Raw genomic sequence first — 72089 nt, forward strand, 5'->3', positions numbered from 1 at the left:
AAGGAAATAATTGTATAAAATCAGAACCACATTCAATAGGAACAGAAAGAAATATGCGAAGAATTTCTAGTTTAAGAAATATTAATTTCTGTGGGAGAAATAAAAATAAATCAAAGATTATTTAATGTCAATACATAAATTATGCCTTATATGATATCCATTATAAAAATCACATATATTTAATTTAGAAAATGCAAAGTTACATTTTAATGTTTCTAATCTCTTAAGGTTAATAAAAGTTCCTTAATTTTTTAAAAATTGATAATTTGCAATACAAAAATGTTATTATACCAAATTTGAAACTTTTACAAAATAAAAGTTATTATGATCACATTGAAGGACATCTTTTTTATTGCACACATAACAGATTTAATTTACTTTCAAAGATACATACTTACAAAATCGGGCACTTTACCAAAAAAAAAAAAAACAAATAAAAATTGTGCAAATTAAAACATATTTAGAGTCATTTTTATTTAAACAGTTCACTGAGAGGAAATACCCATGCCACAAATTTAACCATTTTAAGGAGAGCAATTCAGTGGCAATTATTATATTCATCATGTGCCACAACACCAGCTCCACCTACTCCCAAAACGTTTTACTGCAGTTATATAAACTTATCATATCACCTATTTTAAATTTCTTGATTTTATATGTAGAAGTTAATTATACTGTTATTCAGTAATTATATATATATATATATATATTATATATATATACATTATTTTAATGTATTTTTTGGTTGTAGGTAGACACAACACATTTATTTGTTTGTTTGTTTGTTTGTTTTAATGTGGTACTGAGGATGGAACTCAGTGCCTCACCCAGGCCAGCACTGGTACCTCTGAGCCCCAGCCCCAGCCCAAGTAATTCTATATTTAACTTTCTGAAGAATTACAAAACTGTTTCCCAAATAACTGATCCATTTCGCATTCCAACTAACAATTCAAGAGAATCCATTTATCCATATTCTTGCCAATACTTGTTATTTCTGGATTTTGTTGTTGTTTTCGTTTTTATCTTAGACATATCTCATAGTAATTTTAATTGATGTTTTCCTAATGGTTAATGATGTTAAACGATATTCCAAGGTTTTCTCTATTATTTGGTATATTTTTTTTAGAGAAATGTGCCTTTGCACCTTTTGCCCAATTTTTAGTAGGTTACTAAACTTCCTGTCATTTGCTCGAATGGTTTTATACATTTTGAGTATTCAATCTTTATCAAATGTATAATTTGAAAGTTTTTTTTTTAATTCTGTTAGTTTTATCTTCACTTGCTGGAAAACATCATTTGATACATTTCTTATCTATTAAATGTTTGTATAACAGTATACCTGAGACTGGATCATTTATAAAGCATAGAAGTTGATTTGGTTTATGATTATGAAGCCTGGGAAGTCCAAAGACAAGGGGCCACAACTAGTCAGAGACTTCTTGCTGTGTCTTAGCATGACAGAAGCATGGCTAGAGAGCAAGAACCTGTAATCTCAGGTAATTCTTACCCTTCTTATAATATCACTACTTCCATCATGAGGTATCACCCTCAGGTCCTCCTCTAAATTAACTACTTTCTAAAGTTCCCACCCCATAAAAACTATCAGCATGTGCATTTGTGGATTTAGTTTCCAACAAATGGACTTATAACTGACATATTTAAGCTATAGCAATGCAAACATTTTTTGTTGAGTTTTGTTGATAAATCCAGTTCACTTTTGTGTGGGTGTGTGTGTGTTTGGACTTTTCTTTTGTTGTTTGTGTCATGGTTACAGATCTATTGCCAAAGGGACTAAAGATATAGTTCAGTGGTAGAGTACAAAATCCTAGGGTCAATTCCCCATAACTGGAAAAAAACAATCTACTGACAAATCCAGGTATATGAATATTTACCCATATGTTTTCTCTTGAAAGTTTTAACTTTTATTTGTTATACTTAACAGTTTTCATATATTTATTTTATTTAAGTTTTTTTATCAATTTACAGGTATTTACTATTATGTGGTCAGTAGTAGTCCTACTTCATTATTTTGCCTGTAGGTATCCAGTTGTACCTGTGTTCTAAATTTACTTTTAATCAGTATTAGAAATAACACAATTATATGTCATTACTTACTTTTATTTGGCAAAATTTGAAATGTTTTCAATATTATAAATCACTATAGATATGAGTTAAATAAATGTCCTAAAATTATTTCCAGTGTTATAAATGGATGACTCTAATATTAAAACATTTGTGCTACCCCTAGTAGATTTGAAAATTCTTGTACCATTTGACCTGATAATTTCCACAAATGACCCAAATATTTAGATTAATCATGTGATTGCATGTCAACAAATGGAGAATAAAAATATATGAATGACATTACTATTTGTAATCAAGAAGGTTGAGAAACAACCAAAATTTTTTCTCACTTAAATTTATAAGCCAAACTTGTAGCCATCAAGATAATTAAATATCAAATTTTTATGGCTAAATGGGAACAAAAAGAGCCAGGTAAAATCTAATGTGAATATTATAAATCACTGTACAAATTAAGTCCCTGTAAAATCAATCAATATATGTTTTCATACACATGTATATATATATATATATATATATATATATATATATATATATATAATTTATGTATTTAACAAAGTAACAGAAAAACAATTTTATAAAAATTTGGAAAAGCATAAACTGTGGTGGTCCATAGTGATTGCTTCTACATACAGTAGAGGGAATGAGAATAGAGAGGCTAGAATGACACAAAATTAATTTACATGCATTAGTGTATCACTTAAGAACAATAATACATTCATAGTTTAATGAGGGAGATGGAAATTTGACATTTCCAAAGTCATTTTCTACTTACAGTCATGTGTGTGTTTGTATTTGTGTTGTGATCAGATAACTACTCTTCTCTTAAGTTTTTTGACTGCTTGACCAATGTTCATGCAAGTGAGGTACAGGAAAAAAAGATTAAATACAATTTTGTTCAGTCATATAAAATGTGTCCATTTTAAAATGTGATTAGAATTCACAAGAGAAAGGTCAAGACTAATGTAATTCTTGCTAGCAGTTAGATGATATATTGTGTTCAAGGTATGCAACAGGATTTGGAATGTGAAAATTAATGGTCATCACTCCATGTCATGATTAAAAGCCATATGTGATAAGATTTTTCCCCAATGATTTTTCCTCTTTAAAATATCAATATACTTGATTGAACAAGCCGAGCAATGATACACAGCAAGTAGACTAATTAAATGTACCCGAAAAAAAATTACACAAAGTGATTTCCTTCATTGAGCCACCGTGGATTATAAATTTAAGATGACTACATAATAGAAATTTTATTTTCAGACATTTTGTTCAAATTAACAAATATTGGGTTACTAAATTAAGACTATAACTAAATTATTGAAAATATATATGTGATTAGAACCCTGAGTTACGTATTTCATTATTTAACTACAGGATTTTTATTTGTTGTGTAATACACAGTCAAACATTATTCTATCAGGATTTAGTCCAATTAACACTGGATTCAATATTTGATTATGACTTTTCCCACTGCACACTCTTTATGCCTCTTGAGTTTTCTTCAGAGAATATAGAAATTTTATAGATTGGGTGATCTGTTCACACCAAAAATACACTGCAGATTGCTGTAAGTGGACTTCACTGTGCTTTGGGTGTATAAAATAGTAAGAGACTATGATGTTAAGTTCTTCAACCAAATTTCTATTAAAACTGGCATTTCCTTTTATTTTATTCAAATTTTTATTTAAGGTATTATTTGTACATATTACTAGAGTTGAGTGTGATATTTTAAGAGTACATATGGTATGCCTGGATCAATTCTACCCTCCAATTAACCATGCTCCTCTTGCCTTCCAAAACTTGGGTAGTCAGTATCCTACAGTATAAACAAACTGTTTGTAACTTCCATGACACTAGATGTCAAAAAAAGGAGTTATTCTAGATTTGACTGGAAAAATATTAGCCCATGTTGAAAGGACTTAGTGACAGAGAAAATTTACTATTAAAAAAAAAAATGAGTGATATGATTTTGGAGGTTGACGGTCCCAAGATCTGCAGTCAGCAAGTTGGATGGTCAGTATTTTAGGTTGATTTCAAAGGCTGGGATAAAAATGCTCCAGCTCAGAGGTAGTCAGCATGGAGAATGCCCTCTGCCTCAGCCTTTTTATTCTATTCCGACCTTCAACTAATTTGATGAGGCCTGCTCACACTAGTGAGGGAGGGCAAGTTGCTTTACTCAGTATACCCATTTCAAATGTTAATCTCAAAGAGAAACATATTCACAAAAAAGAAAGAGAGAAGGAAAGAAAGAAAGGAAGGAAGGAAGAAAGAAAGAAAGAAAGAAAAGACAAGACTTAGTGTGATACTTAAAGAATTTAATAAAATAGTATTAACTTTTGAAATTAATATAAATCCATAACTAGAATGGAATAGAAGTCAGAAAACTACAAATATCTTTGGTTTCATGTTAATATATTAAGTTTTCCAAGAAGGAGAAACAGTCATTTTTGGAAGACTTACCACATCAATGAATTTTGTGAGCAATTATTTCACTTTTGAGGCAACTCTTACAGATAAATTTTAGAGGCAAGGGTCAATACAATGTCTCCCTCATGATTCATTCCCTTTTGACAGTTGTACATTGCCTCTTCTTAAACCTCAGCTCCCTTCTGTGACATCCCCACCCTCCTTCATCCCCAGTGAAACAAAGCAAGACATGCTCCTTGACATATTTGGATATTTTAAAATATTCAGTGAAAGAAATATTAGAAATTACTAGTAATTATGAGTGGCTTCTGGATTATATAACTAGAAAAACAAAGTTAACAGAATTATTATTTTTCTCATTAAAATAAAGTAAATGCTCCCATTATGTATATAAGAAAAATATGCTTTTATTTTTTATTGGTTAATTCCTGCTTTTTCATAATTTGAACAAAGCCATCTTCTTCCATTTTGAAATTGAAAATGTGGTATATTTATTACATTTTCGTTTATCTGTACAAACATAAATTCAGCATTTTTTATTTTCTCTGTTGCTTTCCTTGATATGTTGACTTTGAAATCTTAGGTGGAGCTTTTTATAAATTAGATTTTAATAAATACATTTCATTCACCCATGTAATAGGAAGAGATAAGGGCTTTGGGCTAGGGATTTAGCTCAATGAAAGAATATGTGCTTAGCATACCAGAGACCTCAGGATCCATCCTCCACAATAAATACACACACACAAAAAAAAAAAAACACACACGTTTCATACTACATATTTAATATATAAATAGTTTAAAACAAAATACTATATTCAATTTTCATTTTTAGTGTTCCTAAAATATTCTGATAATGATCTGAAAATTTCTCTTACCTTAACAAATAGCACATGCAGGTTTAATAACCTTAGGAATATGGTTCATTTAGAATGTTTATATCTACTTACTAAACTGTTGATGAAATACTCCCACAGGACATGCTCCAATGGGAATGTGATCCAATTTTCTTCTGGTTCAGAAGGCAATACAATGATTAATTAAATAATAAAGTGAAAGGACTCTGGAAGAACACATTACTACAGACATTTATGCAATAACTAGAGGGTTTTTTTTAAGCCTTTGGTTTAAAAGTTATAACAGAAAAAAAGTAAAATATTTTAATGTTAGACAAAAAATCTTAACACATGAGACATAATCTTATACCATAGCTGGGATATTGGGCAGTAATTTAACTTTCCTGCTGCCCAGTTTGCTTATGTTGGCAATAGCACACACTTTTTTTTTTTTTTATACCAGAGATTGAACTCAGGGGCACTTTACCACTGAGCCATATTCCATGCCCTATTTTTTATTTTATTTAGAGACCTGGTATCGCTGAATTGCATAGTGCCTTGCTTTTGCTGAGGCTGGCTTTAAACTCGCAATCCTTCTGCCTCTGCCTCCAGAGCCACTAAGATTTCAGGCGTGTGACACAGCACAAGGCTTTGGACACTTTATATTGTAACAAGTTAATAATTATGATGAGCTATAATAATGTACAATCACAATATTTCTTGCAAAATTTGCAATCACTCAAATGCATTGTAATATTTTTATATTTGGATTATAAACTGCCCAGAAAACTGGACATGACAGCAGGGAAGTTAAATTATTATCCCAGTATCCCAGCTATGTTATAAGATTATGTCTCATGTCTTAATATTTCTTGTCTAACATTAAAATACTTTACATTTTTTTCTGTTATAACTTTTTAACCAAAGGTTAAAAAAAGAGAACTTCAATTACTGCATAAATGTCTGCGTTAATGTGTCCTTCCAGAGTCCTTTACATTTTATTACTTAATTAATCATCGTATTTTCTTTTGAACCAGAAGAGAATTAGATCACATTCCCTCTGGTGCATCTCCTGTGGAGTGGGAGTGCCAGTCTATAGCTTGCTTGAGAAATGACACACAAATGCAAAAAAAAAAAAAAAAAAAAAAAAAAAAAAAAAAACAAGCCTGTGGACACCAGCACACTCATACTCACCTGCATTGCTGGAGATACAATAAATGAGTTTAATATCGATAGGCCCGGAAACATAAGATATTTTCTCTTTTTCATCTAATTTCCAAATGCTTCTCATGACAGCCAATTTGGAATTGATAGTGGAGTTTTTCATTTTATATATGAGAAAATTAAATTTTAGAATAGTGAAATTATTTGCATAATCCTTTACATATTTATAGTCACGGATGCATTTTGAGGGTCCACTATTGAAGAGAGAAATTGAAAAAAAATACCAGGTATGATAAGCACATGAAGAGACAATAATATAAAAAAAGTGATAAAAAAAAAGTTTGGACATCTTTTAGAGAGAATGTGGGGTGCACCTCTATGAAGCGTGAACAATGGAACCAAATAATTAATGAAGCAATTAAGCATGACACTGAGCATGCTTTTCAGGAAGTCACATCAAAGATGAGCTAAGATTGCCACATATGTAAATACTCTGTTGTAAAAAGTAGATCAAAAGAAGAACACACAAATAAAACATTTTTAAAAATTTCAGTAAACCTTAGCACACTTCCCAAAAGATAAAACATATAAACAGCAAGTAAGGATAGAAATTAGAAAATAGTGCTTTCAAATAAAAAAATAAAATATTTTTTGATAAAATTTTGATCTGGAGAATTTCCATTAACCACAGACTGAGGTTTATTTAAAGGTTGAGATACCTGAGACCAAAGAATCACTGGTATCAGTAGTTTTGCCTCAGAAAGATAATGAATAGACAAAGTCATAATTTATCTGAATGCATGACACATCAAACCCAGGCATAATCAAAAGCCACCGAACAAAGGAGAAGATAAATTACTGAGTGTGAGTTTTAGCAAAATCAAGATGAAAAAAGGGACCAACCTTTATGTGCCCGAAGAAGCAGGCGAATGAACAACCCACACTCTCCCAGGCTTAATATGTCCCATAGGAACTGAAGTGGTCCTTTAGATTTGAGGGTCTCAAAATATGCTGCACATACTAGTTAGTTACAGTAGGGCATGTGGTACAGAAGAACATTCTGAGAAGAACAAGTAAATGAGTAGGACAGATACACTACCAAGGACACTTTCATGGAAATAAGGGGGGATGATCTGGAAAATATCTCTTGACATGTGATGGAAGCACCTAAGGTATGCACTGTGGTGGGCCATTTTGAAAGGCAAGATCTGTTCAGGTATGGGACTCAGGGAACTGCAGGTAGGATGCACTCACGGACAAGCTTAGCTCTTAGAGTTAAAGAAGCAAAACAAACCATGATTTGTTTTCTTTAGACCAATAACTACAAGTAGCCAGTCATGGTGCTGCACACCTGTAGTCCCAGCAGCTCGGAGGCTGAGGCAGGAGGATCATGAGTTCAAGACCAGACTGAGCAATTTAGTGAGAACCTTTCTTAAAAAATAAATAAATTAATTATTAATAATAATAATAATAAAATAACAAGTGCTGGGGATGTAGCTCAGTGCAAAGCACCCCTAGGTGCAATCTTGAGTACCCACAAAACCACCCCTCAAAAAAGCACTAGTAATAAAATAGTGTTCTGGGACCAAAACTATGGATTTCCTCCATATATTATTAAATTAATGTGGAGTGGCCAAGAACACTTCTTCCATACACTTTATCCAGAATAGATAATGTGATTATAAAAATTTGGTGTTAGTTTTACAATATTGAGTTTGAGAGAGACTGAGGGACTTTGAGAAAGGGAGCCCATTTGGGAGGTAGATATAAAACGTTCAGATGGCAAATAAAAATATAAATGTATCTGTAGTCAGATATTCTTAGTTACTTGGTTAGCTTAAGCATCTAATTCATGTTTCACAGTATTTACCATAAAAAGAGAGGTGTGCTGGAATTCAGAATGTCTAATAAGTAATGAAGTCTAATGCAAATACACACATACAAACATACATACAGACCTCTACAAATTCTGTCCAACAGAAACTTCCCTTGGCATTCATAAGGGTTTGGTTTCAAGATCTACTATCAATACGAAATACCTAAGTCACTTACATAAAATAGTGCAGTATTCAAATACAACCAATGTTCAAATTCCCACATACTTTAAAAAATCCCTTATATTACTTTTGATTATTTACAATGTCTAATAAAATATAAATGGTATATATATATATATATATATATATATATATATTATTTTGCATTTTATGTTTATTTTTATTATCAAATCATTCTTATTTATTTATTTTTCCCACGTATTTTCAACGTGTGGTTGGTTGAGTCCACTGACCTGGAAATGTGTGTACAAAGAGATGAAGTGCTACTTTCTCCTATCCATGCATATCTATGACAACGTTTAATTTATGAACGGGGCACAGGAATTGATGAACAATAATAACTAGCAATAAAATAGAGCTCTTTCTGTGAAAATATCTTTACCATGTCCCCTCTTTTCCTTACACTCAGTGAATAATTGAAACCTTAGCAAGTGAAACTGCAGGTCAGAGCAGAGGCTACTGTACAGAATTCATTATGCCAAAAATTACTTGGTCAGATGAAAAAAATAAAATTTCTAACACCCAAAAATGAGTGCATGGGTATATAAAAATACAGATTTAAGTTTTAATGTATGATTTGGGAATATCAATCGGAAAGCATCTTGTCATATTCTAAAAACTTTCAGGCAAACTGTTTTGTGTTTTAGAAAGCTTGGTTATGACAATAACAGCAATTACTTATATTTTGGCACATAAAGTGCTATTGCAGTTATATGTAGTCAATATATTTAACAATGAAATTATTCTGGAAAAAACTATTAAATAGAAATAATAAAAAAAATTCACTTAACATTTTTATTATATTTACATAAATTTAAATGTCAAGCACTAGGAATAAAATAGATTTTAACTAACAGATATATTTTATTCATAAATTATTATTTAAAACCATTTAACTAGTATTATATGATAGATATAAACATTCTTTTTGCAAACTCAAAATTGTATTCACTACATATTGCAAAAGTGGTATTTAACAAAATCTGTGTTTGCTCTCATTTCAATTACGGGCATAATGATGACTCTGGATTGGGCTTTTAATGCTGAAGTGACCATAAAATGATTGCCATTTGAAACAATGTGATATGGTGTTCTAAACATTATTTTGTTAAAAAAATAAAACCATTATCATTTTCAAATTTTTTGACTGTTTTATGGAAATTTCCCTAAGTCTGATTTTTCATGGATTCTAATCTAGTCTAATACAAAAAAATACCTTTGTATTATTATTTTGTTATTTCTGTAAAACTGACAGCTATAGAATTGCCATAAAAAGAAACATTTCTGTGTCTATTAAAATGTTTAAATCAAATAGCCTAATTTTCCAGAGTTTTAGGTAAAAAAAAATAGCATGTATAGTACACACATACAATTCTACTTATTACTGTAAAGTATGAAAGAGGTCTGCATAAATGTGTACAGGTACTGTGTGTTTGAATTCCAGTTCACATATTTAATGTTATTGGCTCTCTGGTATTCTTTCAAGTCCCTTAATCCTTGGTTTCCTCATCTGTAAAATGGTTCAGTCTAGAGGGTTCTAAATGTGAAGGGGAAGATTGAGCTTCCACTCTGTAACCAATTCTTCTCAAGGTGGTGGTGGTGGCGGTGGTGGTGGTGGTGGTGGTTGTGGTGGTGGTGTGTGTGTGTGTGTGTTTATCAGATATTTGTGCTATTGTCCATGTGCTGGGTTCCTCTATATTTAATTCATAGGAAATTATCTCAATTTGTTAGATAGAAAATTAGATTATTAGAACCATTACCAAAGTGACAGAAAATTGTTTCTAATTGAGACAGGAGATACACAATGAAGTTTTTTAGAGGTTTCTTTATGTGACTAAATATAGAAATTGCCAAAAATAGGGCTCATTAATACTCTCTCCAAGGCTTCTTCACTGCAGGAAGGAGAGGATAGAAAAACTGCCTTTGCAGGGTGAACAGTTTTTTTTTCTTTTCCAGGAACAAGAGAAGCCCACTTCTAACTGCACAAAAAAAGCACTATACCAAACTTCTTTGTCTCCAATTTGTTCTATTAGAAGCCTATTTTTTCCCATAAACTTTTTTTTTCTCCTGCCTCCCTTTTCCCTATTACATTGAGTATAGAAATCTCTGTCGTTAATTATTCATCTAGTTGCATCTCGATAAGCTTCACTTTTTCTTCTGTTAATCTCTCTTTCACCAGTTTACTTCACAGGCCTTTCAATAGTAAACCAAAGAGATTAAAGGAAACCATTTCCATGTAAACGTGTGTATGTATGTTCACATGGATGCATGTGAGAGTTGTGCATGTATGTTCCTAAAAGCAATAATGCATCTTTGCACAAAAGCTGCTTCAGATTACTTTCCTTTCCCTCCACAAGCTGTAGGTATTGTTTTTACTGCCTGCAGGTTCAATAAATATTCCTTAAAACGTCCTTGAAAACTCATATTCAATGGAAAAATATTTTTCTCTTCATTATTCTTGTCATGGCTTCTTTGGCTTCTCTGTTTCTAATGCTGTATATTAGAAGATTTAGTATTGGCAGCAAAAGAGTATAAAAAACAGACAGAATTTTCTGTCTGTCCTGTGGGTAGTGAGCGCTGGTTCCCAGGTAGGTAGACATCACTGTTCCATAGAAGAGAGTAACTACGGTCAGGTGGGAGGCACAGGTGGATAAGGCTTTGTACCTACCCCTGGAGGAGTTCATTCTCAGGACCACGATAAGAATTCCCAGGTAGGAACTAGCTACCAACAAAAAGGTTGTCACTGAGGTCGCTCCAGAGAGGACAAGGAATAAAAGCTCATTGTGGTGGCTGTCAGAACAAGAGAGTCGGAAGAGTAAAGGAATATCACAGAAATAATGGTCAATAATATTGGGCCCACAGAAAGACAGCCGGAGCAAGCCGCTCAGGTGGGTGAGTGAGTTGGCACAACCCAGCAGGTAAGAAGCAGTCACCAGGCAGATGCAGAATGTGGGGGTCATGAGACCTCTGTAATGCAGGGGGTGGCAAATGGCAAGGTATCGGTCATAGGCCATGGCAGCCAGAAGGAAGCATTCCGTGGTCAGGAAGAGGCTGACGAAGGAATACTGAAGGAGACAACCATGATAGGAGATGACTTTCTGTCCTGCAAAGTAGTTGAGCAACATTTTAGGAATAAAGACTGAGGAATAGCAAAAATCCAAGAAAGCCAAGTGGCTCAGGAAAAAGTATTTGGGAGAATGAAGCTGGGCACTGGACACAATTACCACGATAATCCAAATATTTCCTACCACGGTAACCACATAGATCAAGAGAAACAGCACAAAGAGGACTGTATTCAGTTCAGGGTTATCGGTCAGCCCCAGGAGGATGAATTCAGTTATCACACTGATGTTTCTGCCAGCCATGTATGTGGCTCTCCTAAGAAGGATCTGCAGGGAACAAGAGAAGACGAAGAAAAAGAAATAACCAAAGAGCACAGCTTGAATATGTGAGTTCAGTCCATTAGCAACTTTAGAAAACTGAGCATCTTTAATTTTGTGAAAATTATCCATGGTGAAATAAACTCTTGCAAGTGTGAAAAGTTGTCCTAATACAAACTTACAGGTGAATGCTCTGGAGGGTCTAAATTGGCCTAATGTAACACATAAGAACCTGTGGAAAAATGACAATCCCCTTAGAAGGTCCTAGTAAGAATGTTTGATAGAGAAAATTCAAGAAATTGATCTGGAATATTCTAGATTCCAGAATAAAAGACAAAGACTTTATATCTTAAGGAAGAATGTCTTTTTTTAATTTTTAATTTTTTATTTGTTGATGGACTTTTGTTTTATTTATTTATATGTGGTGCTAAGAATCAAACCCAGTGCTTCATATATGCTAGGCAAGCATTCTGCCACTGAGCCCCAACCCCAGCCCCAGGAAGAATGTCTTTTAACAAAGAACAAAGTAATCTAATACAAAAATATTCCTCCATAGGTAACAGATTTCTGAGGAAATGTGAAAATTTGTTATACATGATATTTGAACAAGTTAAAAAATAAAACAGAGTATACATATATGTATAATGTACATGTGTGTATATATATATATAAAATATCCTCTATTAAAACTTAGAGGGTATCCAAAAAAAAGGGAAGTGAGAGTCAAATCTATCTGTAATATAAAATAAAAACAGTCAAATACTTTCTAAGGTAATAAATTGTTTAGTTTTAAAGGATAACTTGCTCTGGAAAATAATTATTTCTAATGCCAAACAATATCTATCACTATCTACTCTGATGCTTCATAGTATTTGTACTCCAAAGACTTGGATTTGTCTACATCAGATACTTTTTATAATGCTTAGATTTACTTTTTATAATGCTTAGATTTCTTAGAATTGGAAATCTTCCGCAATATGTTTTAATCCCTGAAGTCAAAGTCTCAAATCTCATTTTAGAGACAATATCTATGCTTCCTACTTATCATATGCTTCCTACTCATCAGATGACACATGGATCTGAGTTTTTATGCAGGACATACTTGATCATTAATTTTATTTTAGACTTTTAGCATCTAGCTCACAATTTATGAAAATTATGCTGCCAATATATTGTGTACTTATGAAGTAACTTTTAAATAGTGTTTAAAGGGAACACTCTTTACCTCAGAAGTTTAAGAGTACAAAATATCCCACTGTTGTTTGGAAGTTTTCAGTAAGTAAAAGACATGTTGAACGTTTCCCATGCAACCATCCAAAATACTTGAGAATGATGCACCCCTAACTTTGAATAAAGAGTAATAAACACAAGGATTCAGATTTCCACCTCTTAGTATCAGTGTGACATTAAGTAAATTATGTAATAACAATTTAAAAACTTCAAGCAATGCTACAAGAAAGAATTGATTATTTTCATTTTGTTGAAACTGTAAGTAATCTAAAAGAATGACTGGTTACATTTTACTGGAATAGTCTGTATTTGAAACCAAACTATTAGACTCATCTATAAACTATCTTAAGAGAAATTGTGAGAATGACAGAAAAAAAAATGTAGAAACCGTCATGCATGGGCATAGAACTCTATAGAAGTACATTGCTCACACAAAGTAAAGCAGATGAAGAAAAGAGAGAATTGTGGTAGAACGCTTGCAGAGCATGTATGCAGCCCTGGGCACAGTCCCAGAACTGCAAAGAAAAAATAAATTAAATTGAGAATGAGAAAATACAGACTATCTACTCACATACTTGACAAATGACTTTTTGCTTAAGCTAACTTTAGAATTTTCTTTTTTTTTTTTTCGTTTTTGGTTTACTAGTGTTTAGCTAACTTTGGCTTGATTGACCTTCTTTTAAAACAAAGTGCATTTGTGACTGTGAGCTTCTTTTAATTTTAATGATTTCATAATTGTTTCTTTATAATCGTCACTTTCTTCTGGACTACTTTTCATGTTACAATTTTATTTTACTGTAAAATCAGATATGATAGAGCAAACTGATATTTGCTTTTAAAAAACAGTTCTGGTAACAATGTCAATGAAATTGCTGCTCTATTTCTCAGATTTGGCAAAATCCAATAGATTGTAATGATCAGTCTTAGATATCAAGGTAGTTACTTAAGTATATTTTCTTGTGACTCTCACAAAAATTAAGTGTATGAAGCTTTATATACAGCTAATTGACAAAATGTGGAATAAACCCACTCTCTATTTCAAGAAAGCCACCTGACAGGCAAAATTCCATTTTGAGTATTTGGTAATTGGAATGAATTTGAAACAGATGATTTTACTTCATATTGCATTCCCTGCATGAATTGACAACTCTCTTTTTGGAGATCAGAGAAAGCATTTATAAATCCTTTGTGAGAACACATGAGCAGGACACGTACCTGGTGTGGAGAGGAATTCCTGGCTCTTTCCTCTTAACTTCCTGACGGTTGGGTTTATATTTGGCTTTGGGTCTATAGAGGATGGGATCCCCAGTGCTTTGTGAACACTGGGTTTCATTAAAACAGCCACAAATAGACTTGAGGAAATTAAGGTACTAGCATTCTCCCCAAGGGTAGTCATTCATGTATTTAATGTTTTGTCAACTTTAGAGAGGAAATATCACAGATGTTCTTGTCTTACTTATATAAGGCTCTACAGGGGAAAATAGAACTGTTAAAAATTATCTTTTTAAAATTTCAATTGATATCATTTTATCATGTGTACATATTATGCATAATCTGGTATATATATATATATTATTTTTAAAGCCCTAAAAATTTTAAGTTGCTGAATATAAAAATTTATAAGCATATTATTATTGGAAGTGATTTTAGAGAATGCAAATATATGTGTGGGGGATGTATATTTCAATACAATGTCACACAAAATAGCAGAAGTAATTTTTACATAGAATTTCAACTGTGTGTGTTTGTGTGTATCCATTCACGTGTATCATCATGTAGTAGATTGCTTTCAATATTAGGGATAAATTAGGCAATTAGGATAACTGAATAAAATTAGGTTTAACATTTTGTCATTATATTGGTTGAATATGAAAGCATCTTTTGGAATGTTGAGAATACAGGTAGTAGAATATAATAAAAACATAAAAGGTGATGAATACAGGGTGAAATGGCGGGCTATATATCATGCAAAGATATATAATAAGAGTAACTGAAAAACAAATATATGCCGTATACAAACAAACCAGCAAACACAACTGCATATGTACATGGTAGTGATAATTTGTAATGGTTTTAAAATGAAGCAGTAGTGAAAAAAAATTGGTGAATATGGACAAAGAAAATATTATAATCAATTTAGTTAAAATCATTATTTCTTTTTCCTAGGAAACAATGTCAGAAAGAATTTTAATTGAGATGATTTCTTTATTAGGTGTCTAATATGTTCAATTATTTTCTTTAATCATTATATTTATATAATTGATTAACATTCTGATTGACCTTGCATATGGCTCAGGGTAATTAAATGAAGTGTCCAGGTTTGCACATGGAAACTTTTAGTCCTGGAGGGTTTTCTAACAAAAGCTGAATGCTGAAGTGTCTACGAAAGAAGAAGGAGATTATAGGAATTCTCAGACTTCAGAAGACATATCTAAACTGATATAAAATCTAAGAAGAGAGGCTGTCTCTTTCTTTAACTAAAAATTGCCATTATTTTATTTAGTCAGAGTATTTTTAGAGTGCCTATATCATATTATAGTTTGGATGAGATGGCTATATGATCATTAAATGTTTATGGTTTGGGGAGATGGAATTTAAAAACACGTCACATTTGATCAAAGACAATGGAAAATTGTTATCATAGTTGGGAACAACATAATCACTCCATGCTGATGAAGCAAGCCCAAACTTTGAATCTTAGAAACATTAATTCACTGAACTGACTCTGGTTTCTGAGTAAGTAATGAACATGACCAAGATATAAATGTAACCACAACAAGTCTAGATGGTACCAACAAAGTATTTGTCTTTTTGAGGTAGGTGAATTTCCAAACACAAACTTCAAGGTTACACAACAGGATAAAAACTTAACACATATTTGACAGAGATTCCCTGAGAACCTAAAGGAAATTCATGTAAAATGAACATCTGGAGTGAAGGGACTGGGTCTATAAGTGTGCATTCTCAGACCATTTTTCCTAATGTTTTGCTTATCAGTCAACAGAGTTACATCAGGTATGTCTTTGATGAAGCTCTCATTTATTTTCTATCAGTTAATTCTACCAAATACCTAAGAACATTTGGAATATGCTATAGTAAATTTCACTTAATTTCATAATAGACCTGTAACATATAAATTATACTATAACTTTATTTTAAACATAGAAAAATGTTAATTATTTTCAGTTTACATTACAAAAATCTGCCACCAGCCTCCTAAATTTCCATCAGAATTCTACGACTGTGATTTTTGCCTCTTTTTTTATCATGGAAATGCCTAGGTTTTGTTTATAGTATATTATGTGATTATTGATTAGCAGGAGTTATAGGTTAGTATGAGACAAAAATTACATTTTTTTTCCATAAAATATTACCTCCTCTCACACATTACACTTAGGGAGTTATATCATTTTATGTGCATTCTTGGAACCTATCCTTTTCCTTTTTAAGTTGTGTATTGAAAAAAAAATTATAAGCATTTCAATTTGTTGTTCTTATCTTCAGTTATCTTGTTTGTATAATATTCTTCATGTTTAATCCTTTTAGATATAATTTATTGAATGCTCCTGAAATATTGTGAAGGGGTACATACAATTTGGTTTATACACTATTAATATTAGTTTATTTTTTCATTTGTCTGAAAGACAAAATTCATATAAATGCACTTATATGAAAATCTCATATATATAAAAATGTCAAATATATATGCACCTTTGGGACCTAAATAATATATTCAAAGGTCCTGAAAATTTTGAAGGACTACACAAGTGTTGTGTGTCATTGGTAGTATTATTAACATTTCATTCTGATAATTTAATTTTCAGATCAATATCTTTGCACAGTTTATCTTATATAGCATATTTTCAATATGCTACCATTGTTTTTACTTACATAGATATTGGTAATATTTACTTAAATAAAGTGGCTGTTTCTGAAAAGAAAAAAGAATAAAAATTTAGTCTCACCTTCCCCATGCAAATGTTAATTAATATTTAGTGAGTCTAAATTATGACTGTATGGGGCTTGATCTATTTCCCTTCAGTTGTTTCAAATTTAAAAGAGACTGGAAAATACCATTTTATTCATTTTATTTTCAAATGAAATTTTATCTAGGATATTGCATTTTTTTTCTGAAATAGGATCATTTACAATAGTTTGAGATAAGATCACTATGGAACAATCAGTACATGTGGGCTTGGTTTTATGGTGATGCACTTGCATTAAATTTGAGTGGAAGAAAAAAAACTGAATTTACAGATTTACGTCTAAAAAGGATGCTGGAAGATACCTAAAAAAAGGGAGGGATAAATCTGATTACTACAGGTTCCAAATTGGCCTTGAAGTCATTCTTTTAAAACACAAAGTAAGTCAGGCTTGGTGGTGCATGCCTATTATCCCAGCGGGTTGGAGACTGAGGCAGGAGGATTGCGAGTTCAAAGCCAGCCTCAGCAAAGGGAAGGCACTAATCAATTCAGTGAGACCCTGTCTCTAAATAAAGTCCAGAGATGTTGCTCAGTGATCAAGTGCCTTTGAGTTCAATCCCTGATACCCCCGCACCAATAAAGAAATAAATAAAATAAAACACAAAGTAAAATTCTTCAGAGCAAGAACTTAAACTGATTTTAATGATCTTTTAATGTAGAATGGTAATGGCTAGAATGGTAATGGAACTATGGCATGCTGTCCCGTTGAATTTCAGGGATGGCAGTGAAAACTGATACCAGGAGCGAAAAAATTGTTCAGATTAACCACTGTGAATGGAAAGTTGGTTGAGGATCAACAGATTCTTTCACTGAGCATTCTTAAAGTGTTCACATTTATTTAAAAGAATACTAGACTTTTAATTGTTGAAACAAATACCTTTTCATTTTCCAGGTAATGCAAGCATAAATATATGTGTATGTGTGAATATATAAATGGTAACGGGGTTTGAATGCAGAGGTACTTTACTATGAGCTACATAATCAGTTCTTTTTTTATTTTCTATTTTAAGGCAGGGTCTAATTTGGTTAGGGACTCGCTAAAATTGCTGAAGTTAGCCTCAAATTTACAATCCTCTTCCTTAGCTTCCCAAGCTGCCAGGATTACAGGCATGTGCCATGGTGCTAGACTCAATATTTCATGTTTATAAAATATTTTAATTTTTTATACTAAATAGAAGGATCAAAAGATCTATTGTTATATCACTCATAAAATTTATGTTTGTCTCTTTGATGTTAGCTGAATGTTTATATTCTATATATGTATCTTATAAGGTCCTTGCTTAGCATCTGGATGGCCATCTTAAGTGACATCAACCATTTTAAGGAAAAGGGTTCACTTTCCCACCCAAGGGAGTTTCTGAGAAAGGCTCATCACTCCCTCATACCAACCAAACCCTAAACCTACCTCAGTTCTTATTTCTGAGCCTCCCTCAAAAAAGTCCCAGAACTCAAGCCTATTTTGCCTCTCTCTCCTATAGAGAGATGGCCTTTGTCAGCTGTGACAAATAAACTCTGGTGTGCATCTTTGCCTGGTCTCCCTCTTTCCTTTTTCATTTACCCAGTCTCTAGTTCCTGAGTTTCCCTTCCTATCTCTATATAACAAATGCATATATATTTACATCAATTTGTGCTCATATAAAGGAATTAAAATGCCCTCAATTATCTAAGAAAACTACCCCCTAATCTTAGTCTAGTTTTAGGTTAGTTAACACAATAACTAGCCATGTGTCCTAGGGCACATTGTTCTTCTAGACCTCTTTGTATGGCTGTGATCCAACTGAATAGGCTATAGGTTTCCAAGTACTGCTGTGCTTCGGAGTGGCACAGATCATATCATGTTAGGTGCAGGTATGGATACGCCACAATGAAACTCAGAACTCTGTATGATTAAGACACACCAATAAAAATCTTTACTGGCATTATGACAGAAAGCACAGTTTTATTTCCTGGTTTTGGATTTGTGGTATGAAATCAAGGACAAAAATGTTTCATACCTGTAGCCCTTTTTACAGCATCCTTCACTTCCTTGTTCCTTAAACTGTAAATCAGTGGGTTTAACATAGGAATCACCAGGGTGTAAAACACAGACACCACCTTTTCTTGCTCCAAGGAGTATTGGGAGCTTGGCTGAATGTAGCTGAAGCTTATGGAGCCATAGAAGAGGGTTACAGCTGTGAGATGTGAGGCACAGGTGGAGAAGGCTTTGCTTCTACCTGCTGCTGAAGGGATCCTCAGGATGGCAGCCACGATGAAGATGTAGGAGATCATCACGGTCAAGAAAGTGATCATGGCGATAACACCAGAGAAGATTAAGAGCAGCAATTCATTCATGGATGTGTCAGAACATGACAGCTTCAACAGGGGAGGAAGGTCACAGAAGAAGTGCCTGATGACATTTGGCCCACAGAAGGACAGCTTCACTAAGCCAATTGTGTGTGTCAGTGAGTTGATTAAGCCTCCCACCCAGGACCCAAATACAAGCACGGTGCAGACTCCTTTAGTCATAGCCACTGTATAAAGTAACGGGTTCACAATGGCCACGTAGCGATCATAAGCCATTGCTGCAAGCAGAAAGCCCTCAGTGGTAAGGAGGGAGACAAACAAAAAATACTGCCCAATGCACGCGGAGAATGAGATGGTCTCCTGTTTAACAAAGAAGTTTAGCAGCATTTTGGGTGCAAAAACGGATGAATAGCAGGCATCTACAAAGGACAGACAGCTGAGGAAATGATACATGGGTGTGTGGAGTTTGGGAGTTATTTGGATTAGAAAGAGCATTCCTAGATTGCCCACCAGAGAAATGGCATAAATCAGCAGGAACAACACAAAGAGAAGCGCCTTCAGCTCAGCGCGATTTGTCAGTCCCAAAAGGATGAATTCCGTCACGGAAGTAAAATTGATGTGAGCCATGTCTTGTGTTTCTTGATACCTGTTGATGATAGGGGGTTGGAGTAAAGTAACAGATACCGTATGATATCCTTACCTTTTGGAAATCCTAACTAGCTATGTGGCTTGAGTTAGTGACTTCTCATCTCTGGTCGTTCTGCTTATATAAATAGAAAATTTTAACTATAAATTCTTCAGACTCTTTTAATTCCATTTATTCACTTCTTCCATAAAAATTCCTTGATGAATAAAGGGATATTTCTGTCTCAGTTACAGAATGCATTTCAAATACTGGTCTTAATGTGTACAACAAGCTAAAGCAATTTCACTGTATAAAGATATCTAAAGAAAAGTCTAGTTTAAAAAAGCATAAAAAATTGTGGTTGAGAATCTAATCTATGGTCTCCTCAAAGATCTCTTTTATACTGCTGGCTTTGACTTTAAGAGTAACTAATGTCCACTGATGTTTTCATAATTAACCTTTACTCCACATTTTTTCCCTCCTTCCCTCTCTTTCTTTCTTCATAACTACTGCAACAGTGGTCCACTTTATGCTTCGAATATAATCCTTGTTGTGTTGCCAATGCGATTTATTTTTAAAATGGAAACCTTTCTTTCTCTTTCTCCCTTTTCCTCCCTAATCTCCCCATCTCCCTTTCTTCCCAATTTTAGGCAGAGTTATCTGTCCCTGAGTAAATCCAGACTTTGTGGACTGTACCAGAAGATCTCAGAAACGACTATCTCCCCGAATTAAGAAGTGAATTACAACCCAGACAGAGAACACATAGAATGTAGCCCCCTATTTCTGCTGATGGGCAGAAACAGCTTTTGGGACAAGAGTCCCCTGTGTTTCTCCTTTGCTAGCAAAGCAATAAACCTCCCTTTCCCCTTTTTTTCAAAACCGTGTCCTCATTATTGGATTGGTATCAAGGACAAGGATTGAGGTTTCAGCACCAGTACCCCACATTTTTTAACAGGTGGATGTGACAAAAGGCAGAGAATCAGAGTCCAAAATCTCTGAAGTTATTTTAACTAGAAAGTCTTTATTGTCCTTAGATAATAGCCACAGGCACAGACTTCTGAGAACAACCATTTAGAATGGGGTGAGGGCATTTCCCAGCTGGAATATGAAACATGGTGAAAGCAATTTATAATTGACCTTTGAATTTCAATAGAAATACTTTAACTGAGGCTCAGGAAACAGAAATCCTTGTATTATTCTGAGAAAAGAGCAAAATGAAACAACAGAATAAAGCAAACTTATCAAACACACAGAACCTTCTTTGTAATACTTAATTTTCTTCCCAAGTTGCAACCAGATTCTTAGAGTATATAATCTTTTCCACAGGACCAATGTATATTATCTTTGAGTGGCACCACATTTGACTTGGAAAAAAGACAAAACAAATCTATTGTCACATTTACATATACATTTGGAAATATAAATAAACACAAGATGTAAATCAATATTTTAACTAAGTTGGTTCAGACTTATCTGAAGTACCATGGGCTATTTTGGGGGGAAAACAAATGAAGAAGTTGCTCATTCTTATTTATTCTATGTCATATTCCTAAGAATTGTTCCCCAATGTCCTGCTGAATAAGCTGAATTGGTTATCTATTTCCTTTCACAGTCTTTAAAGTGCACTCTAATTTTTCTCACACATTCCTCTGCCTCATTCCAAAAAGGGTGTCTTATTTTTCCTGACCTTTGTTCCAATCCCTAGGAATATTGTGTTACCTGTGTTTATTAGTCAGTTTGTTTTAGTGATAAACTCTTCTTTATTTTAAAATCATTTGCAGAACATGGAGAATGCTGCACAGAAGACACCTCTCCCTTGGATAGAGACAGGTCCAGCACAGGTTCTGTCTGTGCTTGTGTTCAAGGTCAACCACACAGCTTCCTTCAGCCTTATGAGGAGAACTGGGCAGAGGGGAATCTTCCATGAGAACTTGGGTGAGAAAAACTGTCCCTTGTTCCCTTTGAACCAGGCATAAATGTAAATAAATATTTTAAATGTTACAATACCAGTAATTTTATCTCCATAAAATGAAGTAAAGAATTATTATTATTTTTTTTGCTGGTTTTATTATCATTTCATTTTCGGACTCTTTATACATTGGCTCAGTTAGAAAAAAGAACAAGAATACTGAGACAATAACAAATGAGGAGGTAATTATGTTAGATCTAGATTATCCACAGTGATAGGTAAATAATATCCATGGGAATATATAATGATGTTGTAGATGCAATTCTCCCTTTAGAAAGAATATTCCAATGAATTGAAACATAGATACTTAAAATACCCCCAGTAAAAGGCACACCACAAGGTGGATATTGATGAAGAAAAAGAGAAATTTAGCATGTAGGGGAGATAAATTACAGTTTCATTTGCTCCTGTTATTTGAAGTGTTTATCAGATTAAATTCCGAATATTTTTTCCTTCTTTATTCAAAGCATTTTAACTGACCTTTAGAATCTGTGTGTGTAAGATTTGAAGAAGTGAATTTAACTTACTAATGAAAGGAAAAATTAAGGAACATCTCAGCTTATTTAGGAATTTGTGACAGCCCTTTCCTGTGCTCTATTTCCCTATATTTCTCGAAACAAAAGCAAAGGCCAAATCCTAAAAAAGTCAGTTAAGTATATCTTACTTGTATAATGGTGCGTAAATGGAGTAATGATAATAGTAAGAGGCAGCAGACTGGAATTCAAACTTATCTTTTAATACAGGAGAGTCACAGGCATAGAATCCTTGGTATGAAAGTTAGCTCAAGCTGCTTAAAAAATCATCCTGTCAAAAGACAAGTTTAGATTGAAGATTCAGTTATATATTTACCTTAATTCAAATGGGAATCTACTCCCTAGAGCTACCTGCTGATTAAATGAATAGAATACATACATTATTTAAAAGTTGCTTAGTGTTTCCTGAGGGATTTAGAGAACCCTCAAGAATGTAATGGCGTCCCTAAGGCATTTCACTTCCTGAATATTATAATAAATAGAAAGAAATGGGAAGCTGCAGTGGAGAAAAACAGTATATATGATTTCTAAAGGAAAAAATAAAAATCAATGGAATTTATAATAATTCCAGCTCTGTACTTTAGGAAAGGTATGTCAGTATGCTTTCAGAATATTTTCCTTAGCCTAAGGGGGTGGGGGGGAAAGGAAGACAAACAAAAAACCACATGCTTCAAGGGACTTTAAGGTACTAGAACAAGATCTGGTAGAAAGAAAACATTTTCATTCTTTCACTCCCTTGGGTGACGAGAATGACATTAAAGACAACTAAAGTCAGTACTTCTTTAAAGGTTTCCTTCAAGTAAACCTCACTGTTACCAAAAGCTCCATCCTTGTCCCCCATGCCAATTTAATAATGAGGACACAGTTTTGTGAAAAAGGAAAAGAAAGTTTTATTGTCTTGCTAGCAAAGGAGAAGTACAAGAGACTCCGGTCCCAAAGGCTGTGCTTCTACCCATCAGCAGAACTGGGAAGTGATACATTCTCTGTTGGAGTTGTGATTCATTTGTTAATTTTGGAGATAGTCATTTCTGAGATCTTCTGGTACCATCCCCAAAGTCTGGATTACTTCCTTCCAGGGGTGGGTGTGTGCCCAAGGACAGATCAATCTGCCTAAAATGAGGAAGAAAGGTAATCCTGTGTTCCCAGAGACTGGGGAATGGGAGTGATTAGGGAGGAGCAGGGAGAGGGGAAGAGAAAGAAAACGGGTCCATTTTAAAAATAAGTTTCAGAGGCAGAGCAGGAAGGGCTACATTAAAAGCATAAAGTGGACAAGGTTCTATCTACATCCACCTTTTGAATGCCTGTTCTTCCAGGGTGATGTGTCCTTGCAGAAAAGACCCTTCATCTTAAAATTCCTAATGAGGGACTTTGGTGAGGAAATCTCACACCTTTTCCTTGCATATGCATGTAAATAAGAATCCATCCTCATTCTTCATACTAAAAGCAAGTAAATTTATTCTTCTATAGTGCAAATTTCTTAATTCTGGTGAATTAAATGCTAATGTGCAAAAAGTAGGAGGTGGATTTGGATGATTTCTGAAGTTGAGTTATGAGAATAGAGGATTCATTATTTTAGAACTCATAGAACAGTTTAGAACTGGGTCAGTCTTTGCTTTGTTTTGTTTTTTTAAAAGTATAATTCCAGTCCATAAGTGAAGAATAAATAAAGCATGCTAATCAGACCAGTATCATCTTTTCTCTTAGAATGTTGTGGATTAAGGGTAAAAGTTTCTGAAAACTTTGCAAATGTCTGAATATGCAGGCATTCAGTTGACAAGAATAATGACAATAAAAATAAAATAATTACATTCAAAGTATCTAAGTTAGGTCCTCTGTCTTCTGTGTCTTCTATTAATCCTTTAAAGTTAGATGTGATGCTATATTTAAATACATGATACTGGAGAATGGCTCTATGCCAATCATTAAATAGTCAACTAAATCTGAAAACAAAGATCTAATCACTTCATTAGCAATAAAAACTGATTTTAAATTTAAAGGGATTGGTATTTATAGTATTTATTGGGCTGTAGATGAAGTTTCTATATAGAAGTTATATTAATATTATTTGAAATTTATTTAGCTTATATATGCAAATATTTTGTCTTGAAAGAAGTCTTCTTATGAAAATTATTTAGACATTATATTACATGGTTATCTTTTAAAACATGATTCTATTTTTTTAAAGATGTTAAGGAACAAATATGGTATAATAAGCCATGCTAGTTTCAAGGGCATGATTTCAGGACTTTTGACAACTCTGTACTGCAGGGATTGTATTGACACAATCAAAACACATCATTTTCATAAAATCCTCAAATATTTTTTTTATTTCCAAGAAACCCCTACCTTGCTGGAGAGATAGTACACACCTATAAACCAGTAGCTTGGGTGGTTCAGTGGTCTAGTGCCCCTGAGTCTAATCCCTGGTACCTTGCTCTCCCTAAAAACGAAACCCCTTCCTCTACCTCCAGCCCCAAGGAACTCCTGAATTGTTTTATATTCCTTATGTGAGTTTTGCTTTTTTAGAGTTTCATTAAATTAGATGATACAGATATCCCTCCTTATCCATGCAGGACTGATTCTAGGGTCCCTCCACAGATACCAGAACCTATGAATGCTCAAATCTCTTTTATAAATAATGTAATAATTGCACAAACCTATGCACATTTTCCCGTGTATTTTAAATCATCTCTAGATTACTTATATTAATACAATATAAAACATATAAATAGCTGTTATATTGTATTTTTAAGGCAGTGATAATAAGAAAAATAATCTGGATATTTTTAGTACAAACCCAATACATGTTTTAAAAATATTTTCCATCCAAAGTAGGTTGAAGCCATACACAAAGAGCCCATGGTTGTGGAAGACTGTGCAGTATGTGTTTATTTTCATCTTCACTTTTCAATGATAATTATGCATAGAGAGTCATTAATATAGTTGCATGAGTCATGATCTGTTCTTTTTCATTGTTGAGTAATATTCCATGGTACAGATTTTTTTATTATCTGGAGTAAACTGCCAATGGACAATTGGACTATTTGCTATATTCAGGTATTATAAACAATGCTGCTATTAAAGGTTTTTTAAAAAATTAATTGTTTTGTTATTTTTGATGAATATCTAGGAATGGAAACTTAATCCTTTAATGTTTTACATTGTTAACATTTGTACATTGATTTCACACAATTACTTAGGATTTTCTATGTACAAAACAATATCCCCTGAAAATATTGAAAGTTGTACTTATTTTTTCTATTTGAATGTCTTCAATTCTTCTGAATTTTATTGCCTGTTCATCCATTAGTTACATTTTGTTTCATTTTTATATTGTGCCCCCTTATATGTAGGCTTATCAATACCTCTATTATTTTTGTGTATTTATGCTGTGTAATGAGAATATCCAGGAAATGTTGACTATAACTTTTCCACTAACTGCAAAGACTATGAATATTTGTATCAAATAATTATTATTTTTTCTTTCTCTCATTATATCCTCTGTGACCTCTTATATGTGTCTGTTTTATGCTTTATGATGGCCCAAGGGTCTCTGAGATTATATTCATTCCCTTGTTCTTTGTGTTATTGTAGTTGTTCTGCAAAGGAGATCATTTCTCTTGATCTACTTTCAACTTTAGTGATCATTCATTATATCATCTCAATTCTGTTCTTGGACCCTCTAGGGATTTTTCATTTCAATTGTACTTTTCAAGTATAAAATTCCTATTTGGCATTTTTGTTAATCTCTTCCTGAATTAAAATTTTCCATTTGAACTACAGAACACCAAGGATAGAAACTGAAGAAGACCTTTGAAGATGGAAGTATCTCCCATGATCTTGGATGGGCAGAATTAACATTGTCAAAATGGCCATACTACCAAAAGTGCTATATAGATTTAATGCAAATCGTATTAGAATCCTAATGACCTTCTTCATAGAAATAGAAAAAGCAGTATGAAATTCATTTGGAAAAATAAGAGGCCCAGAAGAGCCAAAGCAATCCTTAGTGAGAAAAGTGAAGCAGGAGGCATCACAATACTGGAAATTAAATACTACTACCCAGCTCTAGTAACAAAAGCAGCATGGTTTTGCACCAAATCAGACATGAAGACCAATGGAACCAATGAAGACACAGAGACCAACCCACATCAATGAAGTTATCTCATACTAGACAAAAACATGCATTGAAGAAAAGATAGCCTCTTCAGCAAATGGTATTGTGAAAACTGGAAATCCATATGTAGCAGAATGAAATTAAACCTCTATCTCTCACCCTGCACAAAACTCAACCTGAACTGGATCCAGGACCTAAGCATTAGCCCCCAGAGCCTGCACCTACCAGAAGATCATGTAGGGTAGGCCTCACACTCTGAAAAGTACTATGGAGATTTACACAACAAGGCGATGGGGGGAGAAGAATAGATGTTCATTATATTAGACAAAGGGGAATGAACAACTCGTGGTCAGACATGATGTGGATTTTCACAGGTCATGTATTAATATAAGAACATAGGAAATTTACGTCTGATTCAGCTACTGTCTTTCCTAATCCCATCCCCCTAGGTCATCCATTTTGTTAATTTGTAAAAATGCTTATTCATTCAACGATGGACAACTATTTGTAATTAGTTTCAAATGTAATTGATAAGACTGCTAAGAGGAAGGCATCTTTTCTCCTTTTGAATATGTTCGTTGAAATCACTGGTTTAGGAAAAATATAGTCAGTTTGTCTTGTTTTATTTAAAATCTGCTTTCTATTCGTCTTCTCATCTTCCTTTGGCAATTCAACGAAATGTTTTTCACACCATTTGATTGAGTTTCACACGTCTTTGACTTAGTTTTGTTAATTTTTTCTCTCTGTGATTCAGTTGAGATAATTTATACTGATGTGTGCTTGAGTTTATTAATATTGTTTTTTCTTTGTTTGATATCTTCTTACATTCAAGAAATTCTTATTTTCAGAGCTTGTAGCATTTTGTTATAAAATTTGATGTTGTCCCTTTTATGCATTTAAGTTTTCTTTTAATCACCTTAAACAATTGTTCCAACCCTTTATTTTCTTTAATATCTTAACTATGCAATCTGTGGAAGTCTTTTCTAGCTCTATCACGCAGGCATTCGGTGGACCTGTTGTATTTTGTGTGTTTTCTTTCTTAATTATATTTTTTGCTATTTCCCGGTGAGTGTAAGCTACAGTGAAACTGAAGATGACATTATGGTTTTTTTAAGGAAGGGTTTCACATTTCCTGGCAGATATAAATTTAAATTTAATTGTTCTGGCACTTACTGGCTCAGTGTCCGACCTCATATTTCTTCTACTTGTCTCTGTTTCTGAGTTTCTGGGGATGAGATGTTCCTGGCTTTTGATGAAGAGGCTGACCTCTGTCTGTCTCTGTCTCTCACTTTCTTCCACCCTTCAACAGTGCAGGAGATTGAGTTTCATAACTTTGGAGCAGCGGTCTCATCTTTCTTCCCTGTGTACCCTAGAATTCCTTGTAATGGGTATGTTGACAGGGCAACGGGCTGCATTGGGTGCAGGCCTGTAGGTGGTGGGACATTGTCAACCAAGCACCTGGACACTAAGAAAGACCATGCTGTCTCTTCAGCTTAATTTGGAGCCTTCAGAGCAGTGTGTGCGTGCGTGTGTGTGTGTGTGTGTGTGTGTGTGTGTTTTAATTTGTATTAATGCATTATAGTTATACATGATAATGGGGCTCATTTTGATATACTCACACAAACATGGAATATAATTTGCTCCATTTCAGTCCCCAATATTACTCCTTCCCCTCCTCTACTCTCTCTCTCCCTGTTCCCTTTCTTCTGTTGTATTGGACTTCCTTCTATTGGTTTGCTTATTTATTGTAGTGAGCGCTTTATACATATACACAAAGGTGAAATTCGTTCCAGTATGTTCATATCTGTACGTCCCATAATGTAGCCCATTTCATTCCTCTGTTCCTTTACTTTCCATCTGTCTCTCCTCCCTCCCCCGCCAGCTCTCCCTGGAATGCACTGATCTCTCTTTCATTTTCACTTGTGTTTTTGAAAAAAAAAATTCTCATCCTCTCTATCTGGTGCACAGTGGCATAAAAGTCTACCAGCCGTTTTAAGAAAAAAAATAAAAAATCTGTGTTTATTGCTGGTCCTTCACTCTAGCAAATCTTTGTCTTCTAGGCACAGCTGGAGTGCACACCACAGACAGGCTTCATGGCCCGAGCCAGCCATTTATATTTCTCCCCTGAGAAATTCTCATGGAGCAAACCAGGACTTGTGTGTATGCCAGCATAGAAAGCAGTTCATCTCTCCAGCCTACACAACTGCTCAAAGCTCCACTCTGGTTTCTCTTCCCAGAGTAGTCACAGGGCAAGTGCTCAAAATTGGTAGCCCATCTGTTAGGCAGGTCATAGTCTGTATTATTTTTATTATTTCAAAGCTGTTCTTTGTTTTTCTAAAGTTCTACACTGGAGTCCATCACCTATAAAAATTTTCCTTTCTTTCCTTTCTTTTGTCTATCATATATATATATGAGATATATCATATATATGATATATCTCATATATATATATATATATATATATATATATATATATATATATAACATATATCATGCTACTATTTTTTCCTACTTCTCTATTTATTTGTCTGTCTCTCTATATGTCAATTTATTTAGTCTCTAGACCTGTTTAGGCCAGAATTCAGCTAATGCCCTGAGGGAAAACTCAGCCTTGTGGGGTAATACCTAAGAAGCTTCTTTCTGAGAACCGCTCAACCGACTTTCCCTGAACTCCTGCAGAGCCCTCATGAATGACTACTCTGTTGGTAAATGTTCCCAGAATCACAGTGATAAAAAGCCATCTCATCTCTCCAGGTCACACCTGTATGAAGCACTAGCTATACCTGTGTTCTTTTTCTATAGCAGTCATTCACTTCTTTTCTATGGATGATTTCTGTATCTTGAATCTTGCTTTGTCCCTTATTATTGTAGAAATAATGGTACAGGTCAAAAATTATTCCATCCACCCAGAAGAAAAGAATGTTCTTGTCACTTTATAAGTAATTTGTCCCATATTTTACTAATCTTTGAAATTTTTAAACATTTTGATTTTATAGAAGACATTAAAAAATAAAAAGTTAATCATATTTGTTTTCATTCATATATTCCTTACCTAAAACCACCACTTGCAATAACTAAAATTGCTTTATTACATTCTCAATGTCTTTATTAATCTTTACTCTTCTATTGTAAAATATGATACACACAAATTATATATTATACACACACACACTTTTTTATTCTAATAATACAATGTTATTTTTTAGTGTATAGTACATATGCAAGCTCTCTCAAAGTTCAAGATCTAATATAAGGCAGTGCCTTTATTGTCTTAATGTAGTTTGCAAACCCTGTTCATTATGATATTTTTTTTTATTTTGCAATTTTGACTTTTGTGTAACTTAAATATATAAATTCTGTAAATTTTACAGAATTATGAATTTTTAAATTTTTTCTAGCCTGCATATTTCAGCTTTTAATAAACAATAGTGAAATCTATTTATATATTAGTGATCTACTCACCTGCTTACAAAATTTAAAGTGATTGAATTATTTCTTTTTTTTCAAATAAAAGTTGAGTTTAGCAAATTTACATTTCTTGACCACAGATATAGAACTTGTACACATAATTCTCTGATTTGTACTGAGTCTTGTGGGGAACCATTCATGAAAAACACAGGAGGACCTTCTCTCAGCAAGTAGCCAGGGAAATTTTAGGTTTAATCTTGGGAAATACCACTGGCTTTCCCATGCAATAGATTGCCCAAAGGACTTGACTTTCACCTTTGCTGTCTTGTGGTGGCTCTTGAGATAGGCATAACCCATGGTAACTGGACAGACCACTTTTAACCTTTTTGGGAGAAGAACTTTCTACGGAAGAATTTTGATGTTCTCTGATATATATAAAGCAGGTGCAGGCTCCATTTTGCCGTTTAGTCGAGAAGCTGGATCTATCTGGTTGGCTTGTAAGTCCTACCCAGGCTTTTAAAAAATATTTTCTGTGTCCTGTGTTTTTTTCCTCATTCTATTTTACTTAGCTTTAGTTTCTTAGCCAGCCCATTCTACCAACTCAGTGGGAAGTGTGCAGGAGAGACTGATTTTTTTGGTCTTATTGTATTAAAAACTTTTTAAATATCATATGTATGCTTGAAAATAATACATATGTTATAAATATTAGATGTTATTATTATCTCATGTTTGCTCATCTGTTGAAACTGTCTTGGAGTCATCTTTGATTGTTTTCATCTAAAAGTCCTATAGTGTGCTTCTACAAGTTTTGCTATAACAACCTTGCTAACACAACATTGAACACTTAGCTGAATTTCTGTGCAACCTCTTGCCATTCAGTTGAATTTATATTAACACATTGTATGATCTATTTATTACTGAACTAGACTGACTTCCCCTTATGTTAATCAGAAAATTTGCCTTTCTTCAAATACGAAGTCCTCAATCATTCTTCACTATACATCAGGTGATATGACCCATTTTTAAAACATTTCCTTTGTTTTTTCCTTGCTACAGTTCCAAACTTTTTCCTATTTCTTGACTACTGCAGGATACATCTGCTACAGTTCCAAACTTTTTCCTATTTCTTGACTACTGCAGGATACATCTCACCTCTTAGGCTTTGTTCTTGGCTACACAATCTTCCCAAAAAACTCCTTCTTAAAAATTGCAATGACTCTCAGATTCTTATATCCTTCTTTTTTTCCTCCCGAAAACTTTATTACTCTAATGAAACAATTTAAAAATTCTTATAAAATCTTTTCTCTAATAACAAAAGCTAAACTCACAGATCTAAAAATTTTTCAGAATCAAATTTATTATTGAAGTGGCAAAGATTCAAAATCACTATTAACTACAAAGCTAATGACTTACCAGGACCTGTTTATGATTTTCATGAAAAGCTGTAAAATATATATCTTTTTCTCTGTTACTCACCTGTAAAACCTTATACAAGTTCAAGCTTTTTATTTTTTTTTATTTTTTTGACAACTTCAGGGCTCCCCTCCTCCAAATTGTTTGTTCATTTAACTTTCAAATGTTGATGACGATAATGACATCATGAAAAAAATTTCTACAGCATTACATTTGCATTTCATTTAGGATACATCATTTAGCAGCCATTGAAAGAGTCTTAAAACATGGTATCCTATTAAAGTTGCTTGAGACATATGGTCCTATATGACCTGTAATTCTTATTGTCAACTGCTTTTTAAAAAAAATTCCTTTTTAGAACCAAAGATCTTCAAATATTGCTTACTTCCCATTTACCAGGTACCTCTATTCTTTGTTCATCTAATACCTTTGGTTCTCTGGCTCAAATCACTTTAGTTTTGTATAATGCAATGTAACTAGAACAATAAAGGTACTCAATAGAAATATGTTGAATAAGTAATCTATAAATAATGAGTCATATTTCTATAGCCATTTTAGAATGCTATTATGAATAATATAAATGTAAAAAGGAAAATATTAAATTTTATTTAAATGATAAGAATTTAGAAAAATCATATGGTATTATCTAAGAAAATCATGCCAAGAAAACATTTTAATACTTCTCTGAGACACCAATATATTTGATAAATCCCCCCTTATTAGACTATTATTTTAATATGAATCATTGCCATATTCTTCTACAGCCATGGTAATCACCTTCAGATTTAGCATGAGAGTTTATTAGAAACATTTTTGAGCTTTTGAAATAATGAAAATACGTTGCTACCAAAACAATGAATGGTTCAATAGAGTGATTTTCAGCCTTCAGGTCAAATTCAAAATTCCTGTGCCAAGTAGCTTAACAGTATCTCTTTTCTAGTTTTGTTTGTGATGCTGTCTTGACACAATTGTAAACAAAGTCTCTTTGTAGGGTAAAGTTAGGTCAGCAAGTCCACATACAGGATTGAGTCAAGTGGGGTTTCTCTTCCATAGAAGTGATTTTTTCGCTGCGTCTTTCACATCCTTGTTCCTTAGGCTGTAAATCAGTGGGTTTAACATGGGGATCACCAATGTGTAAAACACAGCAGACACCTTCTCCTGTTCTAGGGAATACTGAGAGCTTGGCTGGATGTAGCTGAAGGTCACAGACCCATAAAATAAGGTCACTGCAGTCAGGTGTGAAGCACAGGTGGAGAAGGCTTTGCGCCTCCCCTCAGCAGAGCGGATTCTCTGGATGGCAATAATGATGCGGATATAGGAGACCATGATGACGATGAAAGTGAACACTGCAATGACCCCAGAGAAGACTAAAAGCAGCATCTCATTGGTACGGGCATCAGAGCATGAAAGCCTCAGGAGAGGAGGGATGTCACAGAAGTAATGATTCACAACATTGGGACCACAGAAGTCTAGTTGGAGCAATCCTATTGTGTGTGTCAGCGAATTAATGAGACCACCCAAGTAAGATGCAAGGACCATCTGAATACAGACGCTTTGTGTCATAACGACTGTATACACCAAGGGGTTGGCTATTGCCACATACCTGTCATAAGCCATCATAGACAACAGGATGCCCTCTGTGGTTACATACACTGCGAAGAAGAAGCTCTGTAGAACACAGCCAAAAAACGTACTGGACTTATGTTTGGATAGGAAATTGATCAGCATCTTAGGAGCAAAGACAGTAGAGTAGCAAATATCACAAAAAGAGAGATTGCTAAGGAAGAAGTACATGGGAGTGTGAAGCTGGGTGCTTAACCTGATCAAGACAATCATCCCCCAGTTACCTGTCAGAGTGATGAGATAAATAAGGGTGAAGAGTAAGAAGAGAGGGATCTGCAAGTCAGGATTTTCAGTTAATCCTACTAGAAGGAATTCTTCAACACCTGTATGATTCCAACCTCCCATGCGTTCAGGTTGCTATGGCTCCTTAGTAGCAGAACAAGAAGATGTCATTTAGATGAAAAAAAAAAAAAAATGACCTCCTTGATTCAGCATCCATCATGCATAAGCTATTTAGATTACCCTGTACATAAATGGAGAAAAGAAATTGATTTTAGCAGTGGATAATATGTGTGATAGACAATCTGTATACTATAGCTCAAAATTTCAGTATTTCTAGTCATTTTATTCCTTCGTTATTAATTTCCACATCAAAATGATAAGAAATTTTTAATCTAAAATATTATTAATAGGGCTAGGGTTGTGGCTCAGTGGCAGAGCACTTCCTTAGCATATGTGAGATTCAATTCTAAGCACCACATATCAATAAATAAAATAAAGGTCCATTGACAACTAAAATATGCTTTAAAACCATTAATAGGTATATTGGACATTCAAATCCATATCCTGGTCTATGTCTCCTATAACTTATGCCTACCCTCCTTTTCTATGTGGGTGAGATGATTGCGATCCAGAGATAACAAACCTTCCATTATCTTATGGGTAAACCTCTACCAACTTTTTACTCCCAAATAAGCTCAAGGTTTTGACTTTCATAATAATCGCAACTTTTCTATACAAATCTCAAACCAAAAACCTCTTTTTGCCTGACCTTCTAACCACTTAGAAAATCAGGGACTGTGCCTGTAGCAGAATTGAGTCCAGAAGGAAAAAAAAAAAAAGAGAGAGAGAGTCTTTTATTTGCTACTTAATGTAAGACTGTTCAAAAAATTAGGAGTTTCATTTAAATTGAAAGTCTTTCCATTGGTTATCTTCATGTAATTTTGTAATTGCACTTTTGGTCTTTATCAACATTAAAACAATAAACTTGAAAATCCATTGTAGAGAAGCAGGGTGTCATGTGAAGCACCAAAACTATCAGATTTGTTTTGTTGTAAAAAACATAGGCTGTAACTTATTTTCACATTTTTTTTTGACATGATATATTACCAATTCAACAATAATTATGGCAAAATGTTAACAAATTAGTTTATCTACATTTACTTTCACACATTCAATAAATATGCAGTATTTGCTGCTCTATGTCAAGAAATATTGTATTTTCTAGAGATGAAGAAGTGATCAAGACAAGTATCCTGCCTTCAAAGAGCTCATACTCTGTTAGGGAAATAAAGAATATGCATACTGATTTATGCAGTGGTGATTAATACTGTAAAAAGAAGTAAAGCAAACAAGTGGAAAGAAAGAAATTGTAGGTACTCTATTATATATTAGTTGTCTTTTGCTGTTATCCCAATGCTGCACAAAATTGGTGACTTAAAATACCTAACATTTACTCTCTTACATTTCTGAGGTTAGAATTCTGGAATTAGTTCATTAGGTGGGAGTCTAAGTGTCAGTGGGGCCACACTCCTTCCAGAGCCCCTTAGGGGAAAATCCATCTCATTGCATTTTGAGCTACTGGAGGTGCACTCTACATACAGGCCCCTTCTTCTCATTTCAGAGAGAGTAGCAGAGCACTCTCCTCCATCATTGTACCACCTTCTTTCATAGCAAAATCTCCCTTTGCCTCCTTCTAACTAGAGTAATTGTTATATTTAATGTCCATGCTGCTAATCCAGGATAATCTCCGTATCTCCTGATCTAAAATGGACTCACAGCAGACAAATCCCCTTTTACATATAAAGTAACATCTATCCATACCAAGGATCAGTACTTGACTCTTACTAGGAACCATCTTTCAAGTTTGTGCAAAGAAGAACTCTACAGAGGGAGAAATATGAGCAGTAAACTGATGGAAGTGGTGTAATTAGATACCTGGATATCTGAAGAGAGAATGTTCCAGCAAGTTCCAAGCCCTAAGGATGGGATTTTGCATAATCAGAGGAATAAATAAGTTGATCAAACCAAGAAAACAAAGGAGACTGACTGAGGAGGAATAGACACTCTTTTCCTGGGAGTACTTTGTAAGGATTTGGAAACTCTCTCATAAGATGAGAATCAGCTTTGTAAAAAGGATCACATGACCTGAACAATACTTTTACAGGTTTTTGCTCTAGGAATTTCTTAGAGAACAGACTACTATAAGTCCAGAACAGAAGCAAGAAAGACATGTAGAAAGCTGTCTCAATACTCTTTGAGAGAGATGACTATGTCTTACAATAAGGTGGCAGTGGGAAAACTGACCAGAAGTCATCCCACTTTGCACAGATTTTGAGATGAGAACTAAGGAAATGGGAGAATTGAAATGAACAAATTGTTATTTTAGGGATTGTGTTAGTGTGTGTGTGTGTGTGTGTGTGTGTGTGTGTGTTTGTGTATAATTACCAAATTGAACTTTTTTTTTCTAAATGTAAGAGAAATGTATTTGAAATATCAAGAATTTTGTTCAACTATATTTTACTATTATTTATATAAATTGGTTTGGCATTTGATGTTGATTATGAGATGTAAAAATCTTTAACATATGATAATACAATATCTGAGATGACCTAATAGGAGGTAAATCTATATAAATAATTTATTCATAGGTATCTTATATTAAGAATGACAGATCCTTCCTGCTCTCTAGACTCCATCAAAGGCACAATAATCTATCCTGCAAAACCCAGAGAAGGGAGAGCATTATCTATAATTTGACCATTCTATGAATGTTTGTTTAGCCTTATGCTATTTTTGGTAGTTTATAAAAAAAAATCAATTTTCTATAAAATAAATATTTTATTTTTCATGTTGTGTCATATGTTCTATGGAAAATATATCTCATTAACAACATTCTTATATCATGTTTTTGTTATTCAATGAGTGTGTCCTCTGTGTAGGGAAACATATTAGACATTAGAGATTTAAGAAGTGTAGAAGATTTGAGTCCTCATGGAACTTGACTTATACATAGGACAGGCCTGGAATGTAGTATTGTTGGTATTGATAAGTTAAAGCCAAAATCTTCCATCTACAAACATAGGTTCATCCCTCAAAAATTGAAGTCATAAATTAGATTCTATCTGTATTTCAGATCAATGGACGTTGTAAGATCATTGAATCTATATAAGGAAAAGAGAAAATAATGTACTTGGAAGTAGCAAGAAGTTTTTGTGGTTGCTATTAATAAAACCAGATTGCAAAAGAATCAAAGAGGTTGATGATTGTAAATAAAAGTCAACTTGAAAAATGAAACAGCAAGCACTTTTGAGGTAAAGGGGCACTTGTGGGTGTTTTAAATGCTAACCTTCTTCCTCTGCAATGATGCTTGGTGTAATAGGGACATCATATCACTGGGGTAATAGAATAATGACTGAGTTCAGTAGGTTCTTCTCCATCTACAATAAACCACATGCAGGAACCAATTCATCAGAGTTTTTGATTGTTCAGAGAAATAGAGGAGTTGTAGCCAATTTAACTAGCGTAAGTTTTCAAAAAGTGCATTAACAATTGCCTGACTCCTATCTCACCATGAGAACACAGAGAAACAGGAACCATATGGATCAGAGAGAAGAAAGGAGGTCAATGAGTGTGACTGCAATTGGGTTTTCCGTAATATTTCTTCCTGGTTTATTGCTATCACAGTAGGAAACAATAAATACAGAAACATGTTACCAAGGTCAGAGTATGATTTGCTCTTTTGATGTGAGAATTATAGTCACAACAGAAATCATTCTAACACTAAATGCAGGGTTTTTATTACTATTTACTGTTGCCTTCCTGATAAATTAAAGACTGATCTCAAATACTAATAATTTTGAGTATCCTCTTAGGGAAAAAATAATCCTGGAAATAACATATATAGAACCAAAAGACATACTCTGATGTGATTTTTCAAATTTTCAGATCAGTATCTTAGATGTCATAACAAAATAAGGATGTTTCAGTACATATTAAATTCCTTCACAGTCATTTATTTTGGCTTATAACTCAAAAAGAACATTAGAAAATATATAATTACCAGTAATTATGAATAGTTAAGAATATTGGTGGGAGAAATCATAAAATTAAAATTATTTTAATTCTAATAAAAACTGGAACCCAGCCATAAGCCTATGGGAAGAGTTAAATGATTATCAAAATAATGGTGTCTCCCTACTGTAGGAGCTCAATTGTTCACCAAAGTAGAAGCAAGTCCTCCTTTCTCTCATGTGGCTTTGTCCACAAGATATGATTATGCAGAAATAGTATTTATAAATGAGTTTGTCACAAATTATTGAATGCAAATAATATATTTGTGTATAATTTATGTAATGTTCATATTATAGTAAAATATGCAAAACTATTGAGCTGATTAAATGTTATATGAAATATGTCATATTTATTCATAATTATATAAATTTGTAAGTTTATATATGTACTTATACTTTAAGAAAGCATACATTGAATTGTTTATAATTGAAATTGACAAAAGGGAAAAAATCTAATTACAAATCAAATATAAAACTTAATAATGATCATAATTATAACTTTAAAAACCTACAATCAACAATAACTATGACAGACCGAAAGTCACAAAGTTATAGTTTAGATTGTCAAATTTAAAAAAAAACACCCTTTACTGTGAAGACTGTTTTATTCAGGCCCATTTGCATTGTAGTGGGTAGAAGCAGTAGTTTGCTATAGCAAAAAACAAAATCTGAGCTCTGGGAATGAAGAGAATGTGTTATAGACAGGATGCAGCAACAAAATCAAGGAATATAGAAAATAATGAAAATATTTTTATGAGAATCATAAAACAAAGTTGGATCCAAATGATTTCCAAATATTATTATTATTATTCTAAATTGGAACACAGTAATTTTCATCATACTACAACTTCAGAAATTTATGAGCCTCATATATTTCATTTTAAAGAAATTTTCATGAATATTCAGTTCATTTTTGGTACTAAATGAATCAATTATTGCATAATTTTAACATTTATAAACTTACACTCAGAAAAAAATGGATATCATCTCAATAGTACCCTTTTAACAACATGAAAAGACCATTGGAGTCCATTCAAAGATAAACTACATCTTAGTAAAAACATTCTTTTTCTGTCTATGAAAATGCTGATATACAAAAGTTTCTTTCAGTATCAACAGATAAAAGAAATATAAGAAGCTTATAATAAATGCACATAACAGCTTCCTAAATATACTTACAACTCAGCAAAGGCCAAAGTTAGCAGTGTCTACTGGAGACCAGATCTTCATAATTCTTAAAGGACTTGTTAATGGCAATAGAGATGTTTTATCTTTAGTCACAGTTCTTTTGGGGAAAAAGGGTGGGAGTAGCTTCTCAAGTGGAAGTGAATCTCAGTTGTTCACAAGTTGGATCATTAGTATCCTTCCAGTCTCTGGAGAATGGAACTAATCATAAACCTGCATACCCTCTTATCCATTGACCAATAGATCCTGTAAATTTCACTTTGATAGAATTGTTAAAATTGAAGTGTTTTATATGCAAAACAGTTTCAAAAACCAGTATGTTGGGGCTGGGTTCATGGCTCAGTGGTGGATCACTTGCCTAGCACCTAGTGTGAGGCACTGGGTTCAATCCTCAGCACCACATATAAATAAATAAATAAATAAATAAATAAATAAATAAATAAATAAAGGTATTGTGCTCATCTAAAAAAAAAAAACCCTGCATGTTCTCTAAAAAAATCAACCTTATAATAAGCATATAATATAGATAACAGATGCAATTCCAGGAAGTAAAAAGTGTTCTAATTATATATATATATACACTCCATTCAGACAAATTTTCTAATGTTTTAATGAAGAAACAACTGAAGTTCTTTATTTTTCCTGTGAAATGTGAATATTCACAGACAATCTATCTAACTGGTTCACTAAGAAATTAATATTAATTAATGTTTTACATTATTCTCTACAAACGTTGATCATAACTCACTGAATTAAAGTTTTATGCCAGTCTTCATACACAATAAATACTCAGAAATAGTTTGGCTGTGTAGCTTGCTCTGACTAGTTTATATTGAAATGTATGCTTTTTCTCTCTAATAATTCAGTAGGCACTATATATCTGTGGAGTGTGTTTATCATTCTCTCATAACTTTCATTCTGCTGAAATGGTATGGAAATAATAATACAACAGGGAGATTTTTGCATACTTTTCACATAGGTATATTGGCTGTAAAATAATTTTGTATTTGGCCCTCTGTAGTAATTCAACTAAACATACCAACAGTCTGTGTGTTTCAGAGAGTGTGGCGGATAATTTACAAGTTCTGCCATTAATCCATTAGCATGTCTTGGCTATGATATGCAGAGAAGTAAAATAACAACAACGCCAAACCAAATATTGTATAAAATTCACAAAAGTATAAAAAATTACAGTGTTGTAGTTCCGGACATGATAACATTAGAATGTTTGGGGATATGAAATGAAAAATATTACTATGTCAAAACAAATGAAATTCAGAATCCCTCAAAACCATCAACAGATGAATGGTGTTATATGCATGATGAGAATAGGGTGTTACAGGAAAATCAGGAGAAATGCAATAAAATTAAATATCATATAATCAATGATACATCCTTCATAATTGATGCAAAGATCTATATATATATATATATATATATATATAAATATATATAAATATATATATATATGTATATATAGATTTCTCTATAAATAGAGAAATTAAGATGTCTCAAGAAATTTTTATACTTTAGTGTAATAAAGACCTTTGAAAATTATAGCCTTTAAATATTATAAGCAGTACTAAATATATCGGTTATAATCTAGAAAATTTTGACAGTTGATATAAGCCTGCTTGGACATTTTAAAATTTGCTATTACGGTAGTAGTCTAATTTCTTTTCCTTTATTTCATATATTATTATCAGAGAAGACATGGGTGCCAGGACAGCAATATTTGTATTTATGAAGATTATAAATATAAAGAGAAATAAAATAATGCCAATACCAATCCAAATCTTGTACAAAATTCAAAAAAGTATAAACAATTACAAACAGTGGTGAAGGTTTCAACATAATAACATTAGAATGTTTTGGAATACAAAGCAAAAAATGTTACTGTGTCAAAAGAAAAAAATTGAATTTTGGAAAAAGATTTCTTAGGACGATTTTATTCCTGTCACTCCTTGGGTGGGGTCAGTGTGTGTTGAAAGACTAATAGGCTGACAGATATAATGAACTCAGATACCAAAGTATAGCCATGTGCTAAATATTTAAGGAAGTGCTGATAAAGGTTGGTTGCTCAGAAGAAATGATAACTTCTCATGAAAAATGGTGTGGATGGGGAAAAAGCCATTGGTTTTCTGGTGGGAGACAGGGATATGTCAGGAAACCCTGCCTGGCACTATTGTAAGTATATGCAAGAATTGAATGGTCTTGGAATACAAAGTAATATAAGTTTCTCTGAAGTTTAAAACCTTTACAGTTAAAATTCATTTCTTTGTGTTAAAATTTCCATTGATTATACAAGCCTTTATCATTTATTAGAAAACACAAACTGCTTTCATTGTCAAGATCATACACAAATACAGAAAAAATTCTCTAATAAAGAAATTCCTGTTTAGGAAAAAAGAATAATATTGCAATCTAGGACACATATGCATAGGCTACAGTGGTCTCTGGAATGTCCAGAGAACAAAGGAAGAGTTAAGACTTCTTGTCTGGACAGAGACAGCTACTTAAATACTTTGAGAAAGCTGGCTGACTCTTCAAGTGGCAGTAGTTTTTATGTAGACCTAGTCTTTTGGTCATAGCTGGTATTCCACCCTAGCAAATTACATCCTCAAAATAAGGCAAGCTGTTTCACTGGTGTGGCTCTGCAGAAGTTATGGGAGCAATTATTTGTGTACTGAGCATTTTCTCTCCAGGGCATCTCAGCTCCATTTAAAAAAAAAAAAAGTGTTCTAATTATATATAGACACCACTAAGACAAATGTTCTAATGTTCTAAGGGTATGCCAAGAATGCTTTATTATATGCTCAATTTGTGCATATCCCATCAGGTTCAATAATTATACCTGGCCTGATCTATGGAGGTACCTGAATGGCTGTCCAACAGAGAGGAGAATTTCTTTTGGCCACCTGCAGGGGCTGTTGTTGAGTTCAGCCTATAGCCAAGCTCAATGGCGGAGTACTAAAAATCAGAAATTCTGTTCCAACTACTTTACACTCATACATTGCTGGTGGGACTGAGAATTGATGTACCCATTCTGGAAAGCAGTATGGAGAGTCCTCAGAAAACTTGGAATGGAAACACCATTTGACCCAGTCATCCCACTCCTCGTTTTATACCCGAAAGATTTAAAATCAGCATGCTACAATGACACAGCCACATCAATGTTTATAGCAGTTCAATTCACAATATCTAAACTATGGAACCAACCTAGATGCTCTTCAAAAGATGAATGGATAAAGAAAGTGTGGTATATATACACAATGGAATATTACTCTGCCTAAAGAATAATGAAATTCTGGCATTTGCCAGTAAGTGGATGAAGCTGGAGAATATCATGTTAAGTGAAATAACCCAATCCCCCCAAACCAGAAGCCAAATGTTTTCTCTGATATGCAGATGCCAATCCATAATGGGGGTGGTGCTAGGGTGGAATGGAGAAACATTGGATCGGGAAGATGTGAGTTAGCAGAGGGGAGGGGGGTTTAAGGTGGGAAGAATGGTGGAATGAATCAGACATTAATACCCTATGTACATGTATGAGTTCACAACTGCTATAATTCTGCATGGTGCAACAGTCAGAAAAATGAGAAGTTGTGCTCCATTTGTGTACAATATGTCAAAATGCATTCTGCTGGCATGTATAAGTAATTAGAACAAATTTTTAAAAAGAAAGAAAAATATTCCAAAAATTTGAAGAGGGTAAGGAGAGAATTCTTCCAAATTCATTCCACAAGATCCTTATTGCAAAACCAAAAATACAAAAAAAAAAAAACATACAAACACACAAACAATAAATATTCCAATAGATAAAAAGAGAAAATACTGGCAAACATCCCTGATAAACATAGATACAATAATACTCCACAATGAATACTAACCCATTATGTTTTACATACCAGGTGTCCTCCAAAAGCTCATGTGCAAAGGTTTTGAAGGTTTACAAGTGAAATTATTGGGTTATGAGAGCCTTAAACTAATCAATCCCTCTGATAGGGATTGACTGAGTGGTGACCATAGGCAAGTAGGGTGTGGCTGGAGGAGGTGGGTCTTTGGGGGCATACCTTTGGTTTAAATAATTTTTGAGCTGAGCTTAATCTCTCTCTCTGCTTCCTGATCATGTCCTGAGCCATTCCCTCTACTACACATTCCTGTCATAATGTGCTACCTCACCTACCTTGAGCCCTGAGGAATGGAGTTGGCCATCTATGAACTGGGACCTCTGAAACTGTGAGCTCCCAAATAAATTTTTCCTTCTTAAAATTGCTTTTCTCAGATTTTTTTTTTCACGGCAGGAAAAAAAAAAAAGCTAAAACACCAACAAAACTTATTAGCACATTGAAAAGACCAAGAACTATTGCACTATGATGAAAGGGGATTCATCTTAAGGATTCAAGAAGGCGCTCTCTCTCTCTCTCTCTCTCTCTCTCTCTCTCTCTCTCTCTATATATATATATATATATATATATATGCACTATACATCACAGAATAAGAGTCCAAAGTCATAGGACTCTTTTAATAAATTCATAAAATATGTTTGGCATAATTCAACATCCCTTCATGATACATGCACAACAAATTAATTATATAAGTAATATACTGCAGCAGCTTCCACATGGGGCGGAGGCTGAGGTGTATGTAGATTGAGGAAGGCCCCAGGTAAGGAAGCCTGGCTCCCTTTTTTAGCATGGGTGTGGACTTGGGAAGAAAAGGAAGTTGGCCCAAGGGAAGGCTGGGCTTCTGTGTTATGGGGAGCCTTGTGAACAGAAGAAATAATCCTTCTCTGCTGCCTAGATAAACCAGAGTTTTTGCCAGACAATTGAGCACATACCAAAATAATGAGGAGGCAGACAAAGAGCATAGACTATGGCTCTGAAAAAAAGAGTGATATGGAATTAAATTATTTGGCCCAGTGACCCTCAACCCATATTCTGTAAGTCCAGCTGAGAATGATTAGTTTCATTGGCAGCCCACAAATATAATACCATGATTTCAAGCGAACACCAAGGCAATGCATGATTTTTTTTTTAAAGAGAGTGAGAGAGAGATAGAGAGAGAGAGGGAGAGAGAATTTTAACATTTATTTTATTTTTTTTTAGTTCTCGGCAGACACAACATCTTTGTTTGTATGTGGTGCTGAGGATCGAACCTGGGCGGCAGGCATGCCAGGAGAGCATGCTACCGCTTGAGCCACACCCCCAGCCCCAATGCATGATTTTTGACACCTTCAAACTACCTAAGGTTGTATTTACAATAGGAATTTATCATCCAAGTATTTACAGTAATTGTAGCATTTGTCTTGATATTCTAAGAGCACAGTTGTCATCTACTTTATTTCTGAAGTTGTCTTATATATCTTTTCTTCACTATGTGGATCCATACTCAGATCACCTCCCAGAGACTGCAAAAACACTATGAAACAGACTGAGATAAATGCACAACAAGATATCTCAGGATTGGACTCAGAAAATATGCCATGCAATGATACCTTCAGGTCAAAATAAACTGCACTATAGCTTGAATAAATTTGAAATTACTGTGACTTTTTAATTTTCTTACGTGCTCACTCCACTATCAGACTTTACCCTTTTAAATTTTACTTTTTTTTCCCTCTGTTCATTTACATGTCCATTTGAGAAGACAGGTACTTCCAGCTGCAGATATTAACTGCTTTTAGAAACAGCACAGCAGTTAAAGGAGAAGAGTTGTCTAAGATTTAGAATTATTTTTTTAAAATATTGCTTGTGTATTTTGTGGCAAATATCTTCAATATGAGACTAAAACCATTTCTCAGTGCTCCAACATGGTGGAGAAATCATCTGAGCAGGAGGAAGATGGATGCTCATTTGCCTCTTCAAAGGAAACAACATTTTTCTAGCAGTGGCTAGTTTTGTTTAAGCCTTCCTTTGTTACACATTTGAGGTTACCCAGTATAATTCATTATCATAATGATGTGAATGAAAATTAATGTTGAATTTACAGCATCAGTCGAACAGAAAATGTGTTGTATTTTATGCATATCAGTAAAAGAATAATGTATTATACTATAGAGAAGGTAAATTGGAAGTCAATAGTTTACAGTTTTCATTTAGATTGTTGGAGGTACCAGTAATATGTCTTTCAATATCCTCTTTAATATACCAACAAATAAGTGATGAAATTTGTCAAGGATGAGTGATTAATGAATAATTATGCTATTAATTGATTTATTTTTCTTCAATACAATTGCATAAATCAGTGTTAGCAGCCTAAGCTAAGGGAAAACAATCATTTGCAAAACAGAACTTTTTAAAAATATACTTTTAGGATTTGCTTTACTGTTTGACATTGAATAATGATATAAAGTACATAAGAGTGAATATCTTGTATGTTTAGATTAAGAACTTTGTCTATTCTCTGACACACTGCTTGATCTCATTTGTGAATAGTTACCAGGGTACTTGAGTAGCATAGCTTTAATAGTTTGCACATGATAGTGGGCACCCTGGAGCTCACTAATGGACTTGGAACCCAGAAGTGCTACAATGTTTACATGGAGTTTAGGAAATTTATTTTCCAAGTGAGTACCTCCCCTTGAGTCTAAGTAAAGTTTCTTTTCATCTCTTACACTTGAAAGCTGATAAAAACATAACATAGGAGTAATAATGGGTCAAAATTTACAAAATAAATCACTTGTTTTATTGTAGAAATTATTATGAGGCTGCATTAAATTATATGGGATATTGAATATCTATTGAAATTGATTTATTCATACATTAATACTATTGAATATTTAAAATCAGCACACATCTTTTCAAGGGAATTATCATGAATAAATAAAAATGCTACTGGCTTAAAAAAATGTACCCCAACACAATACCGGCCATATATAATAAACAGCTAATATCCTAATGACTGGGAGAAGTTGAAACCCTTATCCATGAGATATGGAACAAGACTAAGATGACAACTATTTCATCTCTGTTCAATAAAGTCCTGGAAGTCCTAGCACAGCAATTATGCAAAGGAAAGAAAGACAAGGCATCCAGTTCAGAATGGCAAAAGTTAAATTGTCCCTGATTGCAGATGATATGGTCTTATAACAAAAAAAGCATAAATTACACTGAAAACTAAAAAAAAAAATATAACAAAGAAACAAACAACAACAAAAACAACAAAAACTGTTAGAATTTTTAAATGAAGCGAATTGCAAAGTTGCCAGACACAAAGTCAGCATGGGTAAATCAGAAGCATTTCCTTATACTACTAGTTACGCTATTAAAACAAAATCAAGAAAAATGTCATTTATACTAGCTGCAGGAAAAAAAAATACTTAGTAAATTAAACCAAACAGGTGAAAGATCTTTAAATTAAAAATCATAAAATACTGATGAAATAAAATGAAAAACACCACTAAATGGAAAAATATTCAATTCTCTTTGGTTGGAAAAAATAACACTGTTAAAATATCTGTTCTTCCCAAGGTGACCTGCGGTGGTAAGTTTATAATAATTTATCTATAAAGTGTTTGTGGCATAATTTCTGATGATCTGGAGCAGAAGAAAGAAATTGGAAGGACAGGCTCAGCCTCGCCTTAAATATTAGTAAATGATTCAAATTCCTACTAATTTTTAAATACACGTTTTTCACACAGCTTTTTGAGAGCATTTTTCACATCCTTATTTCTGAAACTATAGATTATTGGGTTAAACATGGGAAAGACCACAGTATAAAACACTGCAACCACCTTGTCACTTTCCGGGGAATAGCTGGTGGTGGGACGTAAGTACATAAACAGGAGTGTCCCATAAAACAACGTGACAGCTACGAGATGGGAAGCACAGGTAGAAAAGACTTTGTTCCTGCCTTCTGATGACTTCATGCTCAGAACAGTCAGGAGGATGCAGAAGTAAGAGATAAATATGACCACAAAAGTGCTGGTCTGGATGCCACCACACAAGATAAAGAGCAGAAGCTCATTGATGTGGGTATCTGCGCAAGACAAAGCCAGGAGAGGTGGGATGTCACAGAAAAAGTGGTTGATGACATTGGAGCCACAGAATGGCAGCTTAACTATGAGGCACACATGCACCAGTGAAGTCATACTTCCACTGATGTAAGCCAGCACAATGAGGCTGGTACAGAGTCTCTGAGACATCAGCATAGGATAGAGCAATGGGTGGCAAATGGCTGTATAGCGGTCATAGGCCATGGCTGCCAGGACCAGGCACTCTGCATCAGCAAAACAAGCAAAGAAAAACATCTGCAGTGCACAGCCATAGAAAGAGATTCTCTTCCTGGAAGCTAAGAAATTCACCAGCATTTTTGGAGCAATTGTTGTAGAATAGCTGATGTCTAAGAAAGACAAGTTGCTAAGAAAATAATACATGGGGGTTTGCAGTCTTGAGTCAACCTTAGCTAGGACTATTAAACCCACATTTCCTACCACAGTTAAGGCATACACAATGAAAAACACAAAGAACAATATGAATCTGAGGGGGAGATAGTCTGTGAATCCAACAAGTAGGAACTCAGTAGGCCTGGTCTGATTATTCCCCAACATCCTCTTTGTTTTCTTGTTTTTTCTCATTGGAGATGGTAGGTATCAGATGATATGAATTGGCTTTGACTGTGGATGAGTCAACATCTTTATTCTCCCTTCCAAGGAAACAAATAGAAGGTTAATGAGAGCACATATATACCATTTTTTTGTGACATTGTTTAGTTGCTTTGGCTTATGTCATTTGTTTAAAGAAAGCAATTGGTTATCATTTTTGATTCTGGAAAATATTGGTTAGAATATGTTTTTCATGATACAGTAACTCTTTAAAAGTTATGCATTTTGGCTAATATTAGGTGTTAATCGTAGCTCACATAAATGAGATCCAGTACAACAATGAGAGTTAACTAAATCTTTGGGAGTAAAGCTCTACTTTTACAATATTAAAACACATTCTCCCATGTAGAGGAGATTTGAGACAATTGTTGGAAAATATACTCACAATTTAACTACATTATTTACCAAATATCTGTGATCTTGGGTTGGGTAATAATATAACAGTTAAGAGCATAATAACAATTCAAGTGATGTCTGGGTTTATAGCATAGCTTTAGCCAGTCATAATGGTACATATCTATAACCCTGGTGACTCAGGAGCCTGAGGTATAGAGTTAAAAGTCCAAGGCCAGACTCAGCAATCTAGCAACACCCTGTCTGAAATTAAAAAAGAAAAAAGTGATAGAGCACCCTGATTCAATACCAAGCACCCAATCAACCAATAAATCTTGACTTTGCTATCTTACTGTTTCTGTGATCTGAGTAAAGATATTTGATCACTCTGTTGTAGAACAATAAATGGTTAGGTAACAATAAATGATTCATTCATGTGACTGCTCACAAAAGATACAATATGAGCATTTATTAAATCAAATTTATGAAAAATAAATAAATTGACTCTTTTTTATTTGACTCAGTAGCTTGAAGTATGCAGATAGTTTCTAAGATTCATCCTGTCTTTGGCTTCCTGGATATATGAGCTTTGGTCTCATGTAAGAATATTTCGAGTTGTTGTATATATGAGGGTGTGCAGGTGTATGGACATGTGTTTATTAGAATGCATTGTTTACAAATGCTTAATCTTTTACATATGATCTGTATTTATTGTTTTCATCCCCCAAGATTTCTTTCTTTTTCTTTTCTTTCAGGTAGACCTATAGTTGGTGTGATATCCAGAAAAATAAGTGTTTAAAGGACAGCTGTTAGGTCTATAACTAAGAGCTTGACAGAGAAAGAAGGCCAGGTGGACCTCTGAAACTGTAGTGAAGGAATCTCAACTCTTAAATACCAGGGGAAATGTGCAAGTGTCATTTCGAAACTTTATAAAACATTTTAGTTCTCAGTCCTGATAATTCCTTCCTTCCATCCTTCTTTCCTTTTTTACTTCCTCTTTACCATTCTTTCTTTCTCTCTCTCTCTCTTCCTCTTTCTATATTTCTTTTTCCTTTCTTTTTTCTCCTGACAAAATGGTGGTGAGTTCTGTGGTTTAAAAAAATCAATTGAGGAACAAATTAAATGTTAGGAAAACAGGAGATGTCGCATGATCTTGAATGGAAGATGGTAACAAACAGAACTCTCATATAATTATCTAATAAATGGATTTGTGAAAAATATTAAAATGTTTTTATATCAAGTATGTTAAAAAAAGATTAGTAATTTCAACATTTTACCCTAGGTGATAAATCAGAGATGTGTAGGTTTTGTAGCTTTAATATAATATCTCTTTAACAAAGCTTTAATATAATATGTCTTTAACAATCAATGAAAGTACACCCCACTTAAAGAAGCAATGACTAAACTGGAAAGGGATGATAGCAAAACAAACAAAATGGATATCAAAACAAAACACCCTAAAAAATTTAGTACCACATAGCTAATAGCGCTCTCTCTCTCTCTCTCTCTCTCTCTCTCTCTCTCTCTCTCTTCTCTCTCTCTCTCTGAGAGAGAATCTTCTTTCAAGTGGAAGAAGACTCTACCTTGAGACCCCAGGCTCATCATATTTGTCTGTTCCTTTGTCTTGATTTTTATGGGTGGTGTAAAAGAGGTCACAGTATGGAAGAATAAGAAGGTAATTAAATATTTACAGTGCTTGGCACTAATTCAGGTTGTATATTAAAAGTAATTTTATCTCTATGTGATCATATTTCCTCATCTGTAAAATTATTCCAAATCTATTTATTAAAGCATACCCACTACATTATTCAGAGTTGTAATGTAAGGCAAACAAAAGAGCTCTAAAGCTGCTTAGCAAACATTTATGTTTGTTAAGAGATTATTATTTGAAATTGCTAAAATTAGTCCTGCATATCCACATATTTTCTGTACTCACTGGCAACAAAGAAGCAGGTGAATAGAAAAATAAAAATTAACAATTCCAGAAACCATCACCAAACTATCTCCATTATACTCCTACCATCATAACACCTTAACCACTAAGGCAAAGTAAACTTTCCTTTCCTTGAATAGATCTCATTTGCATTTTTATGAACTAGAGCTCTGAGGTTCCTCATGTATCACCTGGTAATGTGCATTAACTCAGCATGATGATGGAGACGAAAACTATCTATGATTGATAAAAGTTATGGACACTGCCCAAGATATTTTCTGAGCACCTGACAAGAAACATTTTTGTTTTTATGATTATCCTGTGGAATGGATATAATTTCTTTTTATAGCAAATACAACTAAAGAATATAGATATAGCTTGCCATATAGTCACATTTCAGTTTTCTCTTTTTACTCAAGATGCTTTTATCTTGTGTGCTCTTGACACATGTTCACCTGCTGTTGGAATTTTAAGCTAGGTTATGTGATTATACAGTGTTCTTACTGGGAAGAGGCTGACAAGCGGTCCAATGCACATTCTTATTTTTCAGATGGGATATCTACCTCATATTCAAACATCATTCATCAAGTAATGTGTGCATAAAGGTTATAATGAAACTATTACCTCATTGAAATTTAATGAGTATATTCACTCAAATTCATAAATAGTTTATAAGATCCATGTCAAAAATTTTCCTTGAGTCCCATAATAACTAGTTAACTGTTCAGAGGTTCTATCCATGCCACTACAGAAGAAAAGAATGTGTATCCTATAATCATTGCACTTCTTTTTTTAGGGCTTAGCTCACTCTAGTCTGATTTGAGATCAGAAAATATAAACTGAGCCAGCTCCCACCTACCTGTTTTCAAGGAAATTAAATTGACACACCTATTTTCAAAAGGTGTCCATAAATAAATTTTTATTTGATACTCTGAAGGAGAGAGTGAGGTTACAGAAGTGCTCTAGCTAATCACATTTAATTCAGTCTCTCTTCTTTAAGGATGATGAGCTGTAGGCGATAAGCAAGTAGAATTTGGTGTTAAGCAGATTTGCATTTCACTTCAAGTTTGACAGCTAATCTAGTAGTCATTGAACTTCTATCTAAATTTCTGTGTTTAATGAATACAACAAAATACCATCAGGATAAAATGAAGACTAAACTAGATAATTTACTACAGCACATTTCACAGGTGTTTTTACATCATAGATACATGAAAATTTATTAACTTCTTCTTATATCTATTTATTAACTACTTATTATCATTACTATTAAAATAATTCAATATCTGACTTTGAAAAGTTAAATTTACCTAGCTTATTTTTAAAAGACCAAATACAAAACAAATTAATCATTTTGTGGATGAATGTGTGTCATTTGCTCATAGAATTTAAGGTTGAACTTCCAAATGTATAAAATTATTGTGGTTTTCACAAAATGCTAAAATGCACAAAGTCAACTCTCTTCTCATCATAATAATCATGTGGTAGATGGTGATTTTTGTAATCACCTGGGTAAGGTAAGCTTAGGTCTATACCCCATCAACTTCAGCCTGCTTTCTCAGATCACACACTCCCACAAACTGATAAAAACCCACTTGGAGTTTGTAAAGAAGCATTTCATCTCCAATGAGTCCATTATCTTTATGACTCTTGAAGCAGGTATTTTGTTGATTCTTTGTGGAATAAATCACTTACCTTCACACACCATCTAATACGTTGGATTATATGATTTATTTTGTACAGGAGGTGAAAGTATTTTTCTCTAGGTTTTATCACTAAGTCTTATAAGAGATGTGTATTTATCTTCTAGTCTATGTCAGGTGGGACATTATCCCAAGAGAATCCCTGACCCCATCAGAACATCATATTGGCAATTACTCTCTTCTCAGTGCTGTGGCTTACATGATATATTTTTAATTAAAAAAAAAAGAAGAAAGAAAGAAAAATGGAAAGAGAAAAAATGGCCACACAATTGACAAGGGGTAGACAGTTTACAACAAGCAAATGACCCCATAATCACAAGATTTGTATTAAACACCATCAACAACAAAAATCTTTAATTCTAGCCATCATTAGAAAAAAAAAATTCCTGGAAACCCATGGTTTCTATCAATTCCCAATATGAATTCAAACACTTAGAGAGACTTTAAAGTATGTAGTTACATGAAAAAATTCTAAAATACAAGCTCAAAACTATTGAGGAAGGGTCTCTGGCACCTAATTATCTGAAAGAATGGAATATACCTTAAATGCTAAACTGCAGATGTAAGAGCTGATGACTCGGGCAACCAAGTTATGAATGCCTTACTATTTCAAGCTTGGAAGGCCTTGAGATACTTTTTAATATAAATTTTATAAATTTTTAAAATTATTACTAACAATTTCTTACCTTAGCAGATTCTTTAAAGGATTGAGATAATGCATGTAATGGCTTAGAATCTTGGTAATTGCTTCATGATTGTTAACTTTGTTTAGCAAATGTAAAAGTATTTGCAACAGTATTTTTCAATAATTTAAACTAAAGGTCTAGATATTTTCATCCTGTAAGTATCAACAATAACATAGTCTGTATCTTGCTATGCTATGGTACGCAGATGGAAGAATGGATGAACAGGATCCTTACCCATTATAATCAATTGACCTCTTTATAATGCCTGGCAGAAAAATCAAAATCAGCTTCTTGCTACTAGAAATGCTTCTGATTTAACAGATGCATTATCAATAGAGAAAAAAGGTCCTTATTCCTCAAACAGAAGAACAGCTATGTAAATGAAGAATTTGGAGCTGGAAACAATTTTAGAGTAAGAGAAGCTACTCATATTATTTTATTTCTTTTTATTCAATAAAAATACAAGTCTGGAAAAATATAATGAAACATATTTCCTATTTGTCTACTCTACAAAGACTGCATTACAGTTATGCTCTCAGCCCAGAGTGGGCTGCTTGCTGAGGTCTCTTAGCAGTGGGGTTAACAGGGCCTGTACAGTGGGGACTCTATTTACTTCATACAGAGTTCCTTAGAAGACTAGCTTTCAATAAATCCCAAATTTTGCCATCTCTTGTTAACTATCTATAAGTAATAAACCTGCTTCATATAATTTATTATGTATGAGAGTGTTGTATCTCATGAGATTCAGATAAATTGGAACCAGTACACAGGGACCTTGCTTTGTAAACACACAAATTATAATCTGCCAAGGAAACAGAGGGGAGAGTGTCTGGGAAAAAAAGTCATGAGTTTCCAGTTGTCCTACGTGGAATTTCACAGACCATACTTCACTGTGCCAGCAGTATTGTCTTACACCACATGTAGAATACTGCCAATCAGAGAAACTTACCGGAGTCACTGAATCCAGGATTTTAATGGGGATCAGTTGCAGAGACCTGAAGAGCCCACATGTCTGTCTAGTTATTCAGCCTCCAACCACTCCAGGCCCAAGTTCAAAATGACAGTATATCTCAAAGCTCCAACAATACAAAAGTAAGCATTCACTGTAAATCACATTGTTAGCAGAAACTATTTGGCAGAGGCCCCAGCATGAAGATTCTCTTATCACATAGGATCATCTTTTAGGAGCTACTGAGGGTTTTTGGAATATGTAAATTTCAACAGTTCAGGCCCATTAGGTTAACCCTTAACTGCTCTGTAATAACAAAACATTGGTGTCAACTATTCTTATATAATTGGCTCCTTAGTTTTGAAGTATAGAAGATGAATTAAAACTTAAGAGTTAATAATTATTTGTTAAGTTAATCAACTTCCATTTGTAGCAAGAATTTCAGTTATGGTTCCTATACATTATAGCACCTGGTACTCTCTGAGCATCTTTTAATCATGCAATGTTTGCACAATGTTTTTTTGGGGATGGGGGTACCAGGTATTGAACTCAGGGGACTGTAACCACTGATCCACATCCCCAGCCCTATTTTGTATTTTATTTAGAAACAGAGTCTCACTGAGTTGCTTAGCACCTCACTGTTGCTGAGGCTTTGACCTTCATATCCTCCTACTTCAGCCTCCCAAGCCACTGGGATTACAGGCATGCACCACAGCACTCAGTAATGTTTACAGGATGTTTTAACCACTTACCCACCCCCAAAAAAGAAAATCAGACTTCCAGAATCATTTCACTTTTTATTGGCAGGAAATGCAAAAAATGTTCAGTACCTTATGTCTAGACTTAACAATATTAGACTCTTGGAAACAAAAAAATTAGTTGACCTTGCTTGATCCCATGAAATAATACAGTTCTCTGTATTATTAAAGAGAAAACATGATCTGGAAGTATCTTCAGTGTATGTGATTTATTTCTGCGGGTCCAGTTGCCTGGGTGTATATGCCAGGGGGCAGGGGAGGCATGTTGAGGTGTCCCTAACCCAGAAACACAGACATTGTCTAGGTGCAGGACTAGATGTGGGGTTGATTGGATATAAGGTTTAGTTCAGTTTAAAACATACCAAATTGTTTTCTACATTTCCTGTTCACATTTGCATTTGATAACAGTACATAATTCCCTAGACTCCATATCCTCACTGACACTTTTAATGGCGGGACTTTGGACACTTTTTTGTGGATGTCGTATGGGAGACAGATGTTTAATCTTCAACACATCTGGAATAATTTTGGCTGTATTGTATGAGGAAGAATTGTTTTTTTTTTTTCTTTTTTAATGTTGACAGCACATCTTCCCCATAGCTACTTTATACATTCTCCATTTATCTTCAATTATATTCTATGATATCTTGAAATTTCATTTATGTGAGGAATGACCAATGCCAACTAATAGCAGTTTAGTAGTATTCACTTTAAAATTATGAAAAAAAAATACCTATGTTACCCAATGTCACCAATTCTTGGAAATAAGTTTACAACTCATTTCAAGTTGCATTAGCAGAGAAAACATACAAGTGAAATATAAGAATTTATAAGGAATACACTTATTCACACTGTCTACATGACAGTTGGTGGAAATTAATAGAATATTTAAAAGTTTATGGAAATTAATGAAATACTTAATATTTTGATTACATAGGGATCTGTTGCCAGGCTTCATATTATGGTCATCAGTCAGTGTTAAACGGTCACTGGTGAGTCTTATTTCCAGAATGTCATTCATAGATGATTTCTCCAAGCTTCTTCAGCTCAGGTTTGACTCTTTCTATTAGGTGTTATTCCTGAAAAACTTTACAACCAGCTTGTCACTTATATTCAGAATATTATAAAATTTTGCTTTGAATTCTCCAGGTACATACAGAACTTGCAAAACTCATAATTATATGAGTCATTCTCAAAAACATGATGTCACTGTTTATGTATATTAAGATATTTTAGTGGGTTTTTTTCACTTTTATCTGTAAAATTTAGAGTATCTCTTATTACATGCATTTTCTTAAGGAACTTACAATAAATCTTTTTTCTTGAAAAAAATTGTAAGTACTTTCTGTAACAGTGACAAATGCAACTCAATTTTTAATAATTGTCATAAATTGTTATTTTATATATTTTACATAAGTCTGTTTCTTACATGTTTTAAAATTTTTGATCTTTAGGTATGTATTTGTTTATTTGCCACTTAAATTCTCAAATGAATTGTTACCATGTTTCTGGAATTAGTGATTGAGCAACATTATCTTTTATACAACTTTAAAGTGGATACTGCTACTGCTGATTATCAGCCTGGATCAGAAGTTATAAATTCATTTGAAGTTCTAACTAAAATTGTGACTGAGTCTCTGAATGCATTTTATCTAGATTGTACTGATTCATCACTTATAATAAAGGTAGATAAAAATATATTTGCTATCAGAAATCTTTTGGAACTAAAGTTCAAGCAACAAAAATCATAACACTTTTATCACAAAATCGCACAAGAAGCATTAAAGATGATTGTCCATTGTTTTCGAAATCATTGTCACTTCAATTTTCACTGTATAATTTCAAGTGCAAATGCCACCACCTTTTGAGACTGATTAAAAGCACACAAAAGTAAATGCCCAATGAGTCTCATTAACAATAATAATCAGTGCATTTTTTAGTTTGAACTCAAAAAATATATAGACAGGAATTATTACTGAAAGGATGAGTCTATTAAGCAAGGGTTGTTCTGAGAGGTAATTAATGAACATATGGGAACGGAATTAGGACACCTCCCAAGCTTTTTGCACTCGACTATAATGAATCCCTTTGAAAATTATGAATTATTCCTTTTGAATTGGGAAAAATGCAGGGTACAGTATCAGACTGTTTCTAACTATTTTATTTCTTATTTAATCCCAAGAGAAATGATAGCTATTACAGATTTTAATGAATTAAAATATTTTTTATTCTTTTACGGCAAAAGCAAGCCCTGCAAGTATTTCAACAACAGAAATGACTACAAAAGGACCAATATTTTATATTCTTAATTTGAAACTGATAATATGTATTTGCCTTATTAACACAAAGAACTTTATTAAAGGGAAATATCTGTGTCCTGAAGTTAATAATTACATAAATGAAGTTCACAAAAATGTTTGTAATCTAAGAAAAATGAGACATAAATCTAATAATTTATAAACTTAACAGTTATTTTCAAATATATTTTAAAACCTAGTAAAACCTTTTCATTTATTATTCATGTTTTTATTCCTAAATATTTAATGAATGCCTATATTTTGATAAAAAAAATTACATTGAACTAGTCAATAATTAAGTTTTGAACTCTAAGGTAGTTTATTTTAAAAATGAAAAATATATAAACAAGTAATTAAAGATTATAAATTCTACTTGGGTAATGTTGTAAATACAATTAAGTAAGTTTTTATAATTAAGGACTTCAGAGTATCTTTGATTAAAATTTCATTTTTAGCCATTGAAATCATCTTGTGCAATGACATTAAGATATGTGGAAATCTCCACCAACAAGAGCATGAATACATGTTTACCATGTTACTTGATGATTAACAAAGGTATTTAATTATTTAAGAAGTACTCATTTAAACTTTTTTAATATATTGTATCTCTGTCATTCTCTCTCTCAATAGTTCAATAAGTGCATAAAAACAAGCAACTGACTCCACTTATCATAAGTTATAATGCACCTTTGAGCAGGACTTTACACTTAAAGCTTACTTGAAAGGCTACCCATGTCATATCTAGAATTCAATCCCTTATGAACCTTTCTAGAAGGTTAATATCTTCATTATTTCATAAAAAAATTTTAGAAGGAAAACTTAAATATGGAAATATAAAAAACAAAGTTTTCATAAAAATTTTTTCCAGATGTATTATTAAGATAGAATAGTAAAGCACATCAATTAAATTTAGTACAAAACAGGTGACTCAGAACATTGAATAAAATAAATTAAATGTGCAGTGCATTCAGAGTTATTTAGAAAACAGAAAACGTGTAACTCTAATTCAGATTTTTGTCAAAGGAAATGGAGAAAAACCTCTTTCAAATTTTGTAGTTTTAAAATAACCTTATATAACTGGCATGGAAATATTAATTTTTTGGTTACTATTTTTTCACATATGGCAAAATTATAATATTGTAATTCAAAAATTATAAGAAAATCATGACCATATCATTTAATTTCTGTGTGTATTAACACTTTGCATTTTTTATATTTTGATAAACAGTGATATGAAGAGACATGAGGTGATATCTCATTCTGCTCCAGATTGAATTTCCCTGATGATGAGTAATGTCGAACTCTTCCTACAAAGATATATAAATAGGTCATAGAAAGACTAAGAAAGGGTTAAAGCAGCCTGAGGGTTACAGCATGCTGTGCCAAGAGTGCTGACAGACAGAGATAAACACAGTCAAAGAAGCCACTGCAAGTGATCAGGTAACCAATTCCACAGAGTTATCAAAGCAGAAGATATAGTCAAATGACAGTTTCAGTTTTAGAGTGTCAGCCTGAGGTGCCATTGGAATGGGCCATGCATTGTCATCACATACACAAGAAACAGCACTTTGCTGAAGCTTGATGGAGATAGGAAATTAAAGGTTCATTGCTGAGTGATTTTCCTTGTCAAAGCTCCTGATGAGTGACCAGGGACAGGGTCAAGTTGGCACTGTTTCCAGTATCAAGCAGCTCTTCCATTTATGGGTCTCAAGTGAGCAATCTTCATTTGGTGAGGCTAATAAGCTCCCATGTCTGGTGCTCCTGCTATGACTTGGGATGTCCTTGTGTCTCGATATTTACCGATTTTGTTTGATAAGTCTGCATGTATAAAATTATTTATGAAATTGTACCTTATGGTTGTGCTAGGCAGATAGTGTTTGTTTATCTGTACTAACAAGGAGTTAGAGTCATTCTACCTTGGCATTGGTACTCAAAGTCGAATTGCTTGTGGTAAATTACTGCTTTAAAAAAAATACAGTCACTCAGGTTTAGGCACAGCCTGAAAATGGCTGTTCTATACATGAAAGATTAATTTAAATCAAGGAATGACCTGCTCTCCAAAGGTGCCTCATCCCATAGTTCACTGGGATTGCATGCTGGGCACTACAGCTAGGTTTGTTTGATGTTCAGGCTCTGCGATCAAGTGGGTGTAGAGGCTTCTTAATTGTTAGGCAGTATTGCATGCACTTGGGCTCACACTGTGAACAGTCTTGTTTTCATCTGAGTTTGGGTGGTGTTATTCTTACAACTCACTTGTCAGGCAGGGTAAGGGGTTGCTCTCTGAAGTTCATAGGGACCACTCTCTTGCATCCTTCCCTGGGTGAGGACTGAGCCTGGACCCCAAAATTGGGTCAGAATGCAGGCCAGGAAATCATGTAATCCAGAATGTCAAATTGATACCACCGGTTAATGGTGATGAGTTCTGCTCCCTCAAATGTTAAAGTTTGAGCATTAGAGAAGCATGCTGAGGCAAGCATATAAAGCAGGATTTATTTTAAAAGGGGTAACACAGACTTCTCCCGGGAGGAATAAGGGGTCCATATAGCTGGTATCCTGGTATCCCAAAAAGCAAGGTGTTCTGCCCTTTTTATGTCCTAGGCTTCCTTTGGTCTCCTGCCTTCTTCCCCTTATGTTTCTCCTTCCTACAACATGACTAGTCCCAGGAATGCTCAGTGGGATGATCTAAAGGTGGGATACTGGTGGGCTGAAGGGGGAAGGGAAGGATGGTGCAACCCAGGACACATTAACAACCTTATAGCCCCCCTGTGGGGAGGTGCACTACTTGTGAGAGGTTACCTTGGCAACAAGTTGGAGCAGGGGCAGGTTCTTGGTAAGGGTGGAGGAAGGGCTCTGAAGGAATTAACATTTGGATCCTTCAGGGAACAGTCTCTACCTTCCTGGGACTCACTCAAAATTGGCCTGACTCATGTGACCTGAGTTGGTTTACGAATCTATACTCACTGCCTGTCTAAATCTGACTTCAAAATCACAATTCATAGCCAAATAGAGCTAGTGGATAGGCTTCCTTATAGTGCAAACCACTGGCTGGCCTCACAGTTTGGGTACTACTGCTAGGAGGAATGTGACGCCCCAGCCAAAATTCACCAGCTGGTCACTATGAGCCCCCCTTATTTTTCTAGCTAACCCCACATTGTGTATCCTTGCAATTCCATCAGTGTTTCTCTTGGGGTGAGGCAGAAGTGGATCTTCTGGAAATTGCCTCTGTCACTGAGGAAGGTGTCTGTCTTCCTCAGGGTCTTTTTCCTCTGGAGACACCTAAGCTCAGGGGAACCTCTCTGCATGGTGCTGGGCCAGCCTTGAGGAGAGCCAATATGGGACAAGGTGAAACCTTTCCTCTTGCCTTCTAATGCAGCTTTAATTTTTTTCTCTCCCTTTCCCTTACACTCTCCCGGACTCTCTCAAAATGGTTTAAAAGGAAGCGTCTTAAGCGTCATTCCTACATTTTTACATTTTCACCATGTGGTTTGGTTCATGGGTAGTTGCTGTTGGATTTTCTGAGGGCAAGTAGCTGGAATTGCATTTCTGATAATATAGATGAAGCCATATATGATGCCAGGGATCTGTTAATCTGCCACCTTGCTGACATCACCTCTAGGAGGTAATGCTTCATAGCATGATGGTGGGAACTTTAGAGGTTAGAATATTTGTCTTCATGATATTTCAGATCTTCCATACGATGAAAACGCAGATGTTTTCTACTGACATTGAAGATTGTAGGACTGAATTTACTAGAAGATAAAAAACACACATAAATGAAAATATACACATCTATGTATTTTATGTAATATATGTCATTAGTCTTCTAAGTGACTAAAACTAAAAATGGAACAGAATAAGAATTAAGGAGCTGAGTATTACTTATATGGATCATCATGTTTAAGTTTATTACTTCACTTCTTTCACTTTCTAATATCTTGTCTGTCGGTAAATCATTAAACAATTTCAAGTCTTGCATTTCTCATTTTAAAAAAGTGAAGAGTGAATATTAATGTCAACCTCAAAGATTTATATATAGACTAATTGAGGATTTACATGTAAAAGTCTAATACAGTACTTGATGCCATGAGTTCCTTATGCAAATAAGATCTTGCACACAAACATTGAGTGTAGTTGACTTCAACTTGTTTTATTTGGAAATTTGGTCCAGAAAATCTGTTGTTTCATAGTACTATGGAATTAAGATTATAAATGATAATTGCAAAAAGCCAATACAATTTTGAAATCAGAAAATATAAATTAGGTTTTCTTATCTACTGTTCTATTTTCTTAGGGTATAGTATGTTTTCAACCATTGTACAATGGATATTAGTTAGCTGACTTCCTCTTCTCATTAACTTCAATCAGGAATAGAGCTAGATTGGAAGTTAAACTTTCACAGGAAAAGGGAGGGACACACAAACTCTCAGACCCTAATATCTCCCTCCCTCTCTCTCTCTCTTTCTCTCTTGCACACGTGCACACGCGCGCACACACACACACACACACACACACACACACACACTTTCTCACATAATGACTAAGTGAATATTGTAGTTTGTGAGAGGCAATATTCTGGGCAAGCTTGCCTTTTGACTCCCAGGGGAAAATTCCAAACCAGAATTGAGTCACTCTTGACAATTTCAATGTCATCATACTGATCTTTGTAACAAGCTATTTTTCCAAATAAGCAGAGGATTCAATTCAACCCCAAGAAGCTTAATAATAAAGTTCTTCCTGTTTTAATCCTACAAGGGAAGTGATTTTGAAATGAGCAATCTGTTTTTTTTTTTTTTTATTTGCGCTTTCTTCTGCCTTTTCTGTTTATGCTCAGAGTTGTCTTTCACCCAACAGTCAAAATTATTATTATTATTATTATTATTATTTTTATCCAGTTTAATCTATATTATCTGCAACTTAATTCCAACTATTTCCTGGATAAGAATAAAATGGCTTAACTTTTCTCATAGTTATGACACTAAGGTTAAATTTTCTTATATAGAGTCTCAGGAAAAATGAAGTAAATAAGGATTATGGAAAATAATTAACAGCAAAAATGTCTTCATTTTTGTGATTATTTTATAAATATCTGAATTAAATCAATTATTCAATTTAATCTAAAAGTTTATGTGAAGCCTAAGGATTTTTATTTATCTATTTTTTTTTAGTTATAGATGACATCAGGATACACCTTGACTTAATTACAAAAGTATAGAACACAACCTATAGAATTTAGTCCCCAGCATTTCCCCTACTCTCCTACCCCATTCCACTAATCACTCTTCAATCCATTTACAATTCACATTTTTTACAATTAATGTCCTGTTAGACACACCTGATGCAGGGACCTGCCATGTCACATTCATGCATGCACACACAAAATTTCAGGTGGATTCATTCCCCTGCTCTTCCCTTTTTCTGTCCCTTCTTCCTCCTCTTCAATACCCTTCATCTGCTCCACTGATATTTCCTCTATTTTCATGAAATTCCATCTTCCTTTCTCTCTCTCTTTCTCTTTTTTTACTTTCCCACACCCCTCTTTTCTGTTTATTTTAAGTTATCTTCTGCATGTCAAAGAGAGCATTTAGCTTTTGTTGTTTTGGGAGTGGCTTATGCTTATTTCCCTTAGCAGGATAGTCTCTAGTTCCATCAATTTACCAGCAAATGCCATAATGTCATTCTTCTTAATTGCTGAGTAATATTACACTATTTATATATGCCATATTTTCTTTATCCATTCACCTGTTGAATGGCACCTAGTTTGGCCCCATAGCTCAGCTATTGTGAATAAAGCTTCTATAATCATTGATGTGACTGTGTCACTGTAGAATGCTGATTTTAAATCCTTTGGATATATAACAGAGAGTGAGATAACTGGGTCAAATTGTGGTTTCATTCCAATAAAACAAGTTGAAATCAACTACTAGGGAACAAAAAGGTATTTTAAGAGTCTATAAACCAAAGACATAATGTCACATTAAATTAGCCACATATTCTATTTTTCCCCAGGTTTCATTTTCACCATTTATTATTTGAAGGGGACTCTTAAATACTTCATATAAGAGAACAAGCATTAAACTTAAATTATCTTAAATTATATATTCTCACCCAGCAAATGGAGGTCACTAGGTGAGGCAGTGGCCATAAGAGAATTAAAAAAAAAAATGTCATCACCTAAATAATGACAACAGTGAGTACCATGATCAGAACGAAGAATTGACACATGGAAAGGTGGTGAGAAGGTAAAAGTAGAATGGAGGACACTGGCATGTCCTAGAGTTCCTAGAGATATGATCATAACATCAACCACAAGGCCACCTTTGCTTCTGTGGAACAATTCTGGAGATGTTATAGGCACAAGATAAGTTCTAGGCTCCTGACATGCCACAGTGACTTCCATCTTTTCAAAGGAATTAAACCCAGGTGGGGAGAAGATCCAAACTAAAAGAATGGCAACTGCACAAGTCGCCTGAAGAAGTGCTTGACCTTTTGCTGAAGGACTCACCCAGTTCAAGTTAGGGGAACTGTTCAGCTTGGGGAGGAGATCTGTGGGTTGTGACCTCTGTCCACTTTGGGGAGACATTATTTCAGTATGAATGAGACTGCCAATGGTGAAACAACCACAGTCCAAATCCCCAGGTGCCTTATATTTTTCTCTGGATGAGACACCATTGCTGGTGGCATTGTAATAGTATCTTGGTTTGCCAGCATGCTACCTAGAAGACCTCTCTGATCTGGATAAGAAGAATTAAAAGAACATTTTATGTTTTAAAAACAAGCGGGCATGCAGCAGGCACAACATGTAGAATCACTTAATAAATGTTGATAAACTCTGTACCATACTATAATACCATTTACAAAACTTGGAAGGATACTTACATTAAATTTCTGTAGTTTAATAAATACTGAATTGTCTACATTTAATGAATCTTTCTCGGTAAACACATATATATTCATCAAAGAAAAGGTATGACTTTGTTCAAAAGCAAATTACCATCCAATTATAATGCATCAATTACAATTTGCCATTCATTCCTTTCCACTCTCCTCAAAAATTTCCAGTCTCCTTACTATTTTCTGTGTTATGGTTTGTATATGGTATTTTCCCGAAAAGCTCATGTGACAATACAAGAAGGTTTAGAGGTAAAATGATTGGATTATGAGAGCTTTGACTGAATCGGTGAATTAATCCTCTGATAGGGATTAACCAGGTGGTGACTGTATGGAACTACAGTGTATCTGGAGGAGGTAGGTCCCTAGGAGTGTACCCATGAGGCACATATTTTCCATCTGGCAAGTGGAGTGTCTTTCTCAACCATGTGATTCCATGTCCCCAGCTGCTTTTGTCCACACCTTTCACCATGATGCTCTGCCTCACCTCAAACACAAAGGAATGGAACTGGCTGTCTATGGACTGAGACCTCTGAAATGAAATGATGAGCCCCTAAATAAACTTTTGTTCTTCTGAAATTGTTCACCAGGTCTTTTGTTCATAGCAGTGAAAAAAGTCAACTAAAACAATCAGAATATTTCTCTAAAATTCATATGTTAAATTTAGTAGCCAATGTAATACTATTAAGAGTTGAGACATTTAGGTGGTGGTTAACTCACGTGGAGACAGAATGAGTGACCTTATTAAAGAGGTATGGGGGAGCCACCATGTGGGCACACAGAAAGAAGCCACCATCTTTGAAACAGAGAACAAGACCTCACCCAAAATAAATCTGCTGGTGTCTTTATTTTGGATTTTCAAAGCTCCAAAACTGTAATCAGGAAAATTTCAATTATCTATAAGTTACTCAGTCAAACTTATTATGCTACAGAAGGCTGAAGGGATTGATTCACACCCTGTTTTCCAAATTGACATATATACAGTCATATGAACACAGATTTAGTTGACATAGAGTTCAGTTTTTATTTTCAAAGGAGGTAAGAAAATGTTCAAAGAACACATCTGACATTTTTTAAAGTAAGTTAGTATATTTCACAGAAGTGCTGTTTTGATTAGCAATAAATATCAATTATGATCAATTTTAATATGAAAGCTCAGCATTACTAGTATTCAGGCAGGTAGGAATTGTTTTACTAGAACTCTGAAGGAAAGTGGGGTGCAGCAGGAACAGCCACAGTTACAGTTTTTGAAGAGAAATTTCCCACAACTCCTGCCCTTCCTGCTGAAGTTATACCACATAAAACCAGTGATGTTTGTGTTTTCTGTCATAGGGATACAAGATCCATTACAAACTGTCACAAAGAGGTCATTCTGCTTCCCTTTGTCTTGCTTGTTATTCAGTACATTTATGTGAAAAATATTCTAAGTATTTTTATTTTCTTTAATTTAAAATTTAAACGAAAAATTCTTGATTTTTTTTTAGAAGTTGACAATATTCACTGAATCCTCTATTATGGATGCTATAATTTTCTCTTTTTTCTATACTATATTGCTTTCTGATTTTCAAAGTTTCAATCCATGTTCACTTAATGGTTATGAGTAACTTATTTATTAAAATGAATGAGAGGATTTGAAATTTATATGATTAGGGTACACTATTTTGACCTATATCTTCACTATACCTTCATTAGGTAAAGCCAAGCAGAAACTCATTTACCAAACATGTAAATGACTATGAAAATTGGAAAAGAAAGCAAACAGTTTCGAAATAATGGAAGAATTAAAATGTTAGAATCACATTAGTCAAAATAAATTTTAAAAAGACAAAAAGAAAATATTAGTATCTAGATTTCTACAATAAACAGAAAATGCATAGAAAAATGTGATAATATATAAATGATTTTGAATTTAGCATGTTAAATATATGGTAACATATACATCATATTCATTGGTGTATAAAACAAATGAAATCAAACATTTTTTAGCAATAATAAATGCTAGTGTCCAGATTAGGTAAAGCAATAATCCCATTTGACTTCACAATGGACAAATAAAATTGAAGATAGCATGTTAATGCATTGTCAACATGATTGACATAGGATTAAAACATATTATATCAAGAAGATAATTCACAAATGGTCAAATATATGGGAGGAAAAACAACAGATAAAAGGTAATTGAGTGTCGCGACCCCTTGCCCGCAAGGAAGACCAACTCAGGAATCTTCTTTCAGCAGTTTATTCAGGCCTTTGTTTATGTGTCTCTGGAAGCTTCTTTTTCTCTCTACTACTACTATTACTATTACTACTACTACTACTACTACTACTACTCCTACTACTACTACTCCTATGTGCCCCAGCCTTAATAAAGCAGATAAAGCCCCAATGCACAACTGCCACGTGGATCTTTCTCATAGGGTGTTTTACAGCTACGTGCCAACTCTCCCAAAATAAGGAGTTGTTTATCACAGGCCACGGCGCTTATCAGCGCCATCTTGTAATGGCGGCCACAGTACACAGAAACGGCTCACCACAATTGAGTTTATGCAAAAATATGTAATCTGTCAAAGGGTAAGACAAAATAAATGTAATTGCTTTTTAAAAGCTAATGTGTGAAGTCAGAAAACAGCAATACAGTTTTAAAACAGACAAAATTTACTTCTTTGGTTGGAAAATTGGCATGTGCTATTATTAAGATTCTTGTTATATTTTTAATGATGTTTTGAATGTACTGTCCAAATCCATGCACCACATCCAAACTTCGTAAGTGTCCTTGAGCTATTTCAACTACTTAACAAAATGATTATATCTATATTGGTTACTAAAGTATGAGGAGATGAGTATTAATGAATTCCAAGATTTTTCAAAAGAAAGTCAATCTGATAATCTATATTATAGCATGATTTAATAAAATCATGTAACATACATATATAAAAGTACCATGTGAATTTCTCCTTTATATATATAAATTACCAATCAAAAATAAATACATAAAGGAGTGAAAGAGAGATCAGCAGAGTACAGGAGTGGAGGGAGGGGACTGGGACTGTAGCTCAATGTAGCATGTGTGAGGCATTGGGTTCAATCCATAGAACCACATAAAAATAAACAAAGAAGATAAAGACACACTGTACACACACATACATACAGACAAAAGAGGGTGAGGAGAAAGTGAGGAAAAGGGAGAGGATGAGGATTGAAATAAAATTCTGTGTGTGTACAATTATGTCAAAATGAACCCAAATACTATGTATAATTATAATTCTCTAATAAAAAATAAATAAAACGAGTTTCTGGATTGGGTTCCACATTATAAACCCCCTTAAATTGTAAAATCACTTTAACTGTACTTGATACAGCAGTCGTAGCTCACTTAATGACCAAGATACATTTCAAGAAATGCATTATTTTGTGATTGTGCAAACATCATAGTGTGCATTTACACAAACCTAGATGGTTTAGCCTACTGTACACATATGCTACACCATTTAGCCTATTGATCCTGGGCAGTGGTGCTCCTGTACTGACATCATTGATTGTTGCACAATGAATGGTGTGCATGTAACAGTACCAAAGTGTACAAAAGGTATAGTAAATATACAGTATGAAAGATGTATAAATACAGTATGCAAACACAGTAAACAATTGCCTATATGAATAATGCTCTTTCCAAAAATTGAATTTTCAGCACAATATTTTTCTGGGAAAGTCAGTGAATGTTGAATAAATGTGAATGACGTGGGTGCTATCACCCAATATTGTGTGCTTTATAAACAAACACTGTACCTTAGGCTTCTCAATGCATAGAAGTTTTTAATTTAATATTGAACTAACCTTAAATTTATGTAACTCTGTTAATGTATTTTTTAAGATTTTTGACTCTATAATAAAACAAAACACCAGTACATTGCAGACTATACAAAATATTTTTTTCATTTTTATTCTATAATCAGTTTTATATTTAAAACATTTTATTTATTTTATAATTTTTGTTAAAAATGAAGTCACAAACACATATACACATAGACCTACACTGTCTTCCACCTCCCACTTCCAATCTCAGTGGAAGATCTTCAGGGGTGAGCACACATGAGAAGATCACCACTCATGATAATAATGCCCTCTTATGAATCCTTCCTGAGGACCTATCTGACCCTGTCCTTGAGGAGGTACCGTTCTTCATAAATATGTCCATGGTTGTTTTTCTCAAGTTCATTCATTTTTTTTGGCATCACTTACTTATAAGCAAATAATGCATACGAAAATTCATGACAATGAAAATCACTTGTGTTGGGGCACATGCCTTCAACTTTTTAAGGAGCTTCTGGAGGTCAGCAAAACTTTTCAGCCTTTCACTGTGGGCTTCCCTGTGAACTTTTTTTTCCTGCAGTTTCTTTTTCTCTTGCCTCTTCTTCAGCTGTGTACTCACTAAGACATAGTAATTTTTCGATTTCCATTCTAGTCATACAGTTCCATCATCATATACATGATGTCCGATATTGAACAAAATGTCATTATGAAAAATTTCACTTACAAATTTTTAAAAATGCTACTTATTAGTTAAATTGTGTTTATGGTATACCAAATTTATTAATATACTGCTAAGAGAAGATAAAATAATAAAAAATAGATATAGACTCAAAGAGGGCATGGGAATAAATTTATTTAGTTGTGAAGCAAAAAAGGTATAAGCAACATAAAAAATATAAAATAAGTATTTGTATTTCATTTCACAAGCCACTATGGCTAACTCATATATTACGGAAGAGAACTGTGTCAAAATCATCTAAAATTATAGATATGAAGAGTCCTAGTCAAAAGGAACAAACAACACGTTTAAAGAAGAAATAATAAGGAAAGATCTATGGCTAATTTCAATGGCATGGTTTTATCTCCTTATAGTAATGGAACTAAAATGGACTCACACTATGTGGCTATGAAGGTTAATTGCCCATGCCAATTTGACTGCTGAAGCATAATTTCTGAGTGTTTCTGTGAGGATATATCTGGAATTAATTGACAAATTGAGTCAATGGACTCATGAGAAATATTGAACTTCAACGTGGCCATCATTTAGTCCACTGGAGACTAAGATAAAACAAAAGGCACAGGGAAGTAAATCCTCCCTCTCCCCTTATTTTGCCCTTGGACATCAGCACTTGGACATCAGGGTTCTCTGGCCTTTGGACCCTGGCTCTTCTCTAATGCTGTCTCCTTCCTACCCTTTTTCTCCTGCTCCTGTTCCTCACACCTTTGACCTTAGGCTGAAAACTAAACCATTGGTATCTCTGGTTCTGTGAACTTCAGACTTGGACTGAGCCACACTGTCAGCTTCCCTGGTTTTGAAGTTTGCAGAGCACCAGCATGGGATTTTTCAGGCTCCATAATCATGTGATACGCTCACTTTAATAAATCTCTTCTCATCACTCTCTCTAGCCGTATATCGTATATCGTATTGGTTCTGTCACTCTGGAAAATCCTGACTAATGCGGATTTGGGTACCAGTAGTGGCTCTAGAGGAATCAAATTTAAATGATAATTGTTTTAATTGATTTTGAAGTTCCTGGAATTATCTCTATCATCTGATTAGACATAAAACTGCTAAGAACTGTTACATACTGAGAGTGTATGGCATGAACTGCTTTTGAGTTACACAACATATCTGCATTGGATAGTCACTTATAGAAAGGACTTGATGACCCTACATATACTTTTGAACATTTTTGGAAAACTAAGGAATATGAAGCTAAGGAATGTAATGTCACTGGACAAAGTGATGACAAAAGAGAAAAAGAGTGTTACAATTGCTGAGAATAAAACATAAGACCTCATTATGTGATTGCCTGAGTTGTAATATATATTGAACTGTCACCCTTGTAAGCTGCTTACTATAAAAAAGAGGAAGGGAGAGAGGGAGGGAGGAAGGGAGGGAGGGAGGGAGGGAGAGAGAGAGAGAGAGAGAGAGAGAGAGAGAGAGAGAGAGAGAGAGAATTATCTGGGACAAATAGGATCTTTTATGTTGGTAAGAAAAGCTGAGTGTTGTGGCTTGGTGCTTGGAGCAAGATGTGCATCAGAAAGGAAGACAAATGGGTAGGACTCCAGGAGCTCATGAAATAAAGAAAGAAGTTAAAGTATGAAATAAAATATAAATAGTATACTTAAGGTCAAATAGAAGTTATATTGAAGGGAGATGTGAGCTTGTATCAGATTATTTAAAGTTGTCTTCAGGAATAATATCACTTTTCATAAGTTAGAATACAAAGTGAGTCTAAAAGGTTTCATATTCTCACTATTGTCAGTGAAACTTTTAGATAACAAACCACTCACAATTGCAAGGTAATTTTATGATCACTGGAGATCTTAAATACTATTATGAAAATGAAAGACTAATTCCTTTATGAATACTTATTATCATAAGATGACACATCAAATAAATCAAAATGAGAAAAAGCTTAGTGGGCAAGTGTTATAACCAACTACCCACACAGGTATTCTGTCTCTTCTGAATTCTATAGCATAATACCTTATATACTTAGACATGTATTGGCTGTTCAAATAAATAAATGGAGAATACTAGACTCATTGATTCATAATCTCTTTTTATATAAACTGACCAAATATTCATAACAAGAAAAATGCATTCCACTTTCTCTCTATATGATAGAACTATATGATAGTTTTAATATATCATGTCATTTCTCTGTACTCATCCATAGAAAATGAAGACTCAATGTACTATGTCCTCTTTTTAAAAGTATTTTTTCTTCTTATGTAGATACTGTAAATAATGATGAATTCTCTCCATAGCATGAAGGAAGGGATCTTTAGCTTATAAACAGGTTAGGTTGGGCTGGGGATATGGCTCAAGTGGTAGCGTGCATAAGGCACTGGGTTTGATCCTCAGCACCACATAAAAATAAAATAAAGATATCATGTCCACCTAAAGCTAAGAAATAAGTATTAAAAAATAAATAAACAGGCTAGATTATGATAAACTCATGAGTTCCAAGTTGCATTCTTTGAAGTTGAGAAATGATGTTCTAGAATGATGATCACAGGAACTGAGAGAGCTGAAAGTCAGGGAGACATGACAAATGAAACAAAGTTTTAGACAGATTAGAGTAATAAATCAATCTGTCATACAACATGGTGACCATAGTTAACATCAAGGAATTTTGTTATTATAATTGATAGTAGAGCATATTTTAAGTATTCTCATCACAAATATTGAGAAGTATGTGAAGGTATGCATATGTTAATTAGATCATTTTAACTGTTTCACAATGTGCACATATTTCAATTATTATGTGCAGGACATATGTATGAGTTTTGTTAAAAATATTTTAAAAATTTGTTTATATTTAATTTAATATTTTCAGATTTTATGTGCAGATGCAGGCCTATGTTTAAACTGTGAATGTCTTATAAAATCTTTGCCAGTAGGGGAATGGCTCTAGTCTCCAAAGGCAGAGGGTATGGGGAGAAAGGCAAGAGGAATGATCAGGAGGCTGGTCCCCTCAGACCATATTCCACAGAGACAGAGATGATGATGAAGGACTAATCCAATCAAAGGCAGTGTGTGGATTATTTAATACTTCTCAATTGATAAATTACTGAGGTTTAAAAATGCATCATGTCTTAGAGACAAAATGACTTAACAATGAATAAGGAACTATTTCCTCTCTAAAATGTACTATAGCTTACTTAAAATTAAGGATTTCAAGAGGAAACAAAAAGTTTGATTTGTTACTCTAATAATGTCAATGAAAAAACTTACCTTACATAAAATAAGAGAGGCACCATATAATAATTTCTTCACTATATAGGTAATGGGTAAGCATTTTTGATTTTATTTTAGAGTATTGTTTTTAATCTTATGGATCAAACTCATCAAAGAAAATACTTTCAACCAGATTTCTTTATGAATGTCATATGCTTATGATCTTATCATGGTCAGAACACTCTATAAGCAATTACCAAGAATACTGTTCCTTGTTTTTAACTTTAGTTGCCATGCCATACAATAGATCTCTTGATCTGAAGTTTTGCATTGCTTTTTGAACATCTCTCTAACTTTTGTTTCTGTTTGGTCATTTCTCGACCTCAAAGAATGCAACTTGGTAGTTATGAGTTCATTTAAAATCTGAGTTGTTTATGTACTGAAACCTTCTCTGATCATGAGATGGAAGGAATTAATCTTTATTTACAGGTACTTATGAAAGAGGAAAAAATATTTTAGAAGACAGATGAAAATGCTTTGAGTCTCAATTTTGTATAGGTGAGTATGGGAAAAAATGACATTGTGATGTATTAGTACTTTTTGAAAAGAAAAAGTAGAGTGACTTTTTCTGGTTACAGAATACCTTTGTGGGTAGTCTGTTACAACACTTGCCTACTAAGCTTTTTCTCAAATACTAATTTGAAAAGTATTCCTGCATTTCATGCATCTATGTACATTCAATAAATATCCAACTATATAAGGTGTTAGGCTATAGTATTCAAAAGAGGCAAATTGTTTGTAGTAGTATATACTGGTTATGACAATTGGTCACCAAACTCCTTCTCATCTTTTGGATTTACTCTGTGTGTCATCTTATGAAACTATATAGACTATTTACGAAGTAAATTAGTCTCTCATTTTGTAATAGTAATTGAGATCTACAAAATTACTCTGAAGTTCTAAATGGGTTACTATTTCACAAAGCTTTATTAATATTATTTAGACTACCAGAATTTTCTATGAATCTCTTTGCATTTATATAAATATTTAAATATATAAGTATTTATAATTATTTTATATATACACATACATATATATAGATCCCTTTGCTTTTATATATATATATATATATATATATATATATATATATATATGTGTGTGTGTGTGTGTATATATATATATATATATATATATATATATATATATAAATTACTGAGTTTGAATTCAGTTAGGATGTATGCTAACTTTATCACACTGGGAAAGCTACTTAACCTCTCTGTGCCTCTGGCTTTTCATGCAATAACACAAATATAATAACAACACCTACTTCACTCAGAGCATGATAAATTAGATAATGCAAATAAACTCATGAAAATGGTGTTTAGCACATAATGAATGTTAAAAATTGTCAGCATCAACAAAAAAATAGGGCAACTAATGAGGGTTCTCTACATCCCTCCTTTAGCTATGCTACTTTCCTATTAAAATAGAAAATAAGATTGGTAAAGGGTCATAAAGAAGAAATTTTTTCAATAAACGTGGTGAAGCTACTAAAGTTTCCACATTAGAACTTTCAAAGTATTACTAATTGCCAATGGAGAATATAG

General features: G+C 33.8%; 4 protein-coding genes across 4 annotated transcripts; all 4 read right to left on the reverse strand.

The window, feature by feature from the left end:
• Positions 1-10995: 10995 nt before the first annotated feature.
• On the reverse strand, positions 10996-11934 carry LOC113177557 (olfactory receptor 5J3-like). The gene has a single exon (XM_026382106.2). It carries the CDS (start codon positions 11932-11934, stop codon positions 10996-10998), a length of 939 nt encoding a protein of 312 aa, XP_026237891.2.
• A 7199-nt stretch (positions 11935-19133) lies between these two features.
• LOC113177556 (olfactory receptor 5J3-like) lies at positions 19134-20072 on the reverse strand. The gene has a single exon (XM_026382105.2). It carries the CDS (start codon positions 20070-20072, stop codon positions 19134-19136), a length of 939 nt encoding a protein of 312 aa, XP_026237890.2.
• Positions 20073-32539: 12467 nt separating this feature from the next.
• LOC113177555 (olfactory receptor 5J3-like) lies at positions 32540-33478 on the reverse strand. The gene has a single exon (XM_026382104.2). It carries the CDS (start codon positions 33476-33478, stop codon positions 32540-32542), a length of 939 nt encoding a protein of 312 aa, XP_026237889.2.
• A 12744-nt stretch (positions 33479-46222) lies between these two features.
• On the reverse strand, positions 46223-47161 carry LOC113177554 (olfactory receptor 5AS1-like). Its single transcript, XM_026382103.2, has one exon. The coding sequence runs from the start codon at positions 47159-47161 to the stop codon at positions 46223-46225; it is 939 nt and encodes a 312-aa protein (XP_026237888.2).
• Between the last annotated feature and the right edge of the window lie 24928 nt (positions 47162-72089).

Source organism: Urocitellus parryii, chromosome 4, assembly GCF_045843805.1.
Source record: "Urocitellus parryii isolate mUroPar1 chromosome 4, mUroPar1.hap1, whole genome shotgun sequence".
Taxonomy (NCBI): Eukaryota; Metazoa; Chordata; class Mammalia; order Rodentia; family Sciuridae; genus Urocitellus; species Urocitellus parryii.

Excerpts from the sequence above, each read along its gene's own strand:
- LOC113177557 (XM_026382106.2), bottom strand. The coding sequence starts at position 11,934 with ATGGCTGGCAGAAACATCAGTGTGATAACTGAATTCATCCTCCTGGGG.
- LOC113177556 (XM_026382105.2), bottom strand. The coding sequence starts at position 20,072 with ATGGCTCACATCAATTTTACTTCCGTGACGGAATTCATCCTTTTGGGA.
- LOC113177555 (XM_026382104.2), bottom strand. The coding sequence starts at position 33,478 with ATGGGAGGTTGGAATCATACAGGTGTTGAAGAATTCCTTCTAGTAGGA.
- LOC113177554 (XM_026382103.2), bottom strand. The coding sequence starts at position 47,161 with ATGTTGGGGAATAATCAGACCAGGCCTACTGAGTTCCTACTTGTTGGA.